General features: G+C 51.4%; 1 protein-coding gene across 2 annotated transcripts; it reads left to right on the top strand.

Annotated features, from left to right (window-relative positions):
- Positions 1 to 33582: 33582 nt before the first annotated feature.
- On the top strand, positions 33583 to 57603 carry SBK1 (SH3 domain binding kinase 1). Of its 2 annotated transcripts, none has more exons than XM_037815054.1 (4): positions 33583 to 34344; positions 51387 to 51619; positions 52967 to 53169; positions 54028 to 57603. In XM_037815054.1, exons 1-4 carry the CDS (start codon positions 34250 to 34252, stop codon positions 54865 to 54867), a joined length of 1371 nt encoding a protein of 456 aa, XP_037670982.1. In that variant the 5' UTR covers positions 33583 to 34249; the 3' UTR covers positions 54868 to 57603. The 2 variants fall into 2 exon arrangements, with proteins under 2 accessions (XP_037670982.1, XP_037670983.1); XM_037815055.1 differs by lacking the exon at positions 33583 to 34344 and adding an exon at positions 49791 to 50050.
- The last annotated feature ends 13035 nt before the right edge of the window (positions 57604 to 70638 follow it).

The following is a 70638-nucleotide window of genomic DNA, read 5'->3' as shown; positions in this document are numbered from 1 at the left end:
AGTATTAATATAGTATGTTTGTTACTGTTTATGAAAAAATGTTGAAATACTACTAACTGTAGTATATAGTTTATAATAGGTATATAGTTCTTTCCTATATGCCCCTCTATTATTAACTTCTAATTGTATTGTCATACATTTGTTCTGGTTCATGAAGTGATTTCTAGTATTTGTACAGTTGATCATGGACATTGCCCACCATAAAGAATCAGACAATACCACCAATGTCAAGTGTCCAACATGCCTCTCCTATCCCCCCTCCTATCTGCATTTACCTTAGTATATCACCTTTGTTACATTAAAGGAAGCATAATACAGTGATTCTATTAGTTACAGTCTCTAGTTTATGCTGATTGCATCCCTCCCCCAATGCCTCTCCATTTTTAACACCTTGCAAGGTTGACATTTGCTTGTTCTCCCTCGTAAAAGAACATATTTGTACATTTTATCACAATTGTTGAATACTCTAGATTTCACCAAGTTACACAGTCCCAGTCATTATCTTTCCTCCTTTCTTGTGGTGTCTCACGTGCTCCCCATCTTCCTCTCTCAACCGTATTCATAGTTACCTTTGTTCAGTGTACTTACATTGTTGTGCTACCATGTCCCAAAATTGTGTTCCAAACCACACACTCCTGTCTTCTATCACCCTGTAGTGCTCCCTTTAGTATTTCCTGTAGGGCAGGTATCTTGTTCACAAAGTCTCTCATTGTCTGTTTGTCAGAAAATATTTTGAGCTCTCCCTCATATTTGAAGGACAGCTTTGCTGGATACAGGATTCTTGGTTGGTGGTTTTTCTCTTTCAGTATCTTAAACATATCACACCACTTCCTTCTTGCCTCCATGGTTTCTACTGAGAGATCTGCACATAGTCTTATTAAGCTTCCTTTGTATGTAATAGATTGCTTTTCTCTTGCTGCTTTCAGGATTCTCTCTTTGTCTTTGACGTTTGATAATCTGATTATTAAGTGTCTTGGCGTAGGCCTATTCATATCTCTTCTGTTTGGAGTACGCTGCGCTTCTTGGATCTGTAATTTTATGTCTTTCTTAAGAGATGGGAAATTTTCATGAATTATTTCCTGTATTATTGCTTCTGCCCCCTTTCCCCTCTCTTCTCCTTCTGGGACACCAATGATACGTACATTATTGTACTTTGTTTCATCTTTGAGTTCCCGGAGACGTTGCTCATATTTTTTCATTCTTTTCTCCATCTGCTCCTTTGCGTGTAGGCTTTCAGGTGTTTTGTTCTCCAGTTCCTGAGTGTTTTCTTCTGCCTCTTGAGATCTGCTGTTGTATGTTTCCATTGTGTCTTTCATCTCTTGTTTTGTGCCTTTCATTTCCATAGATTCTACCAGTAGATTTTTTGAACTTTTGATTTCTGCTGTATACATGTCCAGTGCTTCCTTTACAGCCTCTATCTCTTTTGCAATATCTTCTCTAAACTTTTTGAATTGATTTAGCATTAGTTGTTTAAATTCCTGTATCTCAGTTGAAGTGTACGTTTGTTCCTTTGACTGGGCCATAACTTTGTTTTTCTTAGTGTAGGTTGTAATTTTCTGTTGTCTAGGCATGGTTTCCTTGTTTATCCAAATCAGGTTTTCCCAGACCAGAACAGAGGGAAGAAATATTCAGTATCTGGTTTCCCTGCGGGTGTGTCTTAAAAAATTGCTCCACCCTTTGATGCCTTGAGTCACTGTGCTTTTCTGCCCAGCAGGTGACGCCTGTTAGCCTATAATTCTTGACTAGTGTGAGGAGGTGTGGCCGTGTTCCCCCAGGCTCTGGGGTCTGGTTCTGAATGGAAAGGGCCCCACCCTTTCCTCCTAGAGAAGACAGACCCCCCAGGTGGAGGTCATTAGCATTTCAATGGTCTCCCTCTCTGCTTGTGCTGTCTCCGCCCTTCCCCGAGTCACAGCCCTGGAAACTTAAAATGACTGGGGCTTTCTCCACTGAGCCGAAAAAGAAACAGATAGTCCCCTTCAGACCCAGTCAAGGCGACCCTCCGGCTCTCCCAGGACAGTCGTCACGCAAAGCCTCTGTCTGTTTTTTGGGGCTGCGTACCTGTAGTGAGCAGTTCACACTCGCTACTTAAAACCCCAGTTGGAGCTCAGCTGAGCTGTATTTGCTTGCTGGGAGAGAGCTTCTCTGTGGCACCACGCGGCTCCGCAGCTCGGGCTATGGGGGAGGGGGTCTCCCGACCTGGTTCCGCAGGTTTTACTTACAGATTTTATGCTGTGTTCTCGGGCATTCCTCCCAATTCAGGTTGGTGTATGATGAGTGGATGGTCTCGTTTGTCCCCCCGCAGTTATTCTGGATTATTTACTAGTTGTTTCTGGTTTTTTGTAGTTGTTCCAGGGGAACTGCTTAGCTTCCACTCCTCTCTATGCCGCCATCTTGTCCCCCATAGTACCCTCTTAATAATCCCTTTTATTTCTGTAAGATCAGTAGTAATGTCCCCACTTTTGTTCCTGATTTTAGTTATCTGTGTCCCCTCACTTTTCTTTTCTTTGTCAATCTGGTTAAAGTTTGTCAATTTTATTGATCTTTTCAAAAAAATCTACTTTTGTTTTCATTGATTCTCACTATTGTTTTTCTATTTGCTATTTCATTTATCTCTTCTCTAATCTTTACTATTTCCTTCCTTCTTCTAACTTTGGGTTTAGTTTGTCCTTCTTGTTCTAGTTCCTTTAAGTGTGAAATTAGGTTATGGATTTCTGATCTTTCTTCTTTTTTAATGTAGGCATTTAGAGCTATAAATTTCCCTCTGAGCACTGCCTTTGCTGCATCCAATAAATTTTGTTTTCATTTGTCCCTAAGTGTTTTCTAATTTCCCTTGTGATTTCTTCTTTGATCCATTGGTTGTTTGTTAGTGTGTTGTTTAATTTCTACCTATTTGTAAATTTTCCAGTTTGCCTTCTGTTTTTGATATCTAGCTTCACTCCATTATGGTCCAAGAAGATACTTTGTATGATTTCAATATTTTAAAATTTATTAAGATTTATTTGTGGCTTAACATATAGTCTATACTTAAAAAAGATCTATATGTGCACTTGAGAATAATGTGTATTCTGCTGTTGTTGGGCAAAGTGTTCTAAATATGCTCTTTAGTTCTAATTGGCTTATAGTGTTATTTAAGTCTTTTATTTCCTTGTCATTCTTCTGTTTAGATGTTCTATCAATTATTGAAAGTGGTGTACAGAAGTTTCCAACTATTATTGTGGAACTATCAATATCTCACTTCAATTCTGTCCATTTTGCTTCATATTATTTGGGGCTCTGTTAGTTGTATATGTATTTATAAGTGTTGTATCTTCTTGTTAGATTGAACATTTTTATCAATATATAATTCCTTCTTTGTCTCTGGGTCTTTTTTTTAATATTCATTTTATTGAGATATATTCACATACCACGCAGTCATACAAAACAAATCTTACATTCAATTGTTCACAGTACCATTACATAGTTGTACATTCATCACCAAAATCAGTCCCTGACACCTTCATTACCACACACACAAAAATAATAATAATAATAATTAAAGTGAAAAAGAGCAATTAAAGTAAAAAAGAACACTGGGTGCCTTTGTCTGTTTGTTTGTTTGTTTGTTTCCTTCCCCCATTTTTCTACTCATCCATCCATAAACTAGACAAAGGGGAGTGTGGTCCTTATGGCTTTCTCAATCCCATTTTCACCCCTCATAAGCTACATTTTTATACAATCATCTTTAAGATTCATGGGTTCTGGGTTGTAGTTTGACAGTTTCAGGTATCTACCACCAGCTACCCCAACTCCTTAGAACCTAAAAAGGGTTGTCTATATTGTGCGTAAGAGTGCCCACCAGAGTGACCTCTCGGCTCATTTTGGAATGGCTCTCTTTTGATTACTATTTGCACAGAACATCTTTTTCTACCCTTGTACTTTCAACCTCTTTTTGCCATTTGCTTTTATTTTATTTCTGGTAGTTTGTTGTGTAGAAATCTTAAAACTTTATATAGCCAAGTTTTTAAACTTTGTTTCTCACCTGGAAAAGCCTTGCCTATTGAGATTATCTTTAAAAATTCATTCATATTTTATTCTAATTATTTTATAGTTTCATTTTTAACTTTGAAATCTTTGCTACATCTGTTATTTCCTGGGCTTTCTGGAGTGAGGTATCCTGTGAGTGAGGATCCAGCTTTATATTTTCTCCACTAACTTGAAATGCCCCTGGGCCAGTTATTAAGCTCAGCCTATCCCTTTTATAGTCTGAGATGCTGTGGCTTTTGAACAAATCCCTCACAACAACCTTCAGAGGTAAGTATCATTATTATGCCCATTTCACAGTGACAGAAATGGAGGCGCATAGAGAGGAAATAACCGGCCTTAGGGGCAGCCCTTGGTTTCCCACCCCCGGAGTTCTGGGACAGTCCTGGGCCCTCGCACTGTACATGAAGGTTGTAAATTGCTCACCATAGCATTGTGTGTAACAGCGGAAGGCTGGAAGCAACCTAATTTTCCAATAAATTACAATACCAGGCATCCTGTAATGCCCTATAAAAATAACCTGTAAACAAATTGAGCAGATCTATATGCACTTATATGGAACAATCACCAAGATATTGTCAAGTGAAAATAGCAATACATAGAACAGTGCATTGCATGCACTCTTATCTGTAAAAAAGAAGCAGGGTGGCCTAGAAACACAGAGGCTGATATGCAGAGAAATGTCCCAGAAGGATACCGTAAAAACTGTTGACAAGGCAGAGGGGAAAATCAGGGTCTCTAGTGGGAAGAAACCCTCACACATATTTTGTATTATTGGCATTTTTAATCATGTGCATAGTTTACTTTTTTCAGCCACCTAGATCTCCTGCAGAGTTTCAAACTCAAATAAAACCACAGGGATTATATCGAAAACTACCAGTCCCCTTCCCCCCACCCCTCAGCACTCCAGCTCTCCTCTTCCTAAAGGCAATGCATTCAGCTCTTTAGCTGTTCCTTCTGTTTGCTGTTCTCTTTTTAAATGAGGGCTCTCAAACTTTCAGGAGCATGGGAATCACCTGAGGATCTTGTTAAAATGCAGCTTCTGATTCAGCAGCTCTGGGATAGCTTCCAAGATTCTGCATTTCTAACAAGCTCCCAATGATGCTGATGCTGATGGTCCATGGGTCAATCTGTGAATGGCAAAATTCTAAACAACATGCTAATACAGCTATTTCTGGATTTTTTTGTTTTTCAATCTTACTTCTTGTGCTGGTTTGGATGTATTATGCCCCCCAAAACACCATGTTCTTTAATGCAGTCTGGTGGAGGCCCGCGTATTAGAGTTGATTAGAGTGGACTCTTTGGATTAGGTTGTTTCCATGGGGATATGACCCACCCAACTGTGGGTAATACGTTTGATTAGATTATTTCCATGGAGGTGTGGCCCGCCCAGTCAGCATGGGTCTTGGTTTAATTACTGGAGTCCTATATAAAAGCTCAGACAGAAGAAGCTTGCTGCTGCAGTTAAGAGAGACATTTTGGAGACAGCCATTGAAAGCAGACTTTTGTTGACGCTTTGGAGAAGCTAAGAGAGAACAAAACACCCCAAGAACAATATTTAGAAGAATGCACAGTTGCTGAGAGTGGAGCTGGAACACAACCCTGGATCAGCAGATGCCAGCCATGTGCCTTCCCAGCTAACAGAGGTTTTCCGGACACCATTGGCCTTCCATTGGTGAAGGTATACTCGTGTTGATGCCTTCATTTGGACATTTTCTTGGCCTTCAGGCTGTAAATTTGTAACTAACTAAACCCCCTTTATAAAAACCAATCCATTTCTGCTATTTTGCATAATGGCAGCATTAGCAAACTGAGCACTTCCTAATGCAGAATATGAAAATCTAGCTCTCTCATATTCTTACCCCCCTCTCTCACACACACACTTCTCCTGACCTCATCTTCCCAATATTTGATTAAACTAATCTTTAGAATTTATGTTATTATACCTTTTAAATAATATTCACAACTTAACCACATAGCGTATTATGATTACATTTTCTTCTTGGTACAACTTTTTGTTTTCCCTGGAGTTAATACTTGCTTCTTCTTTTTTTTTTAATTTCACCTTCATTAATGCATTAGCAAACCCTCCTGACAGAATTGAAAATCTCCTCTCCATAGATTCAGACACATCACATGATCTATCTCTTGGTACCCTCTGATCTCCTGGTCCAATAGGAGCTGGTTGCTCCATATATTTCACACCCAATTAAAAAGACTGAAAAATGGGTTGGTAAACCAAGTTTGTGGCAGGAAGCAAAGGAAGGGCTCAGAGCCTCAGCTATGAATCAGGCCCTCATGATTGCTAATCATGTTCTATTCTCCCTTCTTTCTTTCAGTAATACCCCCACCCCTGCCCCAATGGCTAGCAGTGCATACAGCTGTGCAGCTAGAGACTGAATTTCCCAGGCTCCCTTGCAGCTGGAGGACCAACTATTTGCTGACAGAATCCAATAAGAACTAAAATGTGAATATGGTTCAGCTTCTTGTTACCTGAGAGGGGGAGACAAAATTCTTGGTGACAAAGAAAACTTGGACCAAACCTGGTCCAAACTTTATTCATGTGATATAGTTTCACAAGCTTCTGGGAAGACACTGGCATTCTTGATAAAATGCTTAAGCGTGATTCTGATAAACTTTAACTCAGTTAAGCCCTCATCTAGGTCTTAGGTCTTAGAAAACTAGCGACCCATCCACTCAGCTGTCAGTCAGGGCTGTAACCATCTGTGATCAGACTTTCTTTTTTCTTGTGTCTAGTCTAATAACAAATATCTAACCAGTCTTTTTCCTATAAAAGTTTCCTACCAAGTGAAACTCTGACTCGGCTTGGTCAGAAGCCTCTTCCCTTGTGGCAAACCGGAAATAAAACTTAGGCTTGTGCTCATAATTCATTTGTCAGAGGGCTTGTTTGAGCCAAATGACCAAAGAGGTCATCTGGAACCTCTTTGTGTATTAGGGTTCTCTAGGGAAACAGAACCAGCAAGAGATATCTAAATATAATATTTTATAAAAAGTGTCTCACGCAACTGTGGGGATGCACGAGTCCAAATTTCGTAGGGCAGGATGCACAAGTCCCAATTCCATAGGGCAGGCAGCAAACTGGCAACTCCGATGAAGGTGTTCGATGAACTCCTCAGGAAATGCTTCTCTGGCTAGCCGAGGAAGAAGTGAAGGTCCTCTCTCTTTCTCCTTTAAAGGTCTTCAGCTGATTGGATTAAGTACAGCTGACTGAATTCTCTCATTGCAGAAGACACACCCTTTGTCGATATAATCAGTCACAGGTGCAGTCAACTGATCGATGATTTAATAAACCAGCCTTCTGGTTTCTTAACCAGCCACAAATGTTCTTGCTGTAATGGTTAGGCCAGTGCTTGCTCGACCAGACACCTGGACACCATCACCTGGCCAAGTTGACATATGAACCTAACAATCACACTTTGTTACAGGAGCTTAACTGTACCCTAATTAATAGAGTGAGGGGGGCATCTCCCACCACCCACCCTGGGCATTGAATCACCCACAGGTGGGACACTGCCCAGTGGTTGGCCTGGCCCAGAGTGTACACCCAATGGCTCTTGGTTGAACGTGGAGTGGAAGCCAGCTGTGGAGATGGACCTTTAACTGAGCAGCTACTGTGTGCCAGGTGCTGTCCTAAGCTTTATACCTGCCCCATCTCATATAATTCTCCCACATATTCCGGGAGGTGAGTAATGGGAGTAAGTATCAGTAAATTTGGCCTACCCGGCATACGTGGGGGCAAAAAGGAATAAAGAAACAGACAAAAAAACAAGGGAAGGGCCCTGCAGTATGACAGGGCCAGGTTAACTCAGCCTCCTGCATGTCTGAGTCCAAAGTGGAAAATAAAGTGGCAAAAGAGGGATTCAAACCAGGTCTCCCCCACTGTGAAGCCTGCACCCCAGAATCTGCTTGTCAGACTTGGGCCAGGGCCTGGGTCTGGTGTCCCCTGGAGCCTGAGTGGGGAAGGGGAAGGGACCAGGCTGGGGCTTGGTGGATGGGGCAGGTCAGGCCTGGCAGCCCCGGGTTCTCCAAGTCCTGGGTCTCGGGTTCCAGAAAGCCAAGGTACAAGGCTGGGAACCCAGTAGGCAGTCCCCATAAGTGGCCCGAGCATTTCCAGCCAGCCGGGGTCGGGCCCTAGGTCCATGGAGCAAAGGCCTGGGGTTATCTGGTAAATGGGTGGAGCCTCCCAAGGGCCCCTCTTTTGGAAGTTCATTGTTTTGGAAGCCTTAAGAAATGCCAGATGTTGATGTTGTCACAGACATTGGGATTGGCAGTTTGATGTGCTGAGCCCTCAATCATGGGACTTGCCCTTATGAAGCTAGTTACTGCAAAGGAGAGGCTAAACTTGCATATAATTGTGCCTAAGAGTCTCCCCCTGAGTACCTCTTTGTTGCTCAGATGTGGCCCTCTCTCTCTCTAACTGAGCCATCTCAACAGGTGAACTCGCTGCCCTCTCCCCTACGTGGGACCCGACTCCCAGGGTTGTAAATCTCCCTGGCAATGCAGAATATGATTCCTGGGGATGAATGTGGACCCGGCATCGTGGGACTGAGAATATCTTCTTGACGAAAAGAGGGATGGAAAATGAGACGAAATAGTTTCAGTGGCTGAGAGATTTCAAATGGAGTCGAGAGGTCACTCTGGTGGACATTCTTATGCACTATATAGATAACACCTCTTAGGTTTTAATGCATTGGAATAACTAGAAGTAAATACCTGAAACTACCAAACTCCAACCCAGCAGTCTGGACTCCTGAAGACAATTATATAATAATGTAGATTACAAGGGGTGACAGTGTGATTGTGAAGACCTTGTGGATCACACCCCCTTTATCTAGTGTATGGATGAGTAGAAAAATGGGGATAAAAACTAAAGGACAAATGGGGTGGGATGGGGGGATGATTTGGATGTTCTTTTTTCACTTTTAGTTTTTATTCTTGTTCTGGTTCTTTCTGATGTAAGGAAAATTTCAGAGATAGATTGTGGTGATGAACGCATAACTATTGTGGACAGTTGATTGTATACCATGGATGATTGTATGGTGTGTGAACGTATTTCAATAAAACTGAATTTAATAAAAAAAAAAAAAGAAATGCCAGAAGCAGCATTATCAAGACTGCGGTGTATCTTAAATGCTTACACTCACCAAATTAACACTTAACACGTGAGTCTTATAGTTCAATATGGTTGTTCCACTCAGGAGATAATCACAGGATTCCTAAATGACATCGATTCAGGGCACCACGGACCTGGAATGGAGTGTGCTCTTTATGATGACGAATGGTCTCGCCTCTCAATCGCTTCAGAGAAACTGCCCATGCCTGAAAGTGTAAGTGCACCTAGAAGTACCCGCAGCTGTCTAAATTTGAGGCTTTGCAGGAATGTGCAGCTTGCGCTGCTGGTGCAGGATCTGGGAGAGGGGCTGCAGGGGTGGCAAAGGGCTAAGATTTAAGGGCTCAGCCCCTCCAAGATGCCTGGGGGCAGAGTGGGAGCCTACAGGTGACTCCTCTTCCCTCCCCAGGCTGGAGTCAGAACCGGGTCGGCGTGGAGGGTGGGAGCGGGGAAGGTGGGGTCGCAGGCTCCGGTGCCTGGGGTCTCAAGCCTCCACCCCCCAAGTCCCACCCAACAGCCAGGCCCAGTCGCCCAAACAGGAGACAGACAGGGCTTCACAGCCACTAAGAATTAAAACCTATCGATTTTCCCCATTAGCTAGAGAACGCCATCAGAGTGCATTAAAACCAGGCAAAGCAGCAGCAGCATAAATAATTAACATCTGCAAATGACAATCCCATGGGACCTGGGGGGGACGAGGGGCGCCAAGAGGCTTGGGTCACCCTGACCCCTTCTGACCCCTACCCCAGGGAGTCATAGCCTGGGCTGCCCCTCTCTGAGCCCCATCCCTGAATCTCCACCCTTCCTCCTGTCCTCTTACATTCTCTGTCTTCTCCTCAAAGAAACACAGAGTCTCAGAGACCAGCGGCCCAGGGCTGACGTGAGAGTATGGACGACTTAGCACTGAGAGGAGAGACAAGAGTCCCCAGCTCTGCTGAGTGTCCCCATGTGACCCAGGGGAGTCGCTGCTCTCTGCGGGCTCCTTCCGCCCTCTGTACCTCAGCTATAAATCTGTGGTTCCAAAGAGGGGACAGTGACTGGCCCAAAGCCACAGAGCACATCCTGGAACCTAGAACCCCATGGTCACTGCATCAACCCAGTCCATGGGATGCCTTTGTGCAAATCAGAAAAAAAGCTTCCCCTCTGGGGAGAGCAATTCCAAAAAGCCCCCCTCTGAGTGGACCAATTAGATGAAAACATGCCCTCTGAACAGATCAATTAGAAAAAAAAAAGGTACCCCTTCAGGTTGATCAATAAGAAAGAGGCACTTGTTCAGGAAAACCAATTAAAACAAACAAACAGAAAGGCACCCCTTTGGGTGGACCAATTAGAAAAAGTCCCCCTCCCCATGTGCTATCCAGAGGTAAAGCTGGCTATCAGCTCCCCAGCTCACCATCTGCCCAGCTGTCCTTGTGCAGTGTGTGCAACCTGAACAGCTGTACATGGCGGGATGTGTCCCAAGCCCCCACCCTTTCTTGGCTGAGGAGACCCAGACCTGCCCTCCAGCCTGTTCCACATACATAGACATATATAGGTGTTTCCTTCCAAGCTCCTCCCCTCCACCTCCCAGCCCCTCAGTGGACCCAGGTTCCCAACTTCCCACTCAGCCTTCCTCTGCAGAACCCTAGCGGGGGGCAACTCTGGAACAGCTACCTCCTCTGTCTCTGACAGTGTCGCTGCCATCTTCTTCCTGCCTTGCAGCCCACCACCCAGTCCTTCCATGCCTCTGAGCCTCTGCATACTCTGTTCTCCCTGCTGGGGATGCCCCACCTCTTTGTCCCCTGGAAAACTCTGCTCACTCTCATTCTGGCTTGAAGATCTCCTCAGGGTCTTTGCACCTGCTGATCCCTCTTCCTGGAACATGCTCCCTCCAGATCTCTGGCTGTTTCCTCCTCTTCCTTCAGGTCTCTGCTCCAGTGGCATCTCCTTGGACAGATCTGCCCTGAACACCCCACCTAACCACCTCCCCATCAGCCTCTCTCTGGTCTCCCTGTTTGATTTTTTTCATAGCACTTTTCACAATCTGAACTAGTTTTTCCCTTTCCTCGTGTGGCCTCCAGGGCCTCTGTGAATGCCTTGCATGTTGTAAACTGCAGAGGAGGTGAGTGGGGGGGTGAGAGCAGCCTGCCATCCACTCAACAAGCTGGTGCCCCTGCCTGGAGGCAGGCTCTGTTTTTCTAATTCCCACCATGGCAGAGCAGGACTGGCCATGGGTTCCACGGCCTCCCCCAGCCTCCCACAGCGCAGTGTAAGCCCCCCGTGCTGCTGTCCCGCTCACCACCATGTGCCCAGCACCCAGCCGGGGCCCAGCAGAGAGCAGACGCTCAGTGAACATTTTTCAAGCAGATTCTGCTCAGATTCCCCCACTCCCACTCCAGCCACCCACAGCTCATCCTACACTCCTCAAAGAATACACCAAGAGATGCATCTCCTTTGTCTCTGAGACCCCAAAGGGCTGCTGTGTTTCCTCTGGACCCCACAGGGAATTCACCCATGGAACTGGGCCAGGGTAGGCAAGGCGGACTGTCTGCTAAGGGAATGTGGGGGTGACCCAGGGAGGTGATGGGGGGGACACATGAGTGGAGGTGCCCTGTGGAGGCTCCCTGGAGCACAGAGCCCTGCTGGTCCCAGGGTGCTACCCGGAGCCACCCAGTCCCCCTCACACTGCTCTGGCTCCCTGGCGGTGCAGGTGGAAGGTTCCAGTGCCCAGGGCACCCTGACCAAGATGCCATCATGCCAGAGCCCAAGACCCCAGGGCCCAAGCTGGATGGAGACTCAGGCAAGTGGTGGCCTCTGAGGGTCCCTCTGAGGCCAGGCCAGGCTGAGGGTGGGGGCTTGGAACTGAGGTGCCACCATTTCCTCTGCTCCCTCCAGCCGCCTGGCCTCCCTCCCGGGCCCCACCGGCCTCCCTCAGCTGTGGCAGGGAAGGAGTTAACCTCCGGGCTTCTCAGCGTGAAAGTAGAGCTATTAATACCCACGGCCAAGCCAGACGATCTGCCAGAGCAGCCACTGGAGTTGCAGGCAGGGAAGGGAGCAGAGAGAGCGAGCCTCCCATCGTAGCCAGAGCCGGAGCCGGGACCCGGGCTGCCTTGGCCAGAACTTTCCTCGGGGGACAGCACGAGCACTGTGCCAGCCTCCCCTGGCGCTGGCCCACCTTTCAGCTGCAGGCCCAGGCCCTCTATCCCGGAGTCCACTCACGCCCTCCACCCCAGCAGAGGAGAACAAACTTTTTCAAGGAAACTGCTGCTGCAGCTGTGCTGGCTGGACAAGGAGGAGCAGACGGCTGGACAGGCAGCTGGACAGGTGGAGAGATGGGCAGGCTAGCTGTGAGCCCGTCCTCCCGGTCCTGCCTCTAATAGACATCGGCAGATTGGGCAACTGAGGGGCCGGGGGTTCCCTGGGGCGGAGGAGGGCAGTGAAGGGTACCGCCGGACCTCTGTCCACCGGTGAGCCACCTTTGTGTGCGGGCGGCTGGAAGCTGCTTCCTGAGGCCCAGCCCTGTGGCCGGAACCTTCTGTGGGTCAGGACAGGCGTCCCAGCTGGCCAGAGCCACAGGCTCGTCCACCCACCAGGGCGACGGGTAACCTGAGCGAAAAGGCGCAGGTGGCAGGTGGGCAGGCACGGGGCCCCGAGGCCGACAGACTGCTGATCCTGGAGCGCTCTGGCTCGGGGATCCCTGCCCAGGCTGGGGACGATGCTGCCGCGACCACCGCCAGCCACCCCTGCCCCGTCCTGGAGCTGCCTCCGGCCTGGCCCACGAGCTGTGGAATGGACGATGTGCCAGCCTTCTGCTTCGTCTGCTTCCACAGGGAGGAGGAGGAGGAGCTGCTGGAAGAGATCCCGCTGCGGAGGTCAGTGCTCGTGGGTGGGCAGCGGGTGGGCAGCGGGTGGGCAGGGTGAGAGCACAGGCTTGGACTCAGAAGTCCTGCCCTGAGTCTCTCTGTCCATCTACGGTGGAGGTCAGTGCCCACGGGCAGGAGGGGCGGGAGCACAGCCTGGTAGTCCTGCCTGAGTGTCTCCGTCCATCCACTGCTGGCCACCTTCCTGCTTTAGACACCCAGATCTCTCACCTGGGGCTCACTCTGGCCTCCTCCCTGTCTCCTCTATCCTGTCTGTCTGCTCCCATGGCAGTCATGCCCCTCCCTGCTCAGAGCCCTCCATGGCTCCCAGCTCCTGGAGGATAAAGTCGACCCTTGGCTGGGCATTCGAGGCCTGCGTGACCCAGGCCTACCCCTCCCACCTCGTCTTGCTCTGTTCCTCTGGGCACTTTGGCCTCTGCCTGGACTTCCCTTCCCCTGGCTCCCCTCCATCCAGGCCCAGCTGCAATGCCTCCTCCTCCTCCTCCAGGAAGCCCTCCAGGAAGCCACTGCCCTGCCCCACCCTAAGCTGAGGGTGACTTTTCCTTCCTGCCCTGCATTCTCAACCAATAGGTGCTCAATCTTTGTTAAATTAATAAAAGTGATTTTTTGTGTATATATGCTTATGTTTGTGTATGTGTGTGTCTGTGTGTGTGTGTGTGAGGGAGAGAGAAAGAGAGGAAGGGAGAAAAAAAAGGGAAGAAGAGGAAGAAAGAGAGACTGAAGCTTTGTGTGGCTGTGTGATTGTGTATTTGGGGGTGAGTGTGTGTGACTGTGAGTGTGAGCTCTAGGCGCTATATGGGGGGAGGGGTGGGGATTCATGCTCTGGGGACAACTGTCCCTTTTGCCAGCTCTCCCCCCCCACCTGCAAGGAAACCCCGGCTCCAGCCAAGTGCATTACCCAAGCCCTGACCACAGGCTCCAGGAAAGGATGGCAGATCTGCAGGGGAGACAGGGGTCACAGTGGCAACTGCCTGAGTCAGCACTGTCCTGGGGCCGCAGGAGGGCAGGCCCAGGCTAAGCCAGGGGCCCCTTCTAGGCCCCTTGCAGGAGGGTGGGGTGTGGGCCCTTGCAGCCCAGGGCCGGGGACCTCCTCGAATCTCTCTATTAGACCCTGTGCCAGTTATTTCCCCGCTGAGGGCTGCCATCTCCTCATCTGTGAAATGGGAGGAAGCCCTCTGCCATGGTTGTTGGTTTATCATTGAACAGACAGTGACTGAGCACCCACAGAGGGCTGGGCTCGGGGCCGGGGCTGACGTGGGGTGGAGGTGGGGGGAGATGAGCAGCTCTCACTGAGTCACGGCCTGAGAGGAGACAGGCAAGTAAGCAGATCTTTCGGCCCGGCTCAACGGGGGTCAGATGGGGGCATTTCACAGTGCTCAGGAGTCAGGAGAACCCCACCACCACCACCACCAACCTGTGCTACAGGAGCCCACGGAGACCCCACCGTGCAGGACATGTCCTCTCCCAGGTGGCGAATGGAGCTGAGGAAAGGTTGTCACAGGTCGTGGGAACAGCACGAGCAAAGGCCCGGTGGCATAGGAAAGAAACTGTGTGGGGACAGTGGCGATGAGCCTGGCCGGGGCAGCAGGATCCTGATCACAGAGGGTCTGGAATGCTGATCCGCAGGCCACGGGGCAAGCATCGGGAAGGGTTTGCGGCAAAACGGAGACAAGGTAGCAGACGCCAATGATACCATAGGTGTGGAAGTGCCCTTTGAACTCCAAAGCCGTGGGCTCACTATTTTCACAGCAGGAGTTCAAAATGTTTATTGATTGAATGAATGATTGTACGAATGAATGACTCTGGCATAGGAAGATAGGACAGCAGAATGTTCTGAGTTTATTGCTAAAAATATATACACTCCCAGCAGATTTTTCAGCCTCAGGTCTTGGAGGGGATGGATGTATGATGTTAACCAATTCCCCAAGTCAGTGGCTCATCCAAACCAGCATTTGGGAAACTCCAAAATGAGATAGACACAGGCCTTGGTGTCTGACGGCCATGAGATCCTGCTTCCCTCCCATCCTTCCCCCAGCTCCCACCTCCAACTTTGGGGATCTCCCATTCCCACTCCTCATAGGGGAGACCCCACCTTTGCCTCCTTCCCTGGGAGGCAGCTGTATTTACAGGAGCCAGTCTCCTTTACAGCTGGTGGATGCTGGCCCTTTAAGGCCTGGGGAGGGGGTACCTCCAAATTAGGCAGAGAGAGTGACCACAGGTGCCAGGTGGTGAAGCTAAAAATACTGAGTGATGTGGCTGCCCGGGCTGCGGGAGCCGGGCAGTGCTGGCCGGGGAAGGCGGGAGGAAAGGCTCTGGAGTGTTTCTTTTGTGCTGGAGGAAGGGCAGTGGGGCAGTGAGGTAGCATGGGGTCACCTTGGGGGCCCTCCCTTACCCCACTCGCTTCTCAGCCTTTCCCTGGGCCTGGAAGGCACCAGGATCCACTCCTGAACAGCCTGCTGCCTGCCGTGTTCAGCTGCAGCGGGGCCTGCTAGTTCTGCTCCATCCTGCTTCTGTCTGACCCTGGGGAAGTCATTTCTTCTCTTTGGGCCTTTGTAAAATTAGGGGTTAGACTTTCTCAGGTGCTTTCAGGGACAGCAAGGTGATGAGGGGGTGCGGGCAGCCAGTTCACTCACTCATGTAATTGACAAAAGGCTTCCTGGGGACTGGATGCGGAGATCGCGGAGACATGGGTGACACAGGCTCTTCCCCCGAGGAGCTCACTGCCTAGACAAGCACATGCTCCAACACAGACACGCTGTGCAATGTGCTCCAAGACAGGTGTGAGCACTGTCCCCTCAATTGCTGCTGTGAAATGGTGCCAGAAACAGCCCCACAAAGAACACATCTGCATTTGATGACAAACTGTCAACAAAAAGTATCACCCAGCCACCTACTTAGGGCGCTCTGAGGTATTGATGAAGGTGAGGCTAGCTGTTGGAACAAACCACCCTTGATGCCTCAGTGGCTTAACACAGCTGTGGCTCACGTCCTACTTCTGCCAGGTCTGGATGCAGGTGGTAGTGGGGACGCTGTTCCACACAGTCTTGCAGAGACCCAGGCTCCTCCCAGCTTGTGACTGTTACCACCCAGGGGCTCAGAATCCACTGCTGGGTCCTCAGCATCCAGCTGGCAGAAGAAAAAGAACGAGAATGGAGATCACGCATGACTTTTTGTGGGCCAAAGCTTTTTGTGGCTGCCTGCTTCACTGCTGCCCACATTTGCTGGTCAGAACACCGAATTACAAAGAGAAGCGGGGAAAATATAGTCACCCTGTGACATGGGGTTGTTGCAAAAATGGCAATAATTTGGTGTACCTGAAAGCACCTGGCATATAGTAGGTGCCCAATGTGTTCATTCATTCATTCATTCATTCACCCATTGAACAAATTTAATACCATCCCTGCTCTCATGGGGCTAATGGGAGCGTCAAACCAAAAACAAGGAAATGAATAAATAAATATGATCATTAAAGTTCAAAAGCCACTGTTAAGGAAATAAACAGAAGGATGGTGGGGGAGACACCCATTTTGCATAAGGTGAGCAGAGAAGTTAGGACACTGCATCTGAGACTTAAAGAATAAGAAGGAGCTGGCCAGTTAACTCTATCCCTGAATTGTAATGCCTATCTCTAAACTTTGAGATGCTGATCCCCTAGCGTATAACCTGATTGGTCTCTGGAACAATGCATATCTCTGAGACACCTGAAACTCAGAGCTAGAGCTCAGCAGATATGAATGTCAGTATTAGTGCATACAGCCACTGTCAAAAAAAAAAAAAAAAAAAGCTGAAAAAGAGCCCAGACTTCAATTAGTGATATGAATGAAGCAGGTCTGGTTAAGACCAGGGCAAGCCAAGCCAAAGGGTAAAGGTTGAAACTGATTGTGTTTTAAAACTTCAACTTCCGTTTGAGACCAAGGGAAGAGATATCTATTTGGTACAGGATCTAAATTTTCTAAACGGTACAACTCTACAGTCGATTTGTTCAAACACCACAATTGCATGGAACTTGGAACAGGAAGTGAGATACGGTAGGTTAGTATAGGCTGGAGTGAAATAGTGACACATCCCAGAGTAATTTGGGCAGATAATAAAAAATATATTTACAGCCTCCCCCTCCCCAGCCCTGAGGATCTGGGGGAAGGTGCGGATGTGTTGGACATCCTCACCTGGATTGGTGTTGATGTTGTCACAAACATTGGGACTGGCGGTTTGATGTGCTGAGCCCTCGATCATGGGACTTGCCCTTATAAAGCTCGTTACTGCAAAGGAGAGGCTAAACTTGCATGTAGTTGTGCCTAAGAGTCTCCCCCTGAGTACCTCTTTGTTGCTCAGATGTGGCCCTCTCTCTCTCTAACTGAGCCATCTCAACAGGTGAACTCGCTGCCCTCCCCTCTACGTGGGACCCGACTCCCAGGGTTGTAAATCTCCCTGGCAATGCAGAATATGACTCCCGGGGATGAGTGTGGACCTGGCATCATGGGACTGAGAGTATCTTCTTGACCAAAAGGGGGATGCAAAATGAGAGGAAATAGTTTCAGTGGCTGAGAGATTTCAAATGGAGTCGAGAGGTCACCCTGGTGGACATTCTTATGCACTATATAGATAACACCTCTTAGGCTTTAATGTATTGGAATAGCTAGAAGTAAATACCTGAAACTACCAAACTCCAACCCAGAAATCCGGACTCCTGAAGACAATTATGTAATAATGTAGATTACAAGGGGTGACAGTGTGATTGTGAAGACCGTGTGGATCACACCCCCTTTATCTAGTGTATGGATGAGTGGAAAAATGTGGTTAAAAACTAAAGGACAAGTGGGGTGGGATGGGGGGATGATTTGGGTGTTCTTTTTTCACTTTTATTTTTTATTCTTGTTCTGGTTCTTTCTGATGTAAGGAAAATGTTCAGAGATAGATTGTGGTGATGAACACATAACTATGTTATCATACTGTGGACAGTGGATTGTGTACCATGGATGATTGTATGGTGTGCGAATGTATTTCAATAAAACCGAATTTAATTTAAAAAAAAATAGGTTTAAGGATTACAAAAAAAAAAAAAAAAAAAAGGAGCTGGCCATTGAAAGAATGGGGGGGGGGGTGGTGAGGGCAGGGGCAGTATTCCGGGCTAAGGGAACAGTGAGTGCAAAGGGCCGGAGGCAGGCTAGAGTTTGGTGAGGATGAGGAAATATCAGGTGGCCAGAGGGACATGGCTGGGGAGGGAGAGGCAGGAAAGAACAGAGCACACAGGCCTTTTTGGCCCTGGAAGGAGGGTGGCTTTTATTCTGGGCATGACTGGGAAGCCTTTGGAGGCTTTTAAGTGGGGGAGTGATATAATCTGATTGACATTGTAAACTATACCTTTGGCTGCTCTGGGGTAAATCAATGACATCCAGGCCAGAGTGGACGCCGGAGACAAGCATGAGTCCAGGGGCCTTAACGAAGGCGGGCACTCGAGATGGGGGAAGGAGATACCTCCAAGTGATAGTTAGGGGACAGAATCCCCAGAATCTGCCAATGGGGTACAGAAGGAAGGGAATCCAGGCTGGATCTGGGGTTTTGGGGATGGATGTCTGCCCTCCCACATGACCTATTGTTGCATGGATGACAGGGAGACTCCAGGGAGAAACTCAAGACTTCTGCCATGGAGATTTTAAATGTGAGCACTCATGAGATGTCAAAGTGACGATGTCAAGGGAGAACTTGGTAATGAGTCTGGGGGTCCAAGGAGGAGTCTCTTGGCTGGCAATGGAAATATGAGAGTTAGCATAAAGATGGCATTTAAAGCTACCCGTTAGATGAGATCATGCCAGAAAAGGGGAGGGGAGAGAGAAGAGGCTGCAGGATGAAGCCCCGGGGAACTCCGATATTTAGAGGTTATGTAAAGAAGCCAACAAGGGTGGCAGAGAAGAAACAGCTAGAGAAATAGGAGGAAACCAGGGGCATGTGCAGTTACAGAAACCAAGAGAAGAGTGAGGCAGTGGCCAATAGGCTCAAAAGTTGCTCAACGGTCAAGGAAAACAGACCCAGAAGTCACAAGGTGACTTTGAAGAGAACATGTCATGAAGGGGTGAAGACAAAATCAGATTTCAGCAGAGTTCTGGTTAAAGATGGTGGATTGAACACATGTTTAACTCCTCTGTCTCCTGAACCCCCATTAAAAAGATAGTGAATGGATTTTTCTAAGGTACATGTGTCAGTCTTCTATCACTGCCGTAACAAATTACCACGGACCTGGTGGTTTCAAACAACACACGTATAATCTATAGGTCAGAAGCCTGACAGAGATCTCTCTGGGCTAAAATCGAGGTGTAGGCTGGGGATGTGCTCTTTCGGGAAGCTCTAGGGGAGAATCCTTTTCGTCCTCTTTCCCAGCTCCACTGTGTTCTTTGGCTCCTGGGCTCGGGCAGCGTAACTCTGGCCCTGCTTCCTTCATCACTGCTCGGTCTCTCACCACAGTGGGGAAAGTTCTCTGCTTTTCATGATTTCATGACCCACGTGATCAGATAATCTCCCCATCTCAGGGCCCTTAGTCCTAATCACATTTGCAGAGCCTCTTTTGTGTTAGGAAGTAACATCTTCACAGATCCTGGGGATTAGGGCAGGGAAGTTAGTCAGAATGAACCAGCAAGAACTAAGAAACGGAAAACAGAGATGACAGCCACAAAATTTTGGACTCTGGAGAGCAGATGGAGGTGATGGATGCAGGGTAACTGGTTTAGCAGAGCTGTAAAGTCATGCCCAATGCCTGGGAAAAATAAAGCAGGTGGAAGCAGCACTGAGCAAAGAGCATCTTCAAACCATGATGCAGATGTGACATCTTGAAAGAAAAGAGGGAAGGAAACAGATCTGGGCAGGGAGCACCTCTGGCTTCCAGACAGATCTAGCCAAGGGCATCAAAATTTACCCCACAGGACCTCCCGCCCCAAGGTGCTGGTGTTAATGGACTAAGTATCTCTGGAAATGGGAGTAAAGCTGGGGCCAAAAACACATGGGAGGATTGGTTTAAGGAGGGCTTTAAGCCTCAGATTTTTTTCCCTGCTCAGCACAACTCAGCCGCTGCCCCTCCCCCCAACCTGGCAAAGAAAACAGAGGGTCTCCGGACCGGGGGCTCCAGGCACCAATGGGGGGGAGTTACTACCCCCAAACAGAGGACACAGGCTGAATGTGGGAAGACCCCACATTCAGGGCCGTCTTCCCCCTCTTAGCTCCCAGGACACTGGGATCAAGTCTAAACTCTCCAGGTAAAAACCCCCAGAGTTTACTCCCTTCCATCTCCAAATATATTAATGATGGGTATTTTGTTATTGTTGTTTTGATTCCTGTTTCTTTGTTTCTTTTCATTTTCTTCTCCCTGTATAATTTCTGTTTCCTCCAAATTGCTCTTTCCTGTTTGTACAGTTCTGTCTTGTACCTTGGAGTCCAACAAGCTGTGAGAATACCTAAATATGTGTCCACCAGGGAGTTCCCAATGAACAGCCCACCAAACCCCCCAGTCTTGAACCCCTGAGTCAACAAGCACCACTCCAACCCCCAAGCCCAGGACTTCCCATCGGCTTGCTTTTATTAATTATATTTTTTATTTTTTAAATTGAGGTATAGTTTACATAAAGTGAAGTGCAAAGATCTTAAGTGCTCAATTCAATGAGTTCTGGCAAATGTATACATCTGTGTAATCCATACCTCAATCAGAATGAATATTTCCATCTCCCTAGAATGTTCCATCGTGCCCCACTCAGCACCCCCCAACCCCCAACACACACACATAGAGGCAGCCCCCATTCTGATTTCTATCAGCTTTTCAGCTCTCTTAAATCTAAGCGGATAGCCAGGGATCATCCACATTTGAGAAAAGCCTCTAATATACATGGCAGAACAGAAACAGAAAAACACAATTTGGAGGAAACCTAGAATACGCAGGGAAGAGAAAAACTTAAAAACAAAACTATCGTTAACCTATCCAGAGATTTAAGAAAATATATTGCAACCACGAAACATAAACTGGATGCTATTTAAAAAAAAACAAAAAAAAAACAAAAAACCCACTCCGAGAACAGACAAAACAAAACAAAACAAAAAAGCTCCTGGAAATTAAGACATCATGGCAGAAATGAAAGACTTACTTAAAAAGACAAAATTTGTTTAAAGGTTAAAGGAGGGTTTGGCAAACTACAGCCCACACTGCCTGTTTTTGTAAATAAGGCTTTATTGGAACATAACCATTCCCACTGGTTTATGTATTGTCTATGTGGCTTTTCACTACAACAACAGAGTTGAGAAGTTGTGACAGAAACCATGCGATCCACAAAGTCTAAAATAGTAACAACTGAGCCCTTTACAGAAAAAAATTGCTGATCCCTTGTTAGAAGATAAAGGTGAGTCCATTTCCCGAAAAGTTAAGCAAAAACATAAAGATACATGTGTCAGTTCAGGCCTTCCAGTAAACAGATGCTGAGATGGAATTAGGAGGGCAAGAAGTTGGGGGGTGGGGAGATGGCCAATGCCTGGGAAGAGTAAAGCAGGTGGAAGCAGTATTGAGCAAGGAGCATCTTCAAACAATGATGCAGATGTGACACTTCGAAAGAAAAGAGGGAAACAGATCTGGGCAGGGAGCACCTCCGGCTTCCAGGCAGATGTAGCGAAGTCTCAGCCAACACCAGGGGGAGCTCCAGAGCAAAGACTGCCCATTAGAAGAGCCCCACGCTGGGCAGAAAGGGCCAAGCACCAGCGACCCGGCTGTGCTCAGTCATCGGCTGGGGCACAGCTATTGGAGGCTGTCAGCTACATGCATGCAGCTGCATGACAGCTTCTTTCTTGAAGAGAGAACCAAACAGCACACCTCCGTGGCTGCCACAAGGTGGAAAGTAGGAAAGAAAAAAGGAAGAAAATTAGAAGGCCAGTCCGGGAGGCTAAAACCTTAACAACAGGGTTTCAGAAAGAAAGAACAGGGAAAGCAGAGGGGAGGAAATAGTCGATGAAATATTTCAAAAATTTCACAGAACTGAAGAACCTGTGTTTCCAGATCGCAAGAGCCCACTGAGTGCCCAGCCAAAAGATAAAAATAGAACCACGCCCAAGCTAATCAGTTAATTTCAGAACACAGTGACAAAAAGAAAATTCTAGAAGATTCTAAAAGGCTCAAGAATTATAATGGCACCGGGCTTCTCAACAATAAAACCAGAATATGTTTATAAAAATATGAAAGAAGATTATTTCCAGTCTAGAATTCTACACCAAGCCAAACTATTAATAAAGTGACAGTTAAAAAGATATTTTTAGTTCTGCAAGGGCTCAAAAAATTTACCTCCCATGCATCCTTTCTTCAGAAAGCTACTGGAGGATATGTTCTACTGAAACAAGGGGGTAAACCAAAAAAGAGTTAGGCCCAGGAAATAGGGGATCCAACATAAGAGAGAGGTGAAGGGAATCTCCAGCATGATGGTGAAGGGGGGTCCCAGGGCAGCGTCTCTGAGCAGCAGGCCTGGAGGGCAGACAGTCCTGATTGGAATAAGTCAGAAGGTTCTAGAGGAGATTTCTTCAAGGAGATGAAATGGATGGAATGCCTAATGCAATTGAGCTTTTATGTGTGTGTGTGTGTGTGTGTGTGTGTATGTGTGTGTACAAATTCACATGCCATAAAATTCACCCTTTTAAAGCATACAATTCACTGGTTTGTAGTTATTCACCGAGTTGTGTGTGTATTCGAATTTAGAGAGATTTGCACACTGGGAGAGAATGTGGAGTTGAATTAGACATGAATACATAGAAAACCAAGCAAAAAAAAAAAAGAGTTATTCAACCTGGGAGAACAAAACTTTTGTGCAGATAAGGGAAAGGAATCACAATATGACACTCAGAGATGTAACTAATATTTCCACAATAAGTGAACACTACCAAGCTTACGAGTATTATGATGCAACTGTATTGGGAGGGTGGGAGGTGGGAGATGGGCAGGGGTGGTGGGGTGGGGTGGGTGGAAGGGAAAGTTAATGGAAGGGAGCTAAAAAAACCCTCATCTTCCAGAGTGGGAAGTTGATACATAATGCCTGAAACTGAAAAAGAAGCAATGTAAATACATCATGTAGGAGAAACAGAGATAAAAATTACTAATAATAATCAGCTAAGAGTTGGAACAGTTATCTCCGAGAAGTGAGAAATGGGGGTGGGTGCTGCCCATATTGATTCTAAGTTATGGGCATGCCTAACTTGAATAAAAATAAAACTCTATTTTAAAATGCAAAGTGAAGATAATAATAACAAGCAGCTGCTGGGGAGTGGTGGAGCAGAGATAAGGAAGGAAACTATCAAGAAGCTTTACTGTGCAGGAGAGGGAAGATTTGGATGGCGATGTGGGGTCGAGGAGGACATGCCAGGGCTTGCGTGCGACGGGAAGGACGCTGGAGAAGCCAAGGCTGATGCAGCTGGGGAGTGGGGAGAGTCCTGAAAACACAAGGTCTGCGAGCGGGGTGCAGCGGCTCCAGCACCCACGAGGAGGGGTCGGCCTCCTAAGGAGAGGGAAGTAGAAGGAAGTCGAGGAGGAGGGGGGAGCCAGGTGGGTCTGTGGTTTGATGGCGGGGAAGCATCTGACCCATGTCTCGGTGGCATGGGAGTCAAGGCTTGGGGAGAGAGGAGGGAAGGGAGAAGAGCCACCCAAGCCCTCGCCGCTGAGTGGGGTCCGCGGGCCGGCAGCAGCAGCGCCACCTAGAGGCTGGTTAGACAGGCAGCATCGCGGGCCGCACCGAGACCCCCAGGGGACTCGCAGGCAAATCCAAGGGTGAGAAGCACTGCTCAGAAAGAGTGGGGGAAAGCAACTGGGGACATAGTGGGGCAGGGGGCGGTGACGAGCACCCCTTAGAGACTCGTGACCATGAATGAAAAGGGAAGCCGCCAGCGCGTTGTAACTTTCCCAAGGCGTTTTGCCCAGCAGGCACCGCAACAAGGGAAGTGGGCACAGGAGTTGGGGGTGTTTTCCAGGGAGTGGTTGTGGGGATGGTCTGCAGAGGCGGGTGGGGGTGGCAGAAGGGGCTGACGATAGTGAGAAAGCGATGGGGACAGGGGATTGACAGTCCCCGTGAGTCGTTGAACGCAGGTATCAGGCAAGCGATGAGGAGGATGGGGGCAGGGTAGAGCAGAGAGGCGAGGGAGCGAAGCAGAGATCTCAGAGGGCCTGGGGTGGGAGCCCGGGAGCACTGGCCGAGGGGAGTGGAGAAGGTTAGTGGTGATGCAAGAAATGTCAGGGAACTTACTGACAGTCCACCAGCGGGCCAGATGCTTCTTTCTGCAGGAGCTCAAGTTTGTGTTCCACAAGTCTGCGATGGAGAGAGAGAGGGAGAGAGGGAGGGGCGGAGGAAAGGAAGGAGACGGGGGGAGGGAGGGGGAGAGAGAGAGAGAGGGAGAGAGAGAGAGAGAGAGAGAGAGAAAGAGAGAGGGAGAGAGAGAAACCAGTGGTCCATCCTGCAGTGCCGCAGACCGGCCACTAGAGGGAGCGCGGCGCCCACACATGCAGGGACTGGTGCAGCCGGGGGGGCTGCAGCTTCGGCCTATTTTTCTGTCAATTTCTATGTTCAACGCTCAGATTTTGTAGTCCCTCACCCCTGGGTTCACCTCCAGGTCCCACCACTTCCGGCCATGTGACCTTGGCCAGGTTACCCAACGGCTCGGTGCCCCGGTTCGTCAGTCGCGCATCGGGTACCGAACTAGCTCCGACCTCCCTCCCGAGGCTGCCCGGAGAAGGGAATGGGGTCATGCGTGTGAACCCAGGCGCGATGGTGCAGGAGGTCTGGCACTGGGGTCCGTCTCTCTCTGCTTCTCCCGCAGCCCCTGGGCCTGGCCCTGTCCAGACCGAATTCAGGGAGAGGTAGAGATTGACTTCCCGGTTGGGGGCGAGCAGGGGCTTGGGGGAAGGGGGCATCTATGGGGCTGGGAGAGAGACAATATTAACAGTTCCGTGTCTCCCCTTCTTGCTCAGTCGTGCTCTTTCTCTTGTCTGGGAGCAAACCTCAGCTGGGGTTTCTTTCCCCACCCCTCCAGGGTGCCTTGCGGGACAACCATACCATCCTGGAGTGGTGTCACTGCCTGGCGGTGAAGGGCAAAAACCTTGAAGTCATCCTGACTCCTCTCACCCTCTCGGCCCCCATTATCCAATCTTTCAGCAGGTCCTGCTGGCTGGGCATCCCAAGAGATCTGGGATCCAGCCACTTCTCACCACCTCCACTCCTGCTGCCCTGGTCCAGGATGCTGTCTTCCTTCCCTGGCCTAGTGCAGGAGCTTCTTGCCCGTCTCCCTGCTTCTACCTTTCCCCTCCACGGTCTGTCCTCGCACAGCAGCCAGAGGGAGCCTGTTAAAACCTAAAACACCCAGCCCTCCTCTGCCCCAAACCTTCCAGTGGCTCCTACTGAAGGCCTGAGAGTGACCACAAGGCCCTGCAAGAACTGCACCCACCCGCTTATCTCTTTGTCCTCATCTCCCACACTCCTTCCATCATACCAGTCACCTTATTGCTCCTGAAATCCCAAGTATATTCCAGCCTGAGGTCCTTTGCATGGCTGTTCCCTCTGTCTAAACCGGTCCCTGTCCTCCATATCCACATGGCTCCCCCTCCCCCTTCCCCTGCTTCAAGTCTCTGCTCAAATGTCACCCTCTCCGTGAAGCCCTCCCTGACCACCCCATCCGAACTCACAACCCCCACCCCAGCACACCTTGGCCCCTTCCCATCCTTTTCTTTCATCACACAAAACCCTCAAAAAGCAATCATTTACTACTTTATCCTGTTCAATGTCTTTTCCCCTCGTTTCAGGCTCCCTGAAGCAGGGATTTTTCTGTTTGTACATTGAGAATAGAGCTTGGCACATAGTAGGCATTCAAATATTATAAATGAGTGGATGGGTAGGAGGGTGGATGGATGGACGGATATGTAAAGCGAGGGGAGTGACAGTGTCAGGTGTGCAGGTGGCCGTGAGAGGTCAGGTGTGTGGTGCAAGGCCGGCTTCGTGGACATGGGACCAGCACAGCTACACAGAATTCGGTCTTCCTGGGGCCCCGCGCTTAGGGTTTAGAGCTCTGCGGCTGCCGTCTTGAAATCCTCAGTGTTGCCTTTGACTTTGTAAACGTCTGCTGGGACCTGGAGTCTGCAGTCTGCCTCGTACAGTCACATCTCCCCCAGGCAGAGCCTGGTTGCCCGCCCCTACCCAGCCCCCGCCTCTGCCCTCTGCCCCCCAGTGGGGTCAGGGCCAGGTGTGCAGTGGGTGACCCCGGGGCCTTATGGGGGTCTGCACAAGAGTATCCCCATTCCTGGGGGAGTACCACATTCACTACCAAATAAAAAATGCCATGACACACTGAGAGAAAGAGAGTGAGATCGCAGAAGAAAGGAAAAAGTTATTATCTTACTTTTTTAACAAGAGGCCCCCCATTTTCATTTCACCCTGGGCCCCACAAATTCCACCGAGCTTCTGTTGGGGTTGTTCAGAGCCTCGTGATTAGGGAGAACAGGGTCCAGTGGAGAAAACCCTCAGGCAGCCGGGACAGCCGGTGGCTTTAGGGTTGCTGGCGCCGGGCCTGGGAGAGAGCATGGCCTCGCCCTCCCTGGCTCTGCCCCGGGGCTGCACGGTGGGTAGCGGCTGATGGTGCGCCAAGGCAGGCCCCTTCCTCCTTGGGCCTCAGCTGCCACCTCCAAAGCTGGACCCCGCAGGCCTCCCTTCCTGCATGGGTGGGGGTCCCTCCCAGGGCTTGTTTTGGCTGCACCCAAGGGCCCTGGGGAGCCAGGACTCAATCTCTCCCTCCATGCCCTGACTTTAATCCCCGAAGGGTGGATGACAGGGAGCCAGGCCTCAGAGGGGATTTCAAGCAGTTGATATCATGCACGGCCCTGGGGTGGCTGCTGCACCTGCTGGTCGCAGCAGACATACCCTGGGGGTGGCTGCAGACGCACCTGGTGACACCCAGGAGGTGCCAGGCATCTCCTTCCCCCTCCCCCTCCAACCTAGCAAAGCCCCTCCCCCCATCTCTTCCCCAGCCTCTAGAATTCAAGCCATTCTGTGGGATCCACTTAATTAGCCAAGCTCATTAACTCCCACAAGGCTTCTCCTCCCCACCTAATTAAGTGACTTAATTAGGGCTTGCAGGCCTGGCTCCACCCAGCCCCCTCCCGGCTCCCACCCTTGCCAGCCTCCTCCAGGCCACTGGCTCAGCCCATCCTCTGTCAGGCTGGAAATGGGGCAGGGTTTTCCCTCGGCCCCTCCAGCATCCAGGCCTCCATCCCGTGCCCCCACCCCTGGGGCCCAGGACACCAGGGCAGTGCCCCGCTCCCAGCCCCCCAGCTGGCCCTCTCTGCAGCAGCCCCCATGCAGGACCAGGAATAAAGACAGGGTGGTGAAAGTGGAGGGGGTAGAAATGAGACAAATGGGTAAGGAGGTGAGGGGGCCCAGGGATGAATGGGACAGCAGTGAAGAGATTAGGGGCACAGACTCCGGAACCTTTCTGGTTCAAGTCCTGCTAGTGCATGAACTCCAGGAAATTCCTTAACCTCTCGGTGCCTCAGTTTCCCCATTTGTAAAATGGGGCTAAGGATAGCACCCACCTCCTAGGGTTGTTGTGAGGTTTAAATGAGTTCATAGGTGTAAAATGTTTAGGCCCTGGCCTGGCACAAAATATGTGCTTGTTAAATAAGTGGGTGGGAATGAACAGGGGCTTCCCCAGGGCCAGGGGCGGAAGAGGGAAGGGACAAGGCTGAGGGAGCTATCCCTGGTGGTGGCCAGGGATCCCCCAGAACTGCACTGAAGGCTGCCACCCAGGCAGGGCCTTTGGCCTGGAACAAATAGGCACGAGGGACTCTGAACAGGGTGGCCGGTCCCCATTCCTGGAAGGGGAACAGGCTGACCTAGTTAGTTCGCGACCACTACCCTCTGTGCCTCAGTTCCCCTGTCTGAAGAGGGCCCCAGCCTTGTGAAAGTACCCGGCGTAGCCTTGGCATCTGGAGACTCATCCCTGAGGAGGGAGGTGACTTGAAAAGGGTTTGGAGGGAGGTGCTCTGCTGTCCATTGCCTCCGCCATTCTAAGTGCTAGTCATTTGTGGCAAACCCTCTCAGTCTCCCAACCCTGTATCCTTGGGCCCCTTCCAAATCTTTTTCAAGATTTGGAAGAACCTGCCAGCATCTTCATCTCCTTTCCTGAGGCCTCCTCTGGCGTTCACACACTAGCCAGGACTTGAACCAGACAGGTTCCAGAGTCTGTGCCCCCAGCTCCTTTTTCCTGAGCTGGATAAACTCTGAGATGCGTGCTCTGCACTGTCTTCAAGCATTCCCCAGTGGGACTAGCCTCCAGTGGCCCAGGCGGTAACTTGCTTGAAAACCCACTCGTTGTCCCTGCCTCCCTGGCTCACTTCTCCACTCTGCTCCCAGGGCTTCCTGGGAATCACCTACCAAATAATCTACTTGCTCTCAGACCCGTCTCAGGACCTTTTTCTGGGAAACCCAAACTAGGACATCATTAAAGCAGGATCCCTGAGATGTATGCTAGAAGGCACGTGTTTCCTTCCAAATGTCTACATATCTGGGGATGGTTTTGTGACCCATCCCTGTGGAAGGAGCTGGGACTGAACCAGCTCTGAGTCTCCTTGCCCTTGTTCTGAGGATTCAAGGGATGCTCCCTGCTCCTTCCCAACAAGCAACGGGGCTGGGGAGCTCACTCAGCATCTCTCCAGAGAAACAGCCACCTCCCGGCCCTAAGGCACACAGGATTCAAAACAAGGTGGGCAGTCGGCGTGGTGAGAGGGTGGTCTGGGGAAGCCAAAGGTATTATCCTTTCCTAGTGATTCTCAGAAGGTGGTAAAGGACTTTAAGTAGTTCTTGGACCCAGCTTTAAAAAACATAGTATCACATAGTAAAAAGGTCCTTTCTTTTTCTTTTTCTTTTTTCCCCCAAAATATTTAAAAAACACCTCCGCAGGATAATTTTTTTAATTGTTTTGAAAAAAAGGGAGAGAAGATACAAAAAAGTGTAAACTGGTGCATATCCACAGCTAGAATTAATGTTTATGTTTTATCACATTTGGATCAGATATTTTTAATTAAAAAAAAAAAGAAAGAAAAACAACCTGACAAATAAAGATGAATTCTCATTAGTCCCCTCCTGCAGCCCCATTCCCTGGATTCCATCCCTATGGACAAGCACAACATCCTCAGGATTTCAGTGACATTCTTCTAATGACAGCTATCATCCTTTCAGTTGCAAGGAGCAGAATTCCCAGCTCCATGTGGCTTTGAATACAACTCCACTGCACTGTAATTTCATAAAGCAGCGAGTTCTCTCCTTTTTCTGCTCTGCCACCGCACTGTCCGTCTCATCATCTGTGACGTCCTGCTGGCCACAGGTCACAGAGTTGTATTTCAATGTGTTGGGGGGAGGGGATCCCCAGCCCTTTTGCTGGAAAACTGTGCTTCTCACTTCAGAACATAGTCTCCCAAAAGCCATTGAGAGATTCAAAGATCCATCACCTCCAGCTGCTGCACATCCTGGGTGCCACACTTTCTTCTTTATGACCCACCTTGGGTTTGGGTGGACCTCTCGGTGTTTCTTCTCAGCAATCATGTGACCTATGTCTCCCAATGGCCCTAGAGGCTCCTGCTCCTGGCATTCAGCATCTTCTGTACCTTTGTCCCTTCAGCATCCTGATTGGCCCTCTGAGCCAGCCGCCAATGCCACCAGGGTCCCTGATCATGCTGTCCCAGCTGGTCACCAGCTCCAACGTCCTGGGCATGATGGGGGCCATCCAGGGGGAGGCGGTGCTTCCTGTACAAGATCCTTGGGACGCAGACCCATGAGCCAGGAAGCATCTTCTCCTTGCCGGGGACCCAAGCAACAAGGAGCTGGCATCCCAGAATGCATTGGAGAAATCCCCGAAGGTCATAATTTTCCCCCAGCGTGGAGACTATTGATATGGCTGAAATAGTGTCTTAACAGATCACTTTCAGTACAGCTGGCAGGGTTACCCAAACTCATGCAGTTTGAGCTATCATGGTGTATAGAATCTAGAGGAAAGGAACGACTCTACTACACATCTTTCCTACTTCCCCCAATAGTAGCCGAAATTTCTGACACACCGGTGAATATAAACTGCAGCCAAGGGAAGCTGCATCCTATAAGAAGTCCCTGAGGATCCTGGGTTCATGGTGCTCCCCAGGGCCAGGAGCAGACACTACCCACCCAGGAGCAGGAAGACTGACCTGCACCGAAGGAGTGGTGGGCTCTGAGCAGAGGAAATCTAAAGGGAGATCTCTGTCTCCAAGGTTTTCCGATGAGTCTGCTTGATGGGGCTGTATCTCTATGGAAATCGTGGCCAAGTTTTATCTTTGTGTTCTGCTATCCAAAGCTCACCCATTAAGACCCTCTCTGGGAAGCCAGCATTGCTGTGGTTAGAAATCTTTGAGCTGTTGAGTGGTTTATCCCTGGGTGTCAAGGAAAAAAAACAACTGTAAAAACACAAAATAGCCTCTTTAATCCCTCTTCAGATAGATTAGGTTGTGTTGGTTCAGGCCAAGATAGGGTCAGTTGTGCCAGCAATTTATTGGGGAAACTCCTGGGAGGGGGAAATAGGGAGAGAGCCAGAGGAGGCTGGGAGAGCCATCAGACTGTAATAGAGCTAGCACATGGAACAGAGAGAAAAAGAGAGGAGGGAGGTGGGGTAGGAAAAGCCTTCGAGTCTCCAACTGCAAGGCAGTATTTAGAGTTTGGCAAAGCCACCGGGAAGTCCTTGATCCAAAGCTGTCCGTCAGAGAAGCCCTTGGCTCCTAGATATGAGTGTGCCTTGTATCTCGGCTGTGCTCAGTCACTGGCTAGGAGCAGCTAGTGGGAAGCAAACCATGGCCTCCTTTGTGAACCACTGATAGTTTTCACAGCTGCTGCCCTCGGTCGGTGACTTTCCCGAGATCTCCGTGGGGTATTTTCTGGCCACTGCATTCTATTCCTCTCATTGCACAGCTCCTCCATGGATCCAATGAGCCCCTCTTCCTAAGGGAAACTGAACCAACTCCAGCCCCCTCGCCCCCCATCTGCCCCCTTGCTGTCTGTAACTCATCCTTTCCCTTTCCACTATCCATTCTAGAATATTCACTATCACCTTGGCAGGTCTTGATGGGTTACCTGGTGGTGTGACCCAATCTTCCAGTCCTCGGGGGTCTCACTCTTGATTATCGTAAACTTCTCAGGCTACGGTTGCTGCACCTGTGCGTTCACAGTTACTGGGGGGCTGGGGAATACCAGGCGGTGCTCCATGGGATCCTGGATGTATTTCTCCCTGCTCCCACCATGTAAAATCAGCCCTGCCTCCTGCTGCTCCAAGCCAGTTACCACTGCCGGGATGAGGACTCCTCTTCTTGCCCGCTGGTTCCAGAACCCATGGATTCCAACAGGCCCCAGCAGCAGCCAGAGCTTAAATGTGCCATGTCCCCTGCCTTTTGGAGAATAGGGACTTCCCACCCTGCAGTGCTCAGGGTGGGGGCTGAATTCCCCCCAATGCATTTTGGCAAACCTTTCCTAATTCACTGTGGAGAAACAAATCCCCCAGCTGAGGGATCAGGGGAGGCTGCTTGGAGAAAGTGGTGCTGAACTGGGTTTTCCCTGATAGCCATGGGCTGGGAGCTTTTCAAGGCCAGATTCCACTGCTGTCCCTCTCGGGGCCCCTCTCTAGTTTCCTCCTATGTAAAAATAGGAGAGTGCTCCCTAAAGTCTAATGTTCTGGGGCTCACTTGTTAGAGAGACACAAGAAAACATTCCCTTCCCTCTTCCTCCCTCCCCAGTCTCCCTCTGCTGCCTGCAGAGTAACACAAATCCCTCCAGTTGTTTGTTTTGGGCACTTGGGCCTTACTTAGAGAGAATTAGAACAAAGCTAGGGTGAAAACTGGCAGGACATGGCAGGACCAGGAGGGGCGGGAGGGTAGACACGGAGGAGGTGGCTTGGGGATAATGTGTTTGGAAAACAAAGAAGAGGGCAAAGATGCTCTAGACAGGGGAACAGAATGTGCTAAGCCATGGAGATATGAGAAAGTAAATGTTCTAGAACAGTGTGGCTGAGGCCAGGGCTGATTGGGGAAAAAGGAAGCTGAGTAAGGGGAAGATAAGCTCCCAAGGCTAAGAGCTTCAAAGGCCTTAATGAGGAGGTGGGACTTTGCCCTGGGGATCAACCAAATCCAGTTTGTATTTTACAGAGCTGATGGTCACACAGACCTTGGATTCTAGGGGGAAAAAAAAAAAAGTCTAGATAGAGGCAGGAGAGAGACAAGTTAGGAATGCAGGCAAAGTTCCCAAGAGCAGAGGTTGCAAACTGATGGCCCATGGGCCAGACTGGGCTCCAAAGTATGTTTTATTTGGCCCACGCCATACTTCTGAAATTTGGAGTTAGTTCCAAACATTTAAAAGTTGGAAGATTTTACATTAGAATATGGATTCCCTGCTTCTCTTGAAAATTCACCCGGCCACGCTGAGCAGGCGATGCCTCCAGTTTGTCTCATCTCCACCAGCTCCTACCCCTTTACACATCTCTCCAGCCACTAATTTATGTGACCTACCCATACTTGAGCTTGCAATCCCTGGCTCTAAAAGTTCTAGAAAAAGGGTGGTTGGGATGGGCATGCTGAGTGGAGAAACCAGCCTGAGCAAAGGCTTAGAGAAAATCGGGAAGACGCTCCGTGTTGGGGCTTTCTCATAGGGAAAGAGTGGGGCTGGGACTGCAGGGATGAAATGGGAAGGGGGCCTGGGAAGGTGAGCTGTCTCTACATAGTTTTCATCCTCATGCACCCCACTCTTTTCGCACCACCAGTTTCCAGTTATCAGACAGCGCTTTCTCACTCCCGGCTGCCTTTCCGCACGCAGCCCCAGCCGCCTGGGCTCGCTTTCCTCCCGTCTCTCTGTGAGCGCCCTGCGTTCCGGCTGCAGCCCGCGTCTAGTCACTGCCTGTTTGCAGGAGCCGCAAACACGGCTTGGGCTGGACAGAGTCCCCAGAACCCCAGTCTGCGACCTCTTCCCTGAGTAACTTTGTTCTCTTAAGTCTCGCCCCAAAAAGAATGGATGCCTGGATGGGAACGGATGGATGAATGAGTACATATCCGATTACAGAGCTTGCATTTGTTTTCCCTCGTTGAGAGAGCGAGACACAGGCTCCGCCCCACAAGCACAGACTGGGACAGTCTGGGGCAGCCTGGTCCCGCAGGGGCCGGGAGGCTGGACGAGGTGACCCTCTCAGATTCCCGCGAGTCCTATCTAACCTCTTTCTCGCCCCCTCGTGGGCTCTGACCCAGAAAAGACGGGGGTAGGAGGCTACAGAGGGAGCCGGCGGACGCTAGGACCCAGTGCGGCCGGCAGGCGGGGTGGGGGCGCCGTGTGCGGTTCCCACCGCGTGGGGAAAATCTGCGCGCTCAAGGCGCGCGACGGGAGGGTGCGGCGAGCCAGGGAGCGCGCGGCGGGGTGAGTGCACGTGCGCGAGAGCGCGCGCCGAGCGGGGCGGACAAAGGGGCGGACGGCGGCGCGCGGGCCGGAGGGCGGAGCCGCGAGCCGGGCGGGCAGGTGCGCGCGGGACGGAGGGCGGAGCCGCGATGCCGCGATGGAGAGCAGCCCGGGCGGGCGCCGGGGCCGGGGCCCGAGCTCCTGGCGGAGCGCAAGCCGGAGCCGGAGCCAGAGCCCGGGCCAGGCCGGGGTCCGGGACCGCAGGGCCGGGCTGCTCGTAGCGGCGGCGACGGAGCCCCCCAGCGGCTGAGGGGCTTCCTCCCGGCGCCTGCCGGTGGCCGGGACAAAGCCAGCCCCCGCAGCCGGGGAGCGCCAAGATCCCCTCACCACATCCAGGACCCGACGACAGCTCCAGCACAGAGCGACTCCCCAGCCTGGAAAGCGAGGACCTCGTCCGGATTTAGAAGACAGAGACCCCCTACGGTACCGCGAAGATTCCCCCTCTTCGATCTGGGCCCCCTAAGACCTAGGACGCAGAGACACCCCCCCCGTCCGGGATAACGGGGATCCCCCTCCCCAGATCCCGGTCAGTACAACTCCACACCTCAAGACACGAAGACCCAGTTCAGAACGCCTCTAGCTCAGGGGGGATCCCAGACCCCCCCCAACTCCAGAATAGCAAACCCCAAATCTAGAATAGCAAGAAATACCCCTCACCAGCAAGAGGCCTCGAGAACCCCCCACCCCCAGAGCTCCAAGACCGGGCCACTGAGCCCCTCGCGGCCCCCCTCGCATCCCGGCCCATGGTTGTGGCGCCCTGTGCCCCCGGGGCCGGGCTGGCGAAGACCGAGACGGCGCCCAGGCCCCCTGCCGCTACGTCCCCGCGGCCCCAGCCCAGGTAAGCCGGGCCCAGGTGAGGGGCGGCAGGTGAGGGGCCGCCCAGGTCCCTAGCCCTGCAGGTGGGGAGGGAAGTATTGGGTGCGCTCTCCCCCCTCCCCAGCGTCGCCATGGAGCCGAGGCTGAAGGACGTCTCTTTGTGTCTCGCCTGGAGGAACTGCCCCCTCCTCCTTTCCCTTCCCCCACCCCAGCTCCGTGGTTTGGGCACAGCTCTCTGGCCCCCGGGGGAGAGTGGTGGCAGAGTCCCCTGCGCCACTGGGGGGTGGGGTGGGGTGGAGAGTCCCCCCCAAATCTGCAAGCCTATAATGTGGGGACCCTTGGGTCCTGGAATATACAGCCTCCCCCACCCCAAGGCCAGGCTAAGTTCTCAAGTGAAGTCCCCTTGAGGGGAGGAGGTTTGGAGAGTGTCCACATGTGAGGGGGCCTGCAATGTGTGGCCCTAGGGTGGTGGCTGGGGCTTTGGATTTGTGTCTTTGTCTGTGAAGGAGCAGGGAAGGGGTGTGTTTGAGAGCGTCGGTGGGAATCCTTTATTTTCTCTTTGACCCCACTGTCCCCCGACCAAGGCCACAATGGGGGGGGGGTGTCTTCACCCAGCCATCATACTTTGTGCTTCCTGCAGGACAGCGAGGAACCAAGCCCTCCCCAAAGTGAGGTGCTAATTTCAGTGGGTGGGTGGGGACAGTCTAGATGAAGAAGCCATTTCGGGTCAGGGCACCTTTCTGTCCCCATGTGCCCCAGGGGCAGCCAACCCAAGGCTTTCCCTCCTCCCTTTTCTGACCTCCAAAACCTAGGTTGGGGCCAAACCTAGGTTTGGGTCAGTGTGTCCTGGACAACCAAGGGGCAATTTCAGCGTCTCACTTTCCAGGCAGTGTACAAAGCATAACCCCAACTCAGATGTCAGTGGGGTCCTGAACCCCAGATCCTGCAGCTCTTGGGGAAGCTGAGAGGCCCGGGGGATGTCATTCCCTAAAATTCCAGGTCTGATGTCCTGAGAAGGGGCAGGATGGTCACAAGGGAACACACTGGGCTGCCCCAGCCTTGGGTATGTCTTTCCTCGGGGCGTCACCCAGTCTCTCCCCTCTGAGCCCTCTGCAGACAAGCAGGGTTGCTGACTCCAATTGACAGGTGAGCAAACTGAGACTCAGGGAGGCAGGTGGCCCCGCCCCAGTTTCCTCTGTTCATTTATTCATTCAACCCTTTATCTACTGCCCTTGATGCGCCAGGCACTGGAGTCAGGGTCCTTCTTCCCTGACAACCTTTCCTGATCTCTCCTGGGCTGTCCTTGCTTGGCGTAGGCCACACTTGGTTGGGCCAGTCACAGTGCACCTGGCTGGGCCCAGCTGACCAGTTCTTGACCCCAAGCTTGAGGCACCTGGTCCCCATCCTGCTGCAGACTTGGGAGGCCCTGAGCCCGGAGCAGGCAAGTCCCCTTCTCCCTCTTACCCAACACCAAGTTCCCCCACCCCCATCTGCTGCTGTCACTGACAGAGGGGGAGTATGTGACCAGCAGGAGTGGAGGGCAGGGGGTGCCTCAGGCCAGAGCTTCCGTAACCCCTCCTGCAAATTCAAGGACAGTTGAGGCCAACTGCCTCTACCCAGGCGGTGGGGGAGCCAGCTGCCCTGAGGGCTGGGTGACCTTGGACAAGCATGTGGCATTTCCCAGAGATAATGATGGAAACAAGCCACTCACTCTGCAGCCAGTGGGGTGGACACAACTTGAAGTTAGGCTGTGAGAAGCATTCAGGAGTGTCCTACCCATCTCTTAAGCAAGTTTGTTTCCCCCGTGGGTTCTCAAAAGCCCGGGGCCTTGTCACACAACCCTCTGGCATCAAAGCGGAGCAAGAGGCCGGAGAGCAGAGATTTGAGTCACTGTGACCAGGGACAGTGGAGGAAGATCTCACCCCTCACTAACCTGCAGGGGCCCCCCGTTGAGTCCAGAATCAAGTGCAACCTCTAGCTCAGCCATCAAAATCCTTTGCAGCCTGGCCCAAAGCCCTCTCTTCAGCATCAACTCCCCCTCCTCACTCATCTCACTGCCCCCTAATTCCCTCACTCCACCATGTCTTAGTATGTCTGTCTGCCTCCACCCCTCCTTCTGATCGGAGCTGGGCTGGCACATAGTAGGGAACCAAATTTGATTGGCTGATAGACCGGTTGTCTTGGAGACAGTGGCATGTGTCTCCATGTGCTGTGAGAGTTGGTGTCCACGTCGGCTCCAGGTCCGACCCAGGGCCCACGTCTTATCCAGCACATGCCACAGGTCAGTGGCCTGTGGACCCAGCTTATAGACACAGCTTATAGACACATCCTGGGGGACCCAGCCAGTGTTGAATATGTTTGTTGCCAGCTGGGAGATTTTACATTCAAACACTGGTTTTCAGATCCTCTTGAAGAAAATCAGATGATCTTGCAGCCCCTGGCTGGAACTGAAGAGTGACAGCCTTCTTTAGACAGCTGGTCTGTTCACTCATTTACATGACCTGCTGGCCTCTGCTGTAGACATCTGGGTTCAGAGGCTCGGGGTGGAGGCCAGAAAATGTTTGCTCAGCGGGTGACCTTTGTGTGCTTTTAGCGCACATGGGCACTGCCTGCCTCCCCAACAGCCAAGTTAAAACCTGCTCGGAGCAGAGTCCATCCCAGGTCTTTAAGGCCAGAGCTTCGCCAACCTGACTCCACTTTCCCCTCTTTGCCATGTCTGTAGCTTGCCCCCCGCCCCTGTGCTAGAGGGATTTGGCCACCAGAAATCTGTTTTCTGCCCCACTTGCCAGGAGGCAAAAACCTGGGGCTCTAAGCTCAGGTCATGCTGAGGACTCAGGTGAGGGCTGCTCGCTGGGCCTCACTTTACCCCTCTGCAAGAGAGAAATTGGACTAGAGGGCCCCTCAATTCTAAGCTTCCTCCTTGATCTAACTTTCTTAGACTGAGTCTGAATTTCTCTTAAGTTTTGATGAGACAGGAGGGTTGGGGGCCTAGATGTAGAAGTCGCTCAAAAATATCCACTGACAGATGTTGCCAAGTAGTGGGGCCAAGGGCCAGTCCTGGGCCCATCCACTGGGCATGGCCCTGGAAGGGACTGTGCCATCTTCCTGGATGAAGGTCCACAGCTGTCCCAGGTCAGAGGAGACAGCAGAGCACCATGGTTGCCAGCTTGGGCTCTGGGCTCTACCAGAGAGCGAATCCCACATAGGTGCTGTGTGATCTTGGGCAAGTTACTTAACCTCTCTGGGCCTTAGCTTACTCATCTCTAAATCAGGGTTAATGCCCACCTCATTTGGTCATCAGGGGGATGAAATGAGCTAACGCCTGAAAAGGGCCTCGAACAGGGTGTGGCACATAAAAAGTGCTCTTTGTAAAAGGGTCATTGGCAAGTGGATGGCTAACCATTGGTGATTTTTCTTCATTGGTTTGCCCCCAGCTGGACTGGCCCCCTGACCAGTCTGGGGAGGTGGGAGGGCTTTTGGTCTTATCCCCAAGAAAGGGGCAAGGGATCTTTGAGAGGTGGAACTGTGTATGCTAAAGAACATGGAGGTTTGCCCCTGCTCCAGGCTGGGGGGTTAAGCCTGAGAGTCTGGGAGGATCCTTCCAGAAACTTGGCCTGTAGTTCTGCCTGAGGGGTGGCCTGGCTGAAGTTCGGAAGTTAAGGCCCTCTTTCTTCTCAGCCTCTGCCTTCCAGGTGAGGTGCCAGCCCGGGCTTCCTGCTGGAGGGATTCCTAGAAGTTTCCTGCCCCGGGCAGATGGGCCTCAGGCCAGCACCTTCTCCAGGCCTGGAGACTTCCCCAAACCACCCACTCCCTCCCCCACCCTACTAGCAGCTAGGCCTGGAAGGGTCCGTTAAAGCCTCCATCCTCTCTCCCACCCACCCCTGCTCCCCTGCCACCTCCCTTCCACAGCTTGGCCACAGCCTGGAAAGGGGACAGATCCAGATTCCCAGCTCAGTCCTCACTTCTGGGGTCCTGTAATGTCAGGGTTGGAAGGAAGCAGTGGTACATTTTTCAGTGTCAAGTGCTTCAAGCCGGGCCCTGGACATCGTTGGGCTCTGGGCTCAACCGGGGAGTGAATCCCACGTAGGTGCTGTGTGATCTTGGGCAAGTTACTTAACCTCTCTGGGCCTTCGCTTACTCATCTATAAATCAGGGTTAATGCCTACCTCATTAGCGCTACACAGTTGGAACATGGGACTCAGAGAGGCCTGCGTAACCCAACAAGTGAAGGGCAGAGCAGGGATTTGAGCTCAGCTCTCATCTACCAAAGGTTTATGTGAAGCTGGTGCCAGACCACCCAGGTTCGAATCCCACTTTCCCGCCCACCAGCTGCATGACCTTGGACGGGTCACTGACCCTCGGTGCCTCAGTTTCTTCTGACGTAGAATGAGGTTAAGAACAGCTCCTACTTCCTAGGTCATTGTAAGGATGAAATGAACCAGGTACAGATAAAGCACTTTCAACAGCGCCTGCTACTTAAGTGTTTGCTCTTATTCTTTCTGCTGGAGCCTGCAAACGAGCTGGTCCAAGGCCTGGGGGAGCCACTATGGCACCCCACTGCACAAGCACCCTTTCCCTGAGGCCTTAGCCAGTCACTGAAGAGGCAGAAAAGGTTCCAACTGCCACTGGGCACTGGGAGGGCCCCGAGGGCAGGCAGACAGGGCAGGGATCAGGGTCTGCTGGAAAGGACAGAGCAGCCTCCTTCTCCAAAGGGGCTGCACAGCTCCCTGGCCCTCCTCCTCCAGGGCAGCTTCCCTGGGTCTGTTGGAGCCCACCATCCTAGCTGAAAGGAACCTACTTGCCCCTAAGCATAGGTCTCCCAAATCTCCTGCGCCAGAGCCCAAGGCCCTGCAGGGAGACCTTCCACCTGGGAGCTCAGGTCCTGCCAGCCCTGAACGTCAAGTGTCTCCAGGAGGGGCAGTGGGGCCGACAGTTAATGACTAACCACAGAGCTTAGTGGTACAGAGCACAGTCCCTAGATCCGGCTGTGTGACCTTGAACCAGGTGCTTAACCTCTCTGGGCCTTAGATCCCTCCTCTGTAAAAAGGAGGACAGCGTTAGTGCCTGCCTTGCAGGGTTGTTGCGAGGATTAAGTGAATGAAGGTGAAGTGCTATGAAGGGTGCCTGGCACCTATAAACAAGTGTTTGCTGTTTAATATTCATCCTCAAAAGCGCTCAGCAGAAAGGAATTTTAGCCCCACTTTTGCAGATGAAATAAATGGAGGCTCAGAGTGAAGGTGTTTGCTCAAGGCTCCCTATGTGGAATTCGGGAAAGAGTCTGCCTTCCTTTCTGCCATTCACACCAGGCCTGCCGGGCAAGGCCAGAGAGCCAGAAGGACCCAAACGTATCACTCAGCCTTCCAGTCCCCATGCCTCTGCTCACACAGGACAGGAGCTGCAGCAGGGAGGTACATGCAGCTCGGGCCCAGGGGACTCCCCCAGGAGCTTCTAAGGCTTCCCTCACCCCTTCCCCAGGCCCTCCAAGGCCCGTGGTGGGATGCTACTGGAGACTGGACTCAGAATCTCCAAGCACAAGGCCCAGACCAGGTTCACACTGCCTCTCCTCACCTCTTGGGACCTGATGCACAGGCTGGCTTCAGGAAGGGATTGCTCAGGTCTGGGTTTTGCAGTGCCATGGCTCCCTGCCTCACCCAGGTCTGCCACCTGCCCCCATGCTTCCAGCTTCATCTCCTGCCCCTCGCCTGTTGCCCACCACACAGCACCACACTGGTCTCCTCACTGATGCGGCAGCACACCATGCACAGCTCCACCTCTGGGCCTTTGCACCTGTTCCCTCTGCCAGGAAAGCGCCTCCGCCATGATGTCCTCCTGGTTTGCAGCCTTCTCAGGGAGGCCTTTCCTGACCATTGCATCTAAAACTCCACTCCCTTCTCGCTGCTTGTTTTCCCCTATAGAACTTCTTACTGTCTGATATACATCTCTCACTCATCTCCGTAGTGTCAGCTCCAAAACTGGAATATAAGCTCCTTGAGGGCAGAGCCATTAGTTTGGTTCGCAAATGTATTCCAGATCCAAGAACAGTGCTAGCACATAGTAGGTGCTCAACAAATATTTATTCAATGAATTAATGAAGTAATAATAGTAGCTACTATGGAATGTTCTAGAGCCAATCAGCCTTGGTTCAAATATTCTTTAAGCTACTTCCTAGCTGTATGACACTGGACACATCACTCAGTCTTCCCCTCTCTGAGACTCAGTTTCCCAAGCTGCAAAATGAGGATAATGATAGCAGCTACTCCTAAGGTTGTTGTGAGGTTTAAATGAGTTGATATATGTAAAATATTTATACTTTAAGTGATTCATAAGTGTTGGGTATTACTAATCATACTTTTATCTACACCATCATTATCCCCACTTTACTGATGAGGAAGTGGTGGCACAGAGAGATTAAGTGACTGACCCAAAGCCACATAGCTAGAAATGATGGTGACTGAGCACTCACCCAAACCTGTCTGAATCGGGGCCCCAGGCTCCTAAGCTGGGCTTCGTTCCCCAACCCTGTCCATCTGTAGGAGAAGGAAAGGAGGAGGAGGTGAGGGCTGTAACTGGGGCAGGTTGTCTCTTCTGGGAGATGACCCCGCCATCTCTCCGGCAGCCACCCAGCCAAGGCCCTGCCCTCCACTCCTGTGGATGCCCCCCGAGCACCGGGCTACCTGCCTGTCCCAGGCAACAAGGCTGAAGGTCCACCAGAAAGCTTCCCCAGCTCATTCCAAAGTCACAGGGGCTGGGAGGGATGGTGAGGCCCAGGACTCCCACCTCCCCACAGGGCCTTGCTGGGAAGGGCCAGAGGAGAGCCTGTTCCCAGCCCTGGGTACCAGCTGTAGGCAGACGGAGTCATGGTCTATTAATAACCAGCCAGGATGTGCCCCAGGGAAGGGGCAGACTGCGCACCAGCTGGGAGGGGAGGCTGAGAGAGAGGCGGGAGCCAAAGACAGGGCCTCACGGTGCAAGGGGAACCCCAGGCTGCCTCTGGTGGGGAGGGCAGGAAGGAGGAATGTGTGTTTGCAGTTTCTGCTGCTTGGTCTTGGGAAAGTCCCAATTCCTCTTCTCTGAACCTCAGTCTCTTCATCTGAGAAATCTCCACAGTCCTGTCTGGCTCAGGTGTGTTCAGGGGGTGAGATTTGGCAGAATTAGAATGACCCCCATTTACAGAATAGAAAACTGAGGCACAGTGGGAGACAGCCTTCCCAAGACTGCCCGAAGGGCCAGTGATAGAACCAAGGTCCCAGGCCCCTCTCTGTCCGGAATATTCTTGCCGAGCATGTGTTCTGTGCCAAGCACTTGAAGCAGTGCCTGTTTAATCCTTTCAGTAGCCCAGCAGGTTAGATGGCAGTCTCAGCCCAATTTTACTGATGGGCAAACTGAGGCTCAGGAGGTGGTACAACCTACCCAAGTCACAGGGCTAAGAAGAGGTGGAGCCAGGATTTGCAATCTGAGGTGAAGAAGGAGAAAGAGATTTGAGAATATTCTTCTCCTCCTTTTGAACCAGAATAGACTGTTTGGTGGAGTCCGTGTTCGTGTCGAAGGACTAAGAGGAGGGAGTCTTATCTACAGTCTCTTGGGGGCTCCGTGGGGCCCTGGCCCCCAGATGTTACAAGAAGTGTGGTGCATAGGGACATTTTTCAGGGGAGATGGTCCTGAGCCCAGGGTGACCCATGAAAGGGTAAGAATCGCTGGATTAGCCCAGTTTATAGACTGGAAAACTGAAGAGAAGGGGTTGGCCAGGGCTCCCTGGGGCCCAGCAGCCAAGGCCAGAGCCTTTTCCAAGCACCTCACAGACCTCTTTCTGGGGTCCCAGGGGCCAGCTCTGGGACCCCCACTCACTGGCGTGAATAGGTGAGTCTACACCGGGGTCAGCGCATCCTTCAGGGAAGGGGTTGAGAGGCAGAGAGTGAGACTCACAGGTGCCCCCACCTTCCCTCCCACACCTTCCTTCTGCATGAGCATTGCTACAGTGGGATTGGACCTGGTGGAATGTTTCATTCCTTCCCCTGCCTCCATTCACTTAGTTCCCACTCCTCTCCCCTGGGATTCATTTGTTTATTCATTCATTCTCCCATTCAACAACTTTTTGTTATGTGCCAGGCACTGTGCTCGGTGTTGGAGGGATACAGCAATGAACAGGACCAACAAAGTCCCTGTCCTCTCGATGCTTAAGTTCTCGCTGGAGAGAGACAGTCACAGTAGATGTCCTGAGATGGTAGATTATGTAATATGGTAGAAAGTGATTCATTTTATGGGAGAAAAATAGGGCAGGGTAAGGGGGGCTGGGAGGGCAGGAGGGAGCCCTGGTAGAGAAGGTGCCATTTGAGCAGCCTTGGAGGAAGCAGTGGTGCAAGCCCTGTGGGTATCTGGGGGGAGAGCAGTCCAGGCAGGGGGAACAGCCTCCACTTGGGGAGCCACGGGGAGACCAGCGCAGGGAGACCAGCGTGCCTGGAGCAGAGGAAGGGAGGGAGGAGATGAGTAAACTCAGGGCCACTGGCAGGACTTTGGAATGAGCTGGAGCCTTTGGAGGGTGTCGATTGGAGGAGCAGTGTCATCTGATCGGGTTTTGATGGGCTCCCTGGCTGCTGTGTCAAGAATAGACTGTGGGGGGTGGGGAGTGGGGGGAAGTGGGGGACCATTTAGGAACTTACTGCAGTAGCTGAGAGTTGACGAGACGAGCTTGAGTGAGCAAATGACTGGAGCAAGTGTCGAGGGCGATCAGGCACTTGTATTAATTTCTGGTGCATTATTCCTGAGTTACTTATGCAAATACAAGAGAATATCTATTCTTTTTTCTCCCATTTCAAGGTAGCAGAAACGGAGGTCCAGAGATGGTGAGGCCTTCCCCCAAGGCTGCCCAGGGAGTGGGCGGCAGCTGCTGTGCTCCACCGAGAAGCAGGCCTTTCTTCGCAGCTCGGGGAGGGCCAGTGGCACAGCCCTCTGGGGGACATTGGGCATGCTACTAAAATTCCAAGTACACTTGTCATTTGACCCGGCAGCCCCATTTCCAGAATTCATAATACAGAGACACTTGCACTCTGTGAAATGATTTGTGTACAAGGTGACTCATTGTTTGTAATAGCAAAAAGTGGGACCTAACCCTAGTGGATATCCATCTCATCCATACATACCTTTTCAGCCCTGGGCCCTGGGCTCCAATTCTACAGCAGTTCCTCCAGGCCCAGATCCTTAGCCTTGTCAGGTCCCCGCTCTCCTTGGACTTAGGGCTGGGCTGACCCTGGGTGCTGTCCACTTGGGTGGTGCTGAAGACAGTGAGGCCACAGGGAGGCCCGGGACAGCAGACCAGGGACCCAGAGTAAAGAAGGGGAGTCAAGTAGGGGGAAGTCAGAGGTTCAGTCTCTGGCTCTGAGTGACCTTGGGCAAGTTGCTTCACCTCTCTGAGCCTCAGGGTCCTTATCTGTGAAATGGGGTTGCTTGGAATATCAAACAGGGGCAGCAATGTAAATAAAGCCTTGGCAAATTGAGAAAATAAATGGTAATTGTTACTATACCAATATGGAGACAGCAAAGCTTAGAGGTTAAGCCTTTGGACACCAGAGTGGTAAGGCCTGGATTTGAACCCCGGCTTTGCCACTTATTGGATGGATGACCTGGATGAGGTAACATGCCCTCTCTGTGCCTCAGTTTCCTTATCTGGAAATTGGGATTGATAATAGTTCCTATGTTGTAATGTGGTTGTAAGGATTAGATGAATTAATTCATGTGACGCACTTGGCACATGGCAGGGGTTCCCTGAGTGTTAGCTATCATCAGCATTTTCGTATCCATTATTATTATCATCATCATTCTCTCTGTAGCACCTCCGGCCTCTCTGTTCACAACCACCAGTGTCACACACACTGCCACTCCCATTGGGGCTGAGTTGGTGGCTGGGGCTGTTAGAGCTAGCACCTTGCCCTGTGGATGCCCCAGCTTCTAGTCCAGCTCTGCCACTGATTTTCCATGTGACTTCTTGAGCAAATCACCATTCCTCTCTGACCGTCAGTCTCTGCATCTGTAAAACAATGCTAATGACACCTCACCCCATGTCCCTGGGGAAGTAGCTGTGAGCCTCAAGTTTACGTTCAGGAAAGCCAAGATAGAAAAGTTACAACTTCCCAAACACATTGAGAATTATTCACTAGCATTTGTCACACCCTGGCTAAGTGCTAGAAATAGCAAAATGATTAAGGCATGGGGCTTGTTTTTAAGGAGCTTAAGGACCTCTTGGGTTTCTTACTGGGTTGTTAATCCCCTTCAAGGCCACTCGGTGTCACCTCCTCCAGGAAGCCACCTTGATCCCCACTGCCCAGTGCCCTCTTTGGAAATGCTGTATTGACCACTGCCTGCTTGACCTCATGGTTATCTGTGTCCAAAATGTATCTCCTTGCTTTGTAGGCTCATGCCCTCTGTCTGCCACATTGCTCTAATCTACCGGACCCACGCCAGCACCCAGCACAGTGCCTGGGCCTGAGTAGGTATATTTGTCTGGAATCTTTAGGTTGCAAGTTACATTAACCCAACTCACACTGGCTTAAGCCATGTGAAACAAAGGAGTATAACTGGCTTTAGACATGCCTGGATCCAGGTGCTCAAAGTCATTAGGAACTTCTCCACCTTCCAGCTCTGTTATCTCTTTGTTGCTTCATTCACAGGCAACTTCTCCCCTCATGGTGGCAAAGCCAGCCACCAGCAACTCCAGGCCTGTGTCCCCCAGCTTTGTAGCCCAGGGGTGAAAGAGCATCTCCTTCCTGATACCTGCAGCAAAAGTTCTAGAGCTAGCTCTCACTGCATCACCCTGGGTCACATTTTCATCTCTGAGCTGGTCACGTGGCCTGGAGGATGGGCTGTATCTGCATGGGTCACCCTGCCCCAAAAGCTGCAGTGGAGACGACCCCCTTGAACTACACAGGCAGAGAGAAGGATCATTACCTGTAAAAGGGGAGTGGGTGCTGGTCAGGATAAACACCTGACCATTCAAGAAACCACTGAAATGTGTGCCCAAGGTAAGGACTGAGTCAAAGCTGGACTAAATACAATTTATCAGACTACATGTATAGGGAGCAACCGGAGAGAGTGAGCCTGGAGGCCAGTGAGGGGAGAACGTGAGGGGTTGCAGCGAGAGCTGGCTCGGCATGCAGGCCAAGGGAATGGAGCAAAGTGAGGCTGTGGGGAGACCAGAGAGGTTCCCTGAACCCCACGGTGCCTGAAATTCCACCATGATGACTGCTTTTCATGATAAAAGCTCAGCACAATCAGCCAGTCAGTGGCCTCCCTCCAGGCCACTGAGTTTTCAAGGATACCTTGGCAGCATCCAGGGGCCCAAAAAAGAGGATCTGGGCATGGGACAGAGAATCTTAGAATCCCAGTGAGAGTCAGCAAGACCTGGCTGACATCACTGATTCCCCAGCGATGGGCACCCAGCCACTGCCTCGATGCCGCAGTGACAGAGAACTCACTCCCTGCCCACAACGACCATGTGAATCATCTTATTTTGAGTTGCTATCCGCCTGGGTCTGCCTTCAGGGTGCATAGAGCAGGGGGCCTGAAGCCTGGGAGCCTGAGATCGAATCCCAGCTCTGCTACTTAATAGCTGTGGACCTCGGGCAATCACTTAGCCCCTCTGTGCCTCGGTGTCCCTTTCTGTAAAATGGGGATCGTGATAACACCTTCCTCCCAGGATTGTCAGGATTGTTAAATGAATGAATCCACAGTGTTTGGCACAGAGCCTGGCATGGTTCATCAGTATTGTTCTCCCACGAGACACGCTGAGAAAAGGGCCTCCTTCCCCGACAGGCTGGTCACCCTCCACCCACACCTGTAACTGGGTCCATGTGACTTGTCTGGTCACATTCCAGGCAGTCACACTGAGGTTCAAATCTTAGCTCTTTTGCTATATAACCCATGCATTATGGTACTGCCAGCTGCTATAACAAAAATGCCCCCATAACCGAGCAGCATAACACAATAGACCTTTGCTTCCAGCTCACACAACAGAGTAGAGTGGCCAATCCTCATGAGCAGGAGGCCTTCTACACAGTGATTTGGGGCCCCAGGCTCCTCCCACCTTGTGGCTCCACCAGGTAGGGGCCTGCACTCCTCTGCACCAAGCTGGTTGGTGTACAGAAGAAGAGGGAATAGCGAAGCTCTTACACAATTCTTCAAAGCCCCATCCTGGAAGTGACATGCATCACTTCTGCTCACATCCCCTTGGGGAAAACCGGCACGTGGCCACACTTGGATGCAAGGGAGGCTGGGATGTAGTTCCCTGCTGAACGGCCACTTTCCAGAAACAACTTTATATTCCAGAACAGGGAACATGAATTCTGGTGGACAGTTGACTATCTTTGCCGTACTCTGGGCAAAGGTCCTAGTAGGATGGGACCTTGAGCTTGTTCATTAACCTCTTCGGCCTCTCTTCCTTGTCTATAAAGTAGAACGCAGCACCAGATTGTGGCGGTGGTTGCACAGCTCTATGAATTTGCTAAAATCATTGAAGTGTACACTTAACAATAGGTGGATTTTGTGGTATGTAAGCTATATCTCAATAAAGCCTTTTTTAAAAGATGGGAAACATCGTGGCCCCTTCACAGGGTGGTTGTGAGGACTCAGTGAGTGAAATTTTGCCAAGTGGTCACTGGGGGTGGAGGGGGAAAGGGCTTCAGAGCAGGCCTCTATTGGGTTATGGGGTGGGTATGGTTTTCACAAGAATGGCACCCAGCTAGAGCACTGCCCACAGGAAGTGGTAGACGGTTCAGTCTTGCTTCTTGCTTGGGAAGTCCTCCCCCTGTATCCCCCTCTGTGACCCTGGGAGCATATGGCTGCCCACCCAGCCCTGCCCAGCCCAGAGGGCCAGAGCATTTGTGTTCACAGCCAGGACTTCAGCCTTGATGAGTGGTGACACACACCTGCCCTCTGCAATGCAGGTGGGAGATGAGGGGCTTGCCTTAGGGGCAGCGAGGATGCACGCTTGAGGTGCAAGGGCTGAGGGGCCCCCCAGGGTGGCACAGTCAACCAGAGTGGGGGGGATGCGGTGCCACCTGCACAGAGTGAGGTCAGCCAGGGCCCCCCCCACCCCGGCCCTATGTGCTTGGAAGTCCACAGCCATCCTGTACCCAGCCGCGCTTTCAAGCGAATGCACTGATGCCAGCACATGCTTGCAACTGCTCCACAAGGTCGATGAGGCTGACTTCCCTCTCTGGGCCTCAGTTTCTCCTCTTAAAAAGGAGCAGATGTCCCCAACGCATGGGTCTGCCATGAGGATTAAATGAGTTAATGTGTGCAAAGCACCCAGGGTAGTGCTTTGGACCCAGTCAGCACTCAGCAGGAGCTGAACGAGTGTGTGGGTGTGGTGAGGCCCTGCTCTGTTCTGGGCCTCAGTTTCCCCACCTGGCTCCTGAGCATGCTGGCTGAGATGTTTTCAACATTCTGACTTGGAAAAACATAACGGTTAAAAGTACCACCCTTGGACCCAATCCCAGCCCTTGCTGTGTGACTCTGGGCAATTTACTTAACCTCTCTGTGCTTCATGTTCCTCATCTTCAAATGGAGGTAAAAATAATACCCTTAGTGTTGTGAAGATTAAATAAGTTAATCCTGGATCAGGGCCTTGCACATGGGAAGGGCTAAGTGATAGCTGCTATTATTGTTGCTGTTGTTATTGTTGAGGTTGTTGTTTTCTTCATCGTACGGATGCAGAAGCTGAGACCCAGAGGTGCTGGGACTTGCTCAAGGTCACCCAGATGAAAAGTGGCGCATGTTATGATCAAGGCCAGGCCTGCTGAGCCTCAAGGCTCGAGCTGTCTCCACTGCTCCCCACTGCGCCTCCTAAGTCACATGCATCGTAACTGGGTCAGAGTCAGTGTGTACCTGGGGGGATGATGCAGCAGCAGGGACAGTGTGGATTAATTCCTTGTCTCCTGCTGACACCTTGCGGAGAACAGGCCTGAAGCAGGAGGCCCCAGGGAGAGGGATGTCGGGAAGGAAGGAAAGGCACGGGGACCCCAAAACTGGTCCCTAGGAACCACAGGAAGGGATGAGGGCGAGGGGTGAATCTTGGCCTGTTGAGAGGACACACAGGGACACAGCTGAGATCATCCCAAGACATTCAACAGGGGCCTTGGAGAGGGACAGGCAGGCCCTGCCTGAATCCTGGTGGTTCAGCAGAGGCAGAGACTAGCACCTGCTAGGGCAGCAGGGAAGGCTTCCTGGAGGAATGGGCCTAAGGATAAGGAGAGACAGGAGATGTAGGTGTGGGGGCAGGAGAGGCGAGGGCAGGCAGCGGAGGCCATTCAGGAATGGGGGAGGAGCCGGGGCAGGGACATTGATGCTGTAACGAAAAGAAGCAGTGCAGGGGAGTGGTCAGTGGAACCTGCGGGTGAGGGGCAAATGGAGGGCCCTTGACCCAGCCCTGTGTCTACCCTGGGCAACTATGAGGCCAGAAGTGCAGGGGTGGGCGAAGGCACCCAGCTGTCCCTGGGTGTGGGAAGGATGGAGGGATGGAGGGTTCTTTGCAACTTGCAATTGACAGCTAGCACCGAGGGGATGCAGAAACAGCCTGAAATGACCTGGCAGGGGTCCAGGCCCTGAGTGGAGGAGGTTGCACACAGGTTGCTGCACACACCTGCCCCCCCCCACCTCAGCAACCCCTGGGGAGTCCAAACACATCAGGAGAAGTAGGTCAGGAGAGCAGCCCAGCGTGTCCCCCTGACCTGCAGGAGGCAGGAGCTCCCAACAGGGAGGGGGTGTGTTCATCAAAGCCCCTCTGGACTCCCACGCACTCCCCAAAGGGCCCGAGGATGCTTCTATAGAAACAGCCTGACCTATCCCTGCTGCCATCAAAGGGAATCTCCTGTTCTCTAACTCCGAAGCTCATCACCCAGGGAGCGGGCAGGCATTTGATAGGGGTGGAAGAGGTGACCACTTCCAGTCCTGAAACCAGGGAACGACTGTTTGGAGGAGAAACCACCCTGAGTTAGCCCCAGTTGGTGGCTGCAGCAGAGGGGCCCCACGTTGTCCAGCCCGGAGCCCGGCCACAGAGCCTCGATGACGGGCGCCGTGCCTGGGTTTGGTTCAGCACACGGAGGGTGGCAGAGGGAGGGGCACAGGTCTGGTCTCTGACTGGACTTGGAGGGCAGTGCTGGGAGTCGTTTCAGACAGACCCCCTGGCATGCGCTCAGTTGGAACTCAACTAGGAGAGAAAAGGGCGTAGCTGGGGGCGGGAAGGTCCTAGTAGGATGGACCTTGAACTTGTTCATGAATGGAGAGGAGGGGGGCCGAGAGAGGGGGAATGAATGGGGAGCAGGTTCCCAAGGAAACTGAAGGGGGGGGGAGGGGAGTCCCTCCTCCCGCCGCCAGCTGAGAGGACGCCGCAGATGGAGCTCTGTTTGTGGCTGGGTGGGAGTCCAGGAAGTTCCCTGCTGACGCTCCCTCCTCTCCGTGTGAAGTGGGAGGCTGGGTCGTGGTGCTGAGAGTGAAGGGGAAGGCAGAGGAAGAGAAGGGAGATTGGGGCATGGGAGGGAGCCCGGGTGAGGGTGCTGGGCTCTTCCCTGCCGCTCCCAGTCTCCAGCCAGGCTGGGCTGCCCTGGCAGGAGAGAATGCAGATAACAGTAACAACCAGCACATCTCATCTCTGACTCGCATCCAGCACGCGCTGTGCACCAGGCACCAAGCTCTTCGCATCCCTTAACTCGTTCAATCCTCACACCAACCCTGGGAGGAAGGTAGTATTATTATATTCTTTCTATAGATGAGGAAACTGAGGCACAGGGACACCCAGCTAGCCAGGCCCTTTGGGTTGCACATCCATGGGCGCTCACAGATGGCGCCCCCGGGGCTGGCTTGCAGGGAGTGAGGGCCGAGGGGCAGGCTGTGGGGTGAGTGCTGGGGTGGTACACCTGGGACTAGGGGGCGGCATGTGACAGCACAGGGAGGGTGCGCCAGCGGCTGGGTCAGTCCTGGGCCTCCTGTGGGTGCACACACAGACACACATACCTGAACCTGCAAAAGCTGCAACCCCTCTTCCCCCCAATCCCAACTGCTTATTCCACAGACAAGAATCCCAAATGCAGAGTCACCCACTTGGAGGCTTAACACTTCAAGTCCCCCGGTCCCCAGCCCTGGACTCTACCCCCTGTAGCTCTCTGCTCTCCCAACACCCAAGGCTAGATACAAGGTCACCCAGCCCATGTGGAGACAAATCGGGAGCTGTGAGGGACCAGGAAGTCCACCCCAGCCTGTGTAGACACTAGAAGTGTGGGTGGAGGGGGTGGGCAAGGGCTGGGCCGTGGCGGGTCAGGAACTCTCCTCGTGCCTGGGGCAGGGGGCCGGGCAGGCCCCTGTGACTCCCACTGCAGGCGTGCGTACCTGAGTGGGTTGCATTTGTCGTCTGTGCTGGAGGGTGGAAGAGTGGGTGGCGTGTGTGATTGACTGTGAGATCCTGGCTGTCTGTGTGCTTGCGTGGCCATATCCGCCCCGTCCTGCCAAGCATTTTTGTCTGGGACAGTGGGATTAAGTCCAAGACTACGCGGCTGAAGCATTTGGTGGAAGTGATACGGCACCTCCCCTTCCCCCATTGCCTGCTCTTTCCTCAGCAGCCCATCTTGCCTTGCAAGGTAATATTTAATTCTGTGTTTGCTAGGTTCTTGTTCATCTCCCCACCAGAAGGTAAGTTCACTCTTTGGCCAGTGCCATGTCCCCAGGTCTTTTGAGTAGCGTCCGGCAAATACCAGGTGCTTGATAAATAGCTGTGAATTGAGAACCCGTGTGATAGGAAATACAATAGGCTTTGCCTGATATGGTGTCTGGAGGACCCAGTGAGACAAATGGTACCCAAGTGTGGAGGGGGACAGGGGCTGACTGAGGGGTGCTGGTTCAAGCCCGGGTCCCTGAAGCTTTGGGGAGTGACGCAGCCAAGGATGCTTGTCGCCCCCTCGTGGCCACCTTGGGCCTGGCATCTGGGCCCAGCCCCAGGGGTCTTGGGTGCTGGCCAGGGAGGAGGTGGGCGGAAGAGGGGACCCTGGCCTGCTGCCACACGCCATGCCACACCCCCCACAACAGGGAGAAGATGAGTGTGGGCTGCCCAGAGCCCGAGCCGCCCCACTCCCTGCCCTGCTGTGGGCCGGGGGCTACCCCTGGGCTGGGCGCAGGCGTGCCCCTTCTCACTGAAGACATGCAGGCACTGACCCTCCGCACGCTGGCCGCCAGTGACGTCACCAAGCACTATGAACTCGTCCGGGAGCTGGGCAAGGGCACCTACGGGAAGGTCGACCTGGTGGCCTACAAGGGCACAGGTGAGTGCCAGCAGGGTGGCAGGGCTTGAGGTTCTGGGTGGGGGTTTGTAGTTGGCCATCAGCCTTGGCTGGAGCCCTCTGTGCTCCCTGGGGAGTCAGGAGCCAGCAGGGAGGCAAAGTCAGTGACCCAGGTGGAGAGGCCAAGGCCCAAAGGGCCCCAGGAGGATACTGAGCAGGTGGGGCAAGGGAGGAATCTCGGGTGCAGTGCCCAGATTGGGGGTGGGCTGCTCTGGGCAAATCTGGGGTATCTGTGGGGTGGCCAAAGGGATGCACCTGGGACGTCTGGAGCTCAGGGGAGAGGTCGGGGCTGGTGGTGGCATTGGGGGCATCACCGGCCCTGGTGATGGCTGACCCCAAGGAGGTGGACCGAGAGCTGAGGGTGGGTCCTCAGGAACAGGGCACCACGCGTAAAGGGTGGTGCCAGAGGACCCTGTGAGGTCAGCTTGGCTGTCTCCATTTCTCAGAGGAGGAGACTGAGGCCCAGACCTTAGCCAAGGTCGTGCAGCTGCTGAGGGTTTGAACTAGGATGAGACCTCAGTAGTCAGCTCCAGGGCCTTCTGGATTAGCCACTGAGCCCAATGCCTTCCCCACACTGCGGGCTCACAGCTGTGTCCCCTCAGCCAGTCAGCATCAGGGTGGGGGTTGTTGTGTGAGCTCCCACAGCTGCACACACCTCGGGCAGGGTGCTTCCGTGCCAACCGAGGGCAGCAGGGGGAGCCCTGCATAAGGGCTCTGCCGAGCTTTGCTACTTGCTTGCTGTGTGACCTTCAGCAAATGACTTAACGTTTCTGTGCCTCAGTTTCTACCTCTGTAAAATAGGATAACATTAGAGCCCACCTCTTAGGGCTTTATGTAGAGTGAACCATGAATGGGAGGTGCTGAAGGCAGGGCCTGGGGCTGCAAGTGCTCTGTGGAGACGCCCTGGGCCCCGGTGGGTACAGGTGCCTGCCCAAACACAGCCTTGGGGCCATGCACCTGGCTGGCCCTCACCTCTCGGTGTCTAGTTTCTTCTTATTCACTCATCCATTTAACAAGTATTTGTTGAGCACCTACTATGTAGGCACTGGAGATACAGCAGTGAGGAGACAGGTTCCTGGGCTCAGGAGGCTTCGTTCTAGGCAGGGAAACTGATAAGATGATGAGAAAAAACGGGAGAGGGTGGAAGAGGCCCTCCCCACCACCGTGCCCCACTGAAGGCCCCAAGTCATACCCTCGGGCAAGCCCTTTCCCCTCTCCACCTGCGAGGTGAGGACAGCCATGCCCGCTGGCAGACAGGCACGGGTGTGTGTGAGGAGCAGGGGTGTGGGGAGAGGGGCTCTCCACCACTGTTCCTGCTGTCCCCATCAGGCACGAAAATGGCCCTGAAGTTTGTGAACAAGAGCAAAACCAAGCTGAAGAACTTCCTGCGGGAGGTGAGCATCACCAACAGCCTGTCCTCCAGCCCCTTCATCATCAAGGTCTTCGACGTGGTCTTTGAGACCGAGGACTGCTATGTCTTCGCCCAGGAGTATGCACCGGCCGGGGACCTGTTTGACATCATCCCTCCCCAGGTACTTGGGGGGGGATAGAGAGGGGAGGCAGCCTTCCCGGCCCCTGGAATGTAACGACAGTGGTCAGACCACTCATTTCATACACAAGGATTTACTGAGCACCTACTGTCTGCCTGGCGTTGTTTGGGGGGCTGACAGAGGTCCTGCCTTCGTGCTGGTGGGAGAAGCAGACACTGCCCAATAAAGCAGATGACAGATGAGCGCAGTGCTGTGAAAGGGCCAGGGTGGGGGGATAAAGTCCCACGGGCCCCTCCTCTGGAGTGCCACAGGAACTAGTGGGGGTACAGGGGGAGCTTCACGGGGGAGGTGGTCCCGGCACCTGGCAGACTCTAAGCTGGAATCGGCCCTGCCACTTGGACAAGTGAGAGCTCTCACAGCCTCAGTGTCCTTATCCGGGAAATGGGCATAATAGTAGCTGCTAACCGGAAGGATTTGAGGAGCCAGTGCAGGAAGGGGCCCTTAACGCAGCAGCTGGCAGAGTAGGTACTCGGTATGTGGGTGCTGTGGTCACCACAGAAAAGGATGGGGGGGGGCGACGCGGCGGAAAACCTCCCGGCCTGGGAGCGAACTGGTGAGCAGGTGGGCAGTGGGAGGGCAACTGGCGCCCGACTGAGAGGCGACTGGGAGGAGGAGGGAAACCGAGGGCGTTTTAAATGGTGGGGAGTGAGGGGGACACGAAGGTGAGGAGGGTCTGGGTAGGAGGGTGGGACTTGGGATGAGGGCTGGACCTCTGTGGAAATGGAGCCCGAAGCCCGGGCCTGGCATGAGAGGGCGCGGATGGGTGGGGGTGGGCGGGTGGCCCGACGGGGCGCGCACCCCCATCCCTGAGCGCGGCTCTCCCCCGCCCGGGCCCCGCAGGTGGGGCTCCCCGAGGACACGGTGAAGCGCTGCGTGCAGCAGCTGGGCCTGGCGCTGGACTTCATGCACGGGCGGCAGCTGGTCCACCGCGACATCAAGCCCGAGAACGTGCTGCTGTTCGACCGCGAGTGCCGCCGCGTGAAGCTGGCCGACTTCGGCATGACGCGCCGCGTGGGCTGCCGCGTGAAGCGCGTCAGCGGCACCATCCCGTACACGGCGCCCGAGGTGTGCCAGGCGGGCCGCGCCGACGGCTTCGCCGTGGACACGGGCGTAGACGTGTGGGCCTTCGGCGTGCTCATCTTCTGCGTCCTCACGGGCAACTTCCCGTGGGAGGCGGCGTCGGGCGCCGACGCCTTCTTCGAGGAGTTCGTGCGCTGGCAGCGGGGCCGCCTGCCGGGGCTGCCGTCGCAGTGGCGCCGCTTCACTGAGCCCGCGCTGCGCATGTTCCAGCGCCTCCTGGCCCTGGAGCCCGAGCGCCGCGGCCCGGCCAAGGAGGTCTTCCGCTTCCTCAAGCACGAGCTCACGTCGGAGCTGCGGCGCCGGCCCTCGCACCGCGCGCGCAAGCCCGCCGGGGACCGCCTGCCGCCCGCGGGGCCGCTGCGCCTCGAGGCGCCCGGGCCGCTCAAGCGGACCGTGCTGACCGAGAGCGGCAGCGGCGCCCGGCCCGGGCCCCCCGCCGTGGGGCCCGGGCCGGTCCCCATCCCCGTCCCAGTGCCCGTTCCTGTGCCCGTGCCCGAAGCCGGCCTGGCGCCCCCGGGCCCCCCCGGCAGGACCGACGGCCGCCCGGACAAGAGCAAAGGGCAGGTGGTGTTGGCCACGGCCATCGAGATCTGCGTCTGAGCCGCCCTCGGGCCGGGCGCCGGGCGCCGTGCGCGCAGCCGGGCGGGTGCGGGAAGCCGCCCTTGGCCTCCAGGAGCGCGCTCCGGCGGCAGCGGCGGCGAGAAGTCTCGAGCAGCCGCCTCTGCGGCGGGAGGGAATAGTGGTAGACCAGGCAGGGCCGCCCCGTCCGGAAGGCCGCGCGCCCCGCAGCGGGCTGGGTAGATAGATAGTCACCCAAAGACCTCTCGCCCGGCGTGGCGGGGTGGGGACTGGGCCCAGCGGAGCCGACGCCCCAGGCCCGAGGATTCCCAGGTCTCCTGACATCAGGAGTAAGGGAGCTTGGGGGCCCCGCCCCCCTGACAGCTCCCTGAACCCTGGAGCCCTGACGAGTTGCTCCAGGCCCATTGCACCTGCTCTGCGGATCACCCCACGTCCCGCCAGCGGCCTCGCTCCACTCTACCCCCTCCCCACCCTGGGCACAGAAAGGGACTGAAGCGTTGGGGCCAAGAAGGGGCAGAAGGTTCCCGGGCCACCAGTTGGGACCAGGATGATGCGCTGAGGACAGGGTGTGGCTCAGTGCGTCCTGCCCCTTTCCTGGAAGAGAAGGGAAGGAGCTGAGCCCCTTGCAAAATGTAGCAGATGTCAAGATGTTGGCATTGATGTGTGTGTGCAGGCACCGGGCTCCGGAATCTGATGAAACCCCAAGACTCCATCCCACCCGTAGTGCGAACACTGAACTCCTGAGCTCTCATCCTGCCCATTTCCCCCTATTGTCCTGACAGCTCCCTGGGACAGGACCCCCAGGCCAGGGTCTCAGCTGCCCCTGCATTCCTAGAGCTGGGGGGTGAGTGCAGAGCCTCAGGCAGGCTACCCCCACCCCCACCCCCACCCCGCAGCCGCACCTTCCCCATGCCCTGGGCCTCTCCCAGAGCCACTCGCATCCTGGCTGCCCTGGCCCAGATGCAGTAGCTGGGCTCCCAGCAGGGGGTTGGTGCCAGGAATTTCTCCTGGGTTTCTAGTTGGAGTCAAACCTGTCAACATCCAAACTGGGGCTGACCCCTCCCTACACCTGCCCAGTGTCAGGTACAGGTGTTTTCAGGAAGTGGGGTGCTGCATCTGTGGGGGTGAGGATGTGGGATGGGGGTGAGTGTGAATAGGCGTGCAAGCGGTTGCAGCCTGTGCGTGCCAGTGACTGCGCCCCGCCCCGCCCCAGCTTCCTCCCCAGGCAGCTGCCAGGAGGGCCTCCAGGCCTGCGTTTCACCACAGCCCTCAGGGAACCGGGCAAGTTGGTGCAGGCCCCGAGGCAGTCACCCTGAGGAGAGAACCTGACCTCCTCCAGTGCTCCCCCGCAGCCCTGCCCTCCCAGTGGGAGTCCAGGACCCGCAATAACCTCAACACAGGGGAAGCTGCACCCTCTCCCCCGACCCATGTCCTGGGCCACTGCTGCCAGGGTCTCCTCTGGGGTTCTGGGGCACTCGAGGGGTTTCCTCGATGGGCTGGGCTGGCTGGAGGGGGGCAGCCCCCCATCTCAGGCCTAGAGCCCCCACCCCTCCACTCACCCCTCATTCCTACCATGCAAAAGGGCTATAGGTCCCTCTGCCCTGCCCAGGGCCAGTTTACACAGTGTGCCCACCCCTCTTGAGAACCCCTTGCCCCCCCAGCCAGCATCGGGGCCCTCTACACGCCAAGTAAGTAGCAAAGACCCAACCCCCCCACTTGCCGTGGGCAAAATCTCAGAGCAGACCCCCCCATCACTGCCCCCAGCCCTCCTGGAGCCCCCGGGGCCGCCTCTCCCAGCCGCAACTTCTCCTTTTGCCTTAGGCCTCTCGACATCCTGATCTCTCCTGCAATAACAAGGGAGCGAGATTCCACAGTAGACCTCCTCGCGTGCGCCCCCCTCTCTGTTCAGGTCCCGTGCGGGAGCTTGCTCCCTCGTCGTAGTTTCTAGGGTGTTAGAGTCGGGAAGCGACCATAGATGTGTAGTCCAGCCCCCTCGTTGCCCAGGCGCAGAGAAGGGTGGCGAGCAGCCGGGCCCCAGCGCCGCCCCTGGCGGTCCCCGCCCGTCCCCTGCCGCCCACTCCTCTCCTGGTCGGGTGGGGACCCTTTGCCCCTTAGGAGAGGTGTCGGTCACAGATGTTTACCTCAGTTTATGTCGCTGTCGAAGAAAAATAAATAGCAAAAAATTAATTACACCGTAGACATGAAGACTTACTTAAAAGAAAAAAATCTCCCAAAAAAAAGAAATCCCTCCTCCCCGTGAAGGTACTGTGTGTGTGTGCGCGCGCGGGTGTGTGTGTGTCTGTCTATCTGTCCCCACCTTGGGCAGGCTGGGTCATCCCCAACCTCAGTTCTGGCCCCTGTCTGCCCTACATTCCCCCTGTCCTTCGGTGCTTCCCAGAGGCCCCTCTGAGCTGGCCTGTGGGGTGTGGGGAGCCCCTAGGGCGGGAGGTGGGGCCACAGGTCAACAGGAGGGTCGCCCACCAGGCCCCACTGAGCAGAGCCGCCCAGGCTGCCCGACGCTCCCTGAGCCCTGGCTGTGGCCAGTGGGACAGTCCTGGTGGCCGGCGTCTGGACCTGGGGCAGGGGCCCGGGTGAAATCCAGCTCTGGAGCCCCAGGCCTTTATGTCTTGCCACCCCCTCCCCCATGTGTTTGTAAATACTCTGGCATCCTTTGGCCCTGAGAAGGTTTTTAAGTGTGTTATTTACTTCTCTAAACATGACAATTGCTAAAAAATAAACGAAAGTTTAGAAAAATTACGACTGGGTAACCGTCTTGTTTCAGCTGGGGGTGGGGTGGGGTGGGGGAGGCACACAGCAGGGGCCATTCACAGAGTCACTGGGACTTCATCATCCTTGATAGGGTGGGACAGTTGTTCCAGAGTGAGGTCTGCAGAGTGGGTGAACAGCTCCTTCCAGTTTCCCAGGATCACTCTGGCCAGGAGAGGCCCAGACCAGGGCTCCTGGGGCTGGGGAAGGAGGAGCCAGGTTCCTGGGGAAAGGCCAGGGAGTTGCCCCTGGCCTGGCGGCCACCCTCAGCCCACAGCCCTTCAGACTGCACAGGAAACGGAGACAAAACCCAGAGGAACAGAACAGCACCCCTGCATGGCTGCCTCAGCCAGTCACGCTCTCCTGGGCTATTGCAGCAGCCTCACTGGTCTCCCCACTCCCTCTCCTGACTCTCTTCTGTCAATTCTCGGTGCAGCAGCCAGAGAGATTCTTTTAATAGATAAGTCACTCTGTTCAAAATCCTCACTAGCTCCATATTCTGCCTCCAACGTCCTGCATGCTCTGGGCTCTGGCCCCACTGCCGTCTTTTTTTTCACTGTTCCCAGGACACACTAATGTGCTCTCCCCTCAGGGACTCTGCACTTGCCTGGCAACCCCCACCCCCCCAGATCTCCCCGGGGCTTCACACCGACCCCCCCACCCAGCCCCTATCTCAGGGCTGCTCAAATGTTAACAGATCTGAGAAAACTTCCTAAGTAAGTACCCTACATGGAGCAGAAACCCCCCCACGCCCTACTCCCCTTACTCTGCTTTATATATACTGAGCGCTTATCACCACTTGCAATATCATGTATTTGTCTGTGATCCATCACCTCCGCCCCACTCGCCATCAGAATGTAAGTTCCGTGAGAGCAAAGACACTGCCACTGCGAGGAAATTGTTTGGCAGACTGCTCCCTGCCCCCCTGCCTGGTCCAGGGCTTGGAGCATAATAAGCCTCCAAAACTGTTTGTCCAATTAACAAATGAATTCCCAGTACTATTTTAGGGACCAAGGATGCAGCGATAAACAAGACAAACTATCCTTACCTTCTAAAGCTTACTTTCTAACAAGGAAAACACATGGCAAATAGGATACATCCTTATTTATGAAATAGGGGGAAGAAAGAGGAGAAAAAAGAAGAAAAGAAAAAAGAAAGAAAAGCAAAGAGGGGTGCGTGGGACGGGGAACCTGACCATATCAGCGAGGGAAAGACTCCTACCCAAGATTTTGATCTAGAATATGTTAAAGAAAAACACCAGCATTTCAAAACTTCAGCCTCTTCTCTGCCACAACTAGGGGAATGGTCCCTTTACTTCACAGACTGCTTTAATGCATGGTAACCTACAAACACAACCAGTATTACCTGGTTCCCCAAGTTGGTGTACAAGTAACATCACCTTGTGACAACTCCCAACATCAGGGAATTCCATGACTCAGCACTAGGGGGCACTGGTTTTCTGCTGCTTTCTTCTCTGCCACACGGCCTCACTGCTGAACCTGGTCCCTCACAGTCTCATCCATCCTCCGTGGCTGTAAAACCGTTGTGCTCTGCCCAGGAGGCTAGACCAGGAGGGCTGCCAGCCTCACCCACATGCTGCATTGGAACCCCACCATCCCCCGTAGCTCCCTAGGTCCTCACCTTAGCCTGGGTCACCCCTCCCTTGCTGACGGTGAGTTCCCTCTCCAGGGGCAGCCCATAGTCTTCACTGTGGACCAACTCAGTCCATCAAAGAGGTTCTAGTAACACTGAACGTCAGAAGGGAAGGGGATTGTATTCTTGCTTCCTTTCCTTGAAGGATGCTTCTGGAGCCCTGTGAAGTTTTCCCAACTCCTCCCCAGGGACAGCTGAGCAGCCTCAGAGGTCCGGCCGTAGACACCTGCTTGACTTGCACTTACATCACTGAGGGAGACCGTCTCCAAACAGCGATGACTTCCTATCTCCACTTGCTTCAAAAACATGTGAAGACCCACCCACCCCTTTCGTGCCTGGTTTGGGGTGGAAATGTGGGTCTCAGAAAAGTAATTTAGGGGTACTTATTGGCAGCTGAGAGGAGAAACATGTTCATCATCCAGCCTCGGGTTAACGGAGTTTTGGGCCAATGGGGGAATTCAGGAAGCCTCCATTTGGGGGTAGAGAAGGGCAGAAAGAGGGTGGCGACTCCAATGGCCAAGAGTGTACAGACCCAGAAGGTGAGTGGGCATGGCCTGACTCAGGAGACAGTGAGCCCCAACTTGGGAATCCTCAGAGAGATGAGGGAGGGGGCTTGAGTTTCCTTAGTCTGTGGTAAGGAGCTCAAGTCATTCAATTTCAATGATAAAGGAAGTTGGGTGGTGATTGCAGAAGATGGAGGATTTGGGGTTATATTTAACTACAATTGTGATAAGAATAATATAAGATGTAGTGGATATCTCCTGTTTTTGCCTGCTCAGCATCCACTCCCCTTCTTGGGTGATAGCACCCCAAGTTTTCTTTGCGGAACCAGCCCTTTCATCTTCTTGACCCATGTGGTTCAGGTTCTTGACCCAGAAGCGGCCACGTGACCCAGGTCTGGCCAACCAGCATATCCCATCCATTGAGCCACATATATTGGGTCAGGGATGGACACACAACCAAAGACAGGCAACTCTTGGCCTTTCTCCAGACCTATTAGGAAAAAAGTTTTCTCTTTTCATTGGAATTGCTAAGTTTGTGGGATGTAAGCCTAGACCTGCTGGCAGCCATCTTTAGGGAGACTCTTGCCAAGTATGAAACCTACACAGAATGAAGCAGGGCCAAGAGGTGGAGATGAATTCTGATGACCTTATTTGAGCACTGGGATCCATGCCTGAAATCAGATCTAAATGGGTTTTTCAGTTACATGTACCAATATATTCACACAAGTCCATCTGAGTTTAATGTCTGTCATTTGCAAACAAAGTAGTTCTGACTGGTACCCAGAGAAACCTAATATGTAAGATAGCTGAAACCACCTGGATCTATGGGTCCCTGCCTTATAACAGCTCCTGATCAATACAAGTAACCTTGATCAGTAAAAGCCACTGAGCCCTTGGATTTGACTAGATACTCACTAACTGAGGCAGAGATTACTCTTGTTTTCATCAGGACCCATTTGGTCCCAATTGACAGAAAACCCAATGGCTTATTTGAAAAAGTTGATCCGGGAATAGAACCAACTTCAGGGGTCCAGGACAAGTTTCTCTCTCCATTTCTAAGCTTTGCTTCTTCTGGGACAGCCTTTCTCCTAGTCAAGTCTGAATGGCTGCCAGCAGTCCCAACCTTACATACTCTCAGATTCACACCCAGCAGGAAAAAAAATGAGTCCCTTTCTCAGGGTCCTTTTGTGTTTGCCTGGTCCTTGGTTAATTCTGATTGGTTCCTGTGTCTGTCACTGATCGAATCACCATGCCAGGGTAATGCAGTTCTCTGATTGGCTGAGGCCTGGGTCACATGCTCCATCCCTGGTCTGGAAGTGGAGCTGCCCCCAAAGTAGTAGACTGAGAGGGGGCCTTCTCCAGAAGAAAACTGGGTAAGTGTTACCCTAAGAAGGGTGTGGTGGATATATCATTTGGCCCCAACTTTTCACCCTTCCCTGTAACCTTCTCTTGAAGGATGACCTGCATCCATCTCTTGAATCTGGGCTCAACCACGTGACTTGCTTTGGTCTGTGGGGTGTTAGCAGACGTGATACAATCAGAGCCTTAAAATGAGATACTGGTGCTTGCTCTGGTACCTCTTGCCACTGCCATGAGAACATGCCTGGGCCAGTCCGTTGGAGTGTGGGAGATATATGGAACAGAACCAAGGTGACCGCCATCTTTGTCGAGGCCAGTCCAGATCAACAGGCCAGCCAGTTGACCCTCAGACATGTGAATGAATCCATCCATGATCAGCAGAACCTTGTAACCAACCTCCAGCTGACTCCAGACACCTGAACAACAAGCATTCATTGTTACCTGCCCCTGAAGTTTTGTGGTTGCTTGTTACACAGCAATAGTTAACTGATAACAAAGAGTCACAGATGAAAGATGTTCTGAGCTTTGTAAAATTGTTTCTTCCTAGGCTTTTGTGTTTGGGGTTTGAAGTAGATTCCTACAGCTACCATATAAATTGCCTCAAATTGGGTGGCTTAACACAACAGAAATGTATTCTCTCACACTTCTGGAGGCCATGAGTCTGAAATCAAGTTGCCTGCAGGGCCTTCCTTCCAAGCTCCCTGTGCTGGTTTTAATGTATTATATCCCCCAGAAAAAGCCATATTCTTTGATGCAATCTTGTGGGGCAGACATTTTAGTGCTGATTAGATTGGAATTTTTGAGTGTTCCCATGGAGATGTGCCCCACCCAACTGTAGGTGATAACTCATTAGATATTTCCAGGGAGGCATGGTCCCACCCATTCAGGGTGGGCCTTGATCAGTGGAGATATATAAATGAGCTGACAGGCAGAGGGAACTCAGTGCAGCTGTGAGTGATGTTTTGAAGAAGAGCCACAGCCAAGAGGGACCCTTTGAATAACGCACAGGAGCTGCAGATGAGAGACAGTTTGAGGACAGCTGTTGAAAGCAGACTTTTGCTCCGGAGAAGCTAAGAGAGGGAAAATATCCCAAGTGCAACTAAGAGTGACATTTTTGAGGAACTGCAGCCTAGAGAGGAATGTCCTGGGAGAAAGCCATTTTGAAACCAGAACCTGGAGCAGACGCCAGCCATGTGCCTTCCCAGCTAACAGAGGTTTTCCAGACACCATTGGCCATCCTCCAGTGAAGGTATCTGATTGCTGATGACATTTTGGACACTCTATGGCCTTAAGACTGGAACTGTGTAACCAAATAAACCCCCATTTATAAAAGCCAATCCATCTCTGGTGTTTTGCATTCTGGCATCATTAGCAAACTAGAACACTCCCTCTGAAGGCTGTAGGGAAGAGTCTTTCTTTGCTTCTTCCAGCTTCTGATGGCTCCTGCTGATCCTTGGCTGTCCTTGGCTTGTAGATGCATCACTCCAGTTTCTACCTCTGTCTTCATATGAACTTCTCTGCATCTCGTCATGTCTCTGGTCCACTCCTCTTCTTATAACAACACCAGTCATTGGATTTGGGGCCCACTCTAAATCCAGTGTAATACCATGGTTGTTTGAAGCTGTATGTGCCCCAGAAAAACATGTTCTCAAATGGGATCCATTCCCGGGAGCGTGAACCCATTTTAAATAGGACCTTTTGATGAGGTTCCTTCAGTTAAGGTGTGGCCCAGACCAACCAGGATGGGTCTTCATCCTGTTACTGGAGTCTTTCATAAGTGGAATGAAATTCAGAGAGAGAGAGAGAAAGCCACAGGAAGCAAGAAGCTGAAATCAACAAAACCTGAAAGAGAACGGAGAGTCCAGGAGAGGCTGCCATGTGCCTTGCTGTGTGACAAGCTTAAGAACCAACAATCGCCAGCAAACCCAGAATACCACAAGCTTCGTGGAGAAAGCATAATTTGGACATAGCCTCAAAACCATAAGCAAATATGTTTAACCCAACACGTTTCACGGTATTTGCTTGAGCAGCCTAGGAAACTGAAACAGACACCATCTCAAGGTCCTTAATTAATTACATCTGCAAAGACCCTATTTCCAAATAAGGTCATATTCTGAGGTTCTGGGAGGACATGAATTTGGGAATGACACTATTCAACCCACTATGGAATTTATTCTTCCTTTAGTTTCTTTTCTCTTTGATTATCAGACTCCTCCTTGACCTTCCCACCCAACCTAAATTGCCATCACTAAGATGCATCAGATGTTACTTGATTGTCAGCTAAGAGGCTGCTACAGAAACATCTTAGGAACCTATTACTACCTTCGCTTCAGGAAAGTCGTGGAAGGCATCACCCCTAACATGTCTCATGGCTCCTACCTGAAGTTCCCATGAAAAGTCTCTTGCAGGGCTAAGGGCAGAGGTGGAATGAAAGAAGTTCCACTTACTTGACAATAACTGGTTTGTTTCTTCATTGTAGGCTGGGAAAATAACTGCCTTTGTATTTTTCCGTATTTTCCTTTATTTTTCTATCTACATACACATGTATATTAAGAACTGGGGAGTATTTCAGTAGGCAACTTCTCTAAGAAAGGCCATACCTGTCCACTGGCAGGGAGAGAGGCCTACTTCCATGTTCATATCACAGGACCATCGCCACCAGTCATGGGTAGTTGGTTTAAGAGTGTCTCAAGCCAGGCCAATTAGAGCTTCTTTCCTAAAGGTTTAGAACTGAGATTGAGAAGCCAGTCAGTAGCTGCTTCTCAATTTTAAAATATGAGAACTTTGATGTTGTAGGACAGCTGTGCTTGGCTGTGAGCCTAGAAAAGCAGGGAAAGTCAGTGTGTTAGTTAAGGTAATGCTAGCTGCTGTAACAAATAACCCCCCAAGTCTCAGGAGCTTAACATTATAAAAGTTTATTGCTTGCTTACATAACAGTCTAAGGCTTTCATGTGGTGATTCAGGGACCCCCCCTTTCTGATGGCTCTGCTCTCCCCTGGGGCCTCAGCTGATGGGTGGACAAGAAATCAGAGAGAAGATACATCTGCTTTCTTAACCATCTGCATCCCCGAAGTGGGCCATATCACTTCCACTTATATTCCATTGTCAAGAACTAGTCACATTCACCACACCTAACTGCAAAGGGGGCTGGGAAATGTGCTCAGAAAGAGAAGGAACTGGGTTTCTTTGCCATAGTAGGATTGTAGCAGGACTGAGTGGGCTGTGGGGAGAAGAAGGAGGAGGGGAAGGAGGAAATGAACAGCCAGAGAAAAGCAGAGAGAGGAGAGACCATACTGCTCCAGAGAGGCTGGGGGTGTGGAGGTAACTGACTGGGTACTTGCCAGTTTTCTGGCTCCAAATTCCTACCCACCTGGAGGCCTGGCTTCCTACACTTGAATTCCATGATATATTCTGAGTCTTCATAATACATCTATCTTTTGCCTTAAACTAATTGGAAGTGGTTTTCTGTCACTTACAACCAAAAGGAACCCAAATACATGTTTATCATTTTGTATCTCACTTCCCCCCACACAACTTAACATTGTTCATAAACATTTTCTAAGTGGCTGTTGAGGCTGCCCCTTAACCATCATTTTAATGGCCTGAAAGTACACGGCTGAGTGAATGCCCCATAATTTATTTAACCATCCTCTTCTTGCTAATTACTCGAGTTACTTTTAATTTTTCTGTATTACAAATGAGCTTACAGTGAAAATCTTCATAATCTGGCCTTTTTGGGATTATTTCTTTAGGATACGTTCCCAGAAGTAGAATTTCTAGGTTAATTGGCATGAATGGTTTATGGTTCTTGATAGATGTTGCCAAGCTGCTTTTCACAGGGTCGTACCTCTCTTTTCGGAGGGCAATCTATTTTAAAAGGCATTAAAATGCACAATTGGATCATGCCAAAATCCCAGGTCTTCTGGGGTTCCAGAGAACTGCGGGGAGGTCCTTGGAATATGAGGGCCACCTGTCTGTCTCTTGATCTTGCTGCCCTGGAAGGGCTCAGAGAGGCCGTGCCCTCCAGCTACAGACCTTTCATCCTTCGGCCATGCCCCACCTGGGATCCCCAGGTCCCTCATCTCCTCCTGGGCTCAGAAGATGTCCCAACCATCTCCACTTTCTTCACCTGCTTCCCCTGCCACCCCTAGGGCCATCGGAAAGAACTTTCAGTGACCGAGGAGGTGCAATGCTGGTGTCCTCCCTGGGGTGGCACAGGGGAAAGAGGAAGGTTCTTTTCCTTAACAACACACCTGTCATGGCCCTGGCCCCCAATATCCAATCACAGAGCTCCACGGAGTCCTGAACACCAAAGACTTAGGTGGCTCTCAGATCTCTGCTGGCTGAGGCCAGAAGTTTGTCACAGCAGCTCTTTCTTCTTCTCTTTAAAAATATGTTTAAGGGCAGTTGTAGATTTACAGAGAAATCATGCAGAAAGTACAGAGTTCCTGTTTACCCCCACACACACACAGTTTTCTCTATTATTAACATTTTGCATTAGTGTCCATATATTTATATAATGGATGAACCAATATTATTGTACTTATATTATTAACATTAGTCCATGGTTTATATCAGGGTTCACTCTTTCTGTTGCACAGTTCTATGGTGTTTTTTTTTTGAATATTTTTATTGTGGTAACATACACCCAACCTAAAATTTCCCATTTTAACCGTTTTCAAGTGTACAATTCGGTGGCATTGATTATATTCACAATGTTGTGCCACCGCCTGTCACAGCCGTTCTCAACCTGACTGCTCATTATGGTCATCCCCCTGCAGAGCTTTAAAAATGCTGAAGGATCAAGGACCAAGTGAGTGGCACCATGGGGAAACAATCCAACAAATCCAGGCTGCAAGCTGTCACAGGACGACTGACCTAGAGTCTTCAAAAAGTAAACCTCAAGGGGGTAGGAAAAGGCGGAGGACTGGTCTACCAGCATTTCTCAAACTTAGGCAGGAATGGGAATCACCTGGAAGGCTCATTAAAACACAGATTCCTGGCTCCTCCCCCATTGTCCCCATTCCATCTCGGTCCCGAGCCAAAGAGACTAAAAAGATATGACAACTGATGGCACTGCACAAACCTTGATTGAGTCCTGATGTGGAAAATAAACATCTACAAAACGCATTTGAGAAATAATTGCGTCCATTTGAATGTGGATGCAATATTAGAGGATATGAGAGAATCGCTGTTCGTTTTCTTGGCATTGTGGCTGTGGGGGAGGATGTCCTTATTTTTAGGAGATTCCTGCTGAAGTATCTAAGGGTTAAGTGTCATGGTATCTGCAACTAGCGCTCAAATGTTTCAGCTAAATATACACATGGAGACAAAGCAGATGCAACAGATTGGTCATTCTTGAATCTAGGTGGTGGGTCTTTCCACTTTTCTATGCTTGGAATTTAAAAAAAATAAAAGTTGACGGAGGGGAGCTCTGAGCAAACGGACTAGTGCAGCTGCAGCTAAATTGAGCGGGAGGGAGGCCGCCGTGGGAGAGGCGGGAGGCTGCAGAGCCGGATCACGTCCACCGCTGCGGGTCGTGGCGAGGACTTTGGATCCTATCCTGGGTGCGTGAGGAAGCCTTGGAGGTTTGTTTTTTACTTTGCTTTCTTTCTTTTTTTTCTTTTTCTTTTTTTTAAGAGAAGTTGTAAGTTCACAGAAAACTCATGCAGAAAGTACAAAGCCCCCACAAACCCCCCTCCCCAAACACACATACACACAGTTTCCCCACTTATTAACATTTTGCTTTAGTATGGTAATTTTGTTGCAATCAATGAACTAATATTATTGTAATCACATTATTAAGTACAGTCCATAGATATCATTAGGTTCCATCTTTGTATTGAACCATTCTACAGCCTTTTTAAAAATTTTTACTCTGGTGACACATACACAACATAGAAAATTTCCATTTTAACCATTTTCAAGTATACAGCTGAGTGGTGTTAATTCCATTCACAGTGTTGCACTACATCACCACCATCCATTACCCAAACTTTTCCAACACCCCAAACACAAACTCTGTACCAATTAAGCATTAATTCCCCATTCCCCACTCCATCCCTGCCCTGGTAAACTATAATTTCTGGTCCTATGAATGTGCACATTCTAGTTATTTCATAACAATGAGATCACATAATATTTGTCCTTATGAGTCTGGCTTCTGTCACTCAATATGATGTCTTCAAGGCTCATCCATGTTGTCACATGCATCAGAACTTCATTCCTTTCAATGGCTGAATAAGACTCCATTACGTGAATATGTGTGTGTGTGTGTATCACATTTTGTTTATCCATTAATCCACTGATGGACACTTGAGTTGGTTCCACATTTTGACATTTGTGAATAATGCTTTTATGAACATTAGTGTGCAAATACCCGTTCAAGTCCCTGCTTTCAACTCTTTTGGGTATATACCTAGAAGTAGAGGTGCTGGATCGTATGGTAATTCCATGGTTAACTTTCTGAGGAACCACCAAACTGTTTTCCACAGTGGCTGCACCATTTTACATTCCCACCAACAATGTATGAGGGTTCCTATTTTTCTACATTTTCATTAACACTTGTTTTCCAATTCTTTAATAGCAGCCATTCTAGTGGGTGTAAAATGATATCTCATGGTGGTTTTGGTTTGCATTTCCTAATGGCTAATGATGTTGAGCATCTTTTCATGTGCCATTTGTACATCTTCTTTGGAGAAATGTCTATTCAAGTTGTTTGCCCATTTTTATTTGGGTTTTTTTTTGTTTGTTTTTGAATTGTAGGTGTTCTTTATATATTCTGGATATTAAACTCCTATCAGATATATAGTTTCTAAATATTCTCTCCTATTCTGTAGGTTTTATTTTCACTTTCTTGATAAAGTCTTTTGATGTCCAAAAGATTTTTATTTTGATGAAGTTGAATTTATCTATTCAACTAATTTATCTAATTATCTAATTTATCTATTTTTTCTTTTGTTGCTTGAGCATTTGGTATAAGGTCTAAGAATCTATTGCCTAATACAAGGCCCTGAAGATTTTCCCCTGTTTTCTTCCATGGATTTTATAGTTTTGGTTCTTATGTTTAGGTCTTGATCCCTTTTGAGTTAACTTTTGTCTATGGTATGAGGTAGGGTTACAACTTCATTCTTCTGCATGTGGATTAGCCTTGAAGGTTTTAAAAGCGGTGTTACATGATCTGATTTTTTTTTTTTAACCTATAGCTTTAAAAAAATGTTTTCCTTTTGAAACTTGGCAAAATGGATGACATAAAAAATGGTTCATGGTCAAGCACAGGGAGCTGCTTATGTCTGTACCAGGAAAGGATAATTATCCAGTTATTAATCAGAAACCACCTCATGTGTCAATAGTTAATAGTTTTGCGTAAACATAGGTTCTTTGGTTCCCAAAAGCTGGATGAAAAGAAAAACTCATAATCCTTTACAATTCATAACAATAACAACAACAACAACACAGATGCCAGGGCACTACGCAAACCAATTAAATATGACTCCTCGGCATTAGATCTGTTCAAGTGTCCCCAGATGATCCCAAACACGTGGCCAGGCTGAGTCTGCAGTCCTGGGGTGATGAGTGCCAGCAGGCCCCTGCCAGGTAAGCTCCCACAGTCCCTGAGAATGAGCACAGGCCTTCGGTGGACGCTAAAGCACCAAACTGCAAGGATATATGTCATTGCCTTCTGGATTGCCCTGGTTCTAGAGGACTGAGATCAAAGAAACCTGCTCTCTTGGTGTCTCAGGACCTCTCACTTTTTCTTTTCCTTTCTTTTTCACTAACTGACTTCTCAGATTATGTTGATAATCCATATGCATTGTAAAGAATTAAAATACACAGAAGCATATGAAGGGAAGTAATAATCACCCCTAAAGAAAGAATCCTACTACCCTGAAATCCTGCCATTAAGTTTGGTGAGACCCTTCAGATATTTCTCCATGAGAATAGGCACACACACACTCACACACCCACACAGATGTATCCAAGTGGGGATGCACACAGGCACTGTTTATCATGGACACTGTCTCATGCAGTCTTTTCCCTTTTGGTTTACCTCCCCCTCTGCCTCTGCTCCACATTCACTCCCATCCATCCTGAGTTCTCTGTAATGGTTCATTTCTTGTGTCCAGTTAGCCAGGTTGTGGTGTCCAGTTCTTTGGTCAAGCACTGACCAGCTTGTTACTCTGAGAATATTCTATAGATGGGATTTGCATTGATCATCGGTTTGGCCTCAGCAATTTGGGGAGGCTCCTCATCCAATCAGCTGGACATCCTAAAAGCCAAAACTGAGGGCTTCAGAGGCCAGAAGAAGAATTTCTGCCTCAACTTCAGCACTGGCTATTACGGGAATTCCCAGCCAGCCTGCTTCCCCTGGGGATTTGGGACTAAAGACTTCAGCAGCAGCTTTATGGGACTTTCCAGCTGGTGGCCTGCCCTACGGAGTTCAGAATTGCCAGCCCCCACGGTCTTGTGAGCCAATTCCTTATAATAGCAAAGCTCTTATTTTTATACACATGTTGGTTCTGTTTCTCCAAAGAACCCAGTAACCAAAGCTAACGATCCAATATGTTTCCCCCCATACCCCTTCCGTTCTTATGTGATCAAAACCAAGCACAGACACATGTAAAGTTACAAAACTAGAACCTTATTATTCACACTTCTCTCCACCTTACCCTCTTCACTTGGAAATACTTGCTGGAATCCCTCCCAGGCAACTGGGATAGATCAAATTCATTCTATTCCCTTGCTACATAATATTCTACATCATGGATGTACCACAGTTTGTTCAACCCTCTTCTCTTGGGTGGACATTCATTTTGTTTCCAGTGTTTGCTGCTGCAAACCTCATTGCTGATAATCATCCTTTAAAAAATTTATCAGGGCAGAAAAAAAACTGGAGAAAAAATGGCTGAACACTTCCTAGATTTGATGGAAACATTTAGCCATCCATCCAAGAAGGTTTGCAAACACTATTATGACATGTAAACTCTACTCAGAGCCAAGCAACGGAGCAAATGATGATTACCTTTCCCGTCTGGACAAACTTTTTGTTTTCCCGGTGTTGGTAATAATTTTCTTTCTTTCATTTGCTTAGACTCTTCTATGTACTTATTATTCATTCCACCCTAAATTCTCCACCAGTTGTTTAAAACATTCCTCAAGATGTTCATTTGGATTAAGTGGTTTACAGATTTCATTTTCTTGATAAACCCTCTGCTAAGTCTGCTCAGCTCCAATATGAACTGACTGCTCCTAGCGTGTTGCACAGTGTCATCCTGGGGTCCCCAAAGAGTCCCTTCCCCTTTTTCCTGTGTTGGCTCTCCCATTCCTATGCCCCATTATGTTCTTACTCTTTTGTTTTGAAGCAAGTCCTCCTGTAGCTGCCCAATAAAGGGTACCTAAGAAGTAAATTCCTGAGACCTTGCAAAAAAGTTATTTTTTAAAGTGGATATTGCCAGTTTCTTTCTAAAATGGCAGTTACAGTTTGCATTTTCACCAACAATACATCAAAGTA

This window comes from Choloepus didactylus, chromosome 21 (assembly GCF_015220235.1).
Source record: "Choloepus didactylus isolate mChoDid1 chromosome 21, mChoDid1.pri, whole genome shotgun sequence".
Taxonomy (NCBI): Eukaryota; Metazoa; Chordata; class Mammalia; order Pilosa; family Megalonychidae; genus Choloepus; species Choloepus didactylus.
This window is presented reverse-complemented; position numbering and strand designations above follow the sequence as displayed.

Bases quoted from the DNA above. Each gene is read 5' to 3' on its own strand.
- SBK1 (XM_037815054.1), top strand. From the start codon at position 34,250: ATGGTTGTGGCGCCCTGTGCCCCCGGGGCCGGGCTGGCGAAGACCGAG. The intron at 51,620-52,966 runs GTGAGTGCCAGC...TGTCCCCATCAG, and splicing joins GGTGGCCTACAAGGGCACAG to GCACGAAAATGGCCCTGAAG. The intron at 53,170-54,027 runs GTACTTGGGGGG...CGGGCCCCGCAG, and splicing joins TTGACATCATCCCTCCCCAG to GTGGGGCTCCCCGAGGACAC.